The sequence below is a fragment of the Pygocentrus nattereri genome, chromosome 24 (genome assembly GCF_015220715.1).
Source record: "Pygocentrus nattereri isolate fPygNat1 chromosome 24, fPygNat1.pri, whole genome shotgun sequence".
Classification (NCBI taxonomy): domain Eukaryota; kingdom Metazoa; phylum Chordata; class Actinopteri; order Characiformes; family Serrasalmidae; genus Pygocentrus; species Pygocentrus nattereri.
Genome location: NC_051234.1, coordinates 26,054,142 through 26,126,230, shown reverse-complemented (window position 1 = coordinate 26,126,230; position 72,089 = coordinate 26,054,142). Strand labels below are relative to the sequence as shown.

General features: G+C 39.4%; 2 protein-coding genes and 1 long non-coding RNA gene across 6 annotated transcripts; 1 reads left to right on the top strand and 2 right to left on the bottom strand.

Moving 5' to 3' along the window:
• Positions 1-30,717: 30,717 nt before the first annotated feature.
• Positions 30,718-43,998, bottom strand: zc2hc1a (zinc finger, C2HC-type containing 1A). 2 transcript variants are annotated; one of them, XM_017716460.2, is made up of 10 exons: positions 43,912-43,998; positions 41,660-41,730; positions 41,179-41,295; positions 39,163-39,198; positions 36,627-36,768; positions 36,382-36,530; positions 34,476-34,572; positions 33,538-33,640; positions 33,343-33,453; positions 30,718-31,872 (listed from the first exon to the last, which is right to left on the bottom strand). In XM_017716460.2, exons 1-10 carry the CDS (start codon positions 43,925-43,927, stop codon positions 31,737-31,739), a joined length of 978 nt encoding a protein of 325 aa, XP_017571949.1. In that variant the 5' UTR covers positions 43,928-43,998; the 3' UTR covers positions 30,718-31,736. The 2 variants fall into 2 exon arrangements, with proteins under 2 accessions (XP_017571949.1, XP_017571957.1); XM_017716468.2 differs by lacking the exon at positions 39,163-39,198.
• Positions 43,999-47,602: 3,604 nt separating this feature from the next.
• Positions 47,603-62,169, top strand: pkia (cAMP-dependent protein kinase inhibitor alpha). Of its 2 annotated transcripts, none has more exons than XM_017716479.2 (3): positions 47,603-47,731; positions 57,575-57,752; positions 60,966-62,169. In XM_017716479.2, exons 2-3 carry the CDS (start codon positions 57,602-57,604, stop codon positions 61,046-61,048), a joined length of 234 nt encoding a protein of 77 aa, XP_017571968.1. In that variant the 5' UTR covers positions 47,603-47,731; positions 57,575-57,601; the 3' UTR covers positions 61,049-62,169. The 2 variants fall into 2 exon arrangements, with proteins under 2 accessions (XP_017571968.1, XP_037389795.1); XM_037533898.1 differs by lacking the exon at positions 47,603-47,731 and adding an exon at positions 51,291-52,255.
• On the bottom strand, positions 52,266-67,351 carry LOC108438585. 2 transcript variants are annotated; one of them, XR_001858703.2, is made up of 4 exons: positions 67,305-67,351; positions 67,041-67,127; positions 52,952-53,149; positions 52,266-52,515 (listed from the first exon to the last, which is right to left on the bottom strand). It is a non-coding gene; the product is annotated as an uncharacterized LOC108438585 (long non-coding RNA). The 2 variants fall into 2 exon arrangements; XR_001858704.2 differs by having other exon boundaries at positions 67,045-67,127.
• Positions 67,352-72,089: the final 4,738 nt, after the last annotated feature.

Below are 72,089 nucleotides of genomic sequence, written 5' to 3'. Positions count from 1 at the left end.
TCCCTTATAAAACTTTATATATGACTGACAAAGTAATGTTACAGCAATTCTCTGACTAAAGCGATTCTCAATTTTCATCATTCTGAATGTAAACATTACCTAATGCACCTCAACTGTCTAAATTCGTTCAATAAAAAAAACATCTTCATCTCCAGCATGTGTAGCTGTACCGCTATGCTGAGTGTTAGCTTTTTATGCAAGTTTAGTTGTATGTACACTTAGTATGTGCACACTTTTGTGCATATGAGTTTAAGATTATTAGGATTATTTATCATCAAGCCGTCTTTCAGCTGCTCAAGTGAGTCTGGGCTTGATGACAACCCTGTGGACACAAGCTGTGGACACAGCCTGTTGAAGAGTGTGTGAGTTTATTATTTTGACTTGAACTTACATTTACAGCATTTAGCAGACGCTCTTATCCAGAGCGACTTACAAAGAGTGCTTTGTCAATCTAGAGAAAGTATCTTTGCTAGTTACCAATAGCTTAGAGAAAAAGACAGTCCTGGGCTCAGATACTGCTAGAAACAAATATGTCACTGCAGACACCAAGAGAAAAAGAACCAGAGTTGAACGCAGAACTCTGTGCCTTCAAATTTATCCTCCTTATCCATTATTCCAAATGTCCAATATATTAAAGCAAGTATGTCACCACACTCTATTTTGTCATAAGCAAAACCAAATGAAACTCCTTCTCATACAAACATTTTGTAGACATTTGGACTCGATGATGTAAATTATGTGTTGATTAATGTAACAGACTCACGTATTACAAAACAATATATTCATATCGTTACCAGCTTAACATCGTAACAAAAGCGCAAATCTTTTTCTATATAGAACCATATACAACACGTTCCCCATCAATCTGAACCATTACACCAAGGAAAGAACCAATTAAGTATGCAAAGGGTTCTTTGAGCGTTCATGGTTCTATTTAGAACCACTGTCTTTACTAAAGAACCCTTGAAGAACCATTTTTTTAAGAATATATAACATTACTTCAACAGTCATCTATTAAATTGGGCTGTAGTACAAATTCAGTAGCACAAATTAAGCAGACAGAGGAAACCGTTAAAACCAGAGTGTCCAAAGTCCAGCACGAAGGCCAAGCATCACTTCCTTTTGTCAATCTTCTTGTAGCAGAGAAGAGGAGAGTTCCCACTCTGCAATGTCCTCCGGTTTTTCAAACACTAGAGGGCGCTCCCGAGTGATTCCAAAATGAATGGGTTGATATGGAGCATTTGAGCAAAATCTTAATTTATAAATGCTTAAACATTTTTAATGTAAAAGACTGCAATTGGGCCCAGGGCTTCTGGTTTAGAATGTGTTGTAGTTTCTCCTTTCACCTGGTGGTGGTAGCAGTAGTGTAAATTTACGGTGTAATGCACCGCATTGTGGTAATGAAGTTAGCTCAAGTTTACGGGGAAGTCCACTAATGTTAGCAGCTCATTGGCGGTTCGTGCTCACTGATGTCATGGACAAACCTAAGGCGCTGTTTTAAACTCCTCTAGCTCGAGATTAAAAGCTCTTAAAAATATAAGAGTGGTGTTAAAATCTTTTATGATATTCTTTGTTCAGGAAACAATTGCATTCTTTTACATTAAAAATGTTTAAGCATTAATAAATTAAGATTTTGCTCAAATGCTCCTTATCAACCCATTCATTTTGGACTCACTCAGGAGCGCCCTCTAGTGTTTGAGAAAACATTGCAGAGCGGTAATTCTCCTCTTCTCTGCTACAAGAAGAATGACAAAAGGAAGTGATGCTTCTTCATCCTCTCATGTTGGACTGATGGCAGACTCAACGTGACAGTGACTCGCTAACGCCTCTTTAGGTACAAAGTGGTATTACAAGACAAGACGGGCTGGTTAGCATGCTAACTTCAGTAGATATCTAAGCTACAAGACACAACATCAAAACTGTTCGTTTTTTCAAATTCTGTTGATCATTTTAGTTAAACTTTCAAATGTTTTAAACCAAAAATCTTACAAATTGCTTTAATCGGATCATTTACACCTACTGTAACCAGTCTTTCACTGAAACACCCAGTATTGCTAGGCTAAACACTGAGACGCAGCCTATGCTGTAAACCTTTTTACAGCATCAACTTTTAACATTTGCAGTTCTACGTCTTCTTTTAGAGTTCTACTCTGTGAGAATATGATATTTTGACAGTGTCAAATAGACAATTTCATTCCCAGTCCATTTCAGTTGCTGTGGCAGCCAGTCTAATGCTAACACTGCATCTGGGCTTTGAGCAAACTAGTGGGCTAGCATTAGCTGATGTTATAGGTCTAGTAGTGAGCAAAATTCCATTATTTTGGGAATCCTGAAGAACTTGACTGGCCTGCAGAGTCCTGACCTCAGCCGATAGATCACCTTTGGGATGAATTTGAGCGGAGCCTGCCAGGCCTTCTCGTCCAACATCAGTGTCTGACCTCACAAATGCGCTGGAAAAACGGTCAAAAATTCCCATAAACACACTCCTAACCATTAGGGAAAGCCTTCCCAGAAGAGTTGAAGCTGTAACAACTGCAAGGGGTGGGCCGACATCATATTAAACCCTATGGATTAAGAATGGAATGTCACTCAAGTCCATATGCAGGTGAAGGCAGAAGAGCGAATACTTTTGGCAATATAATGTATCTAACATCCCTAAGTGTTAGATCAGTGTTCTAGACAAGAGACCCGCATTATACATTTTAGTTGTATATTCATACAGTGATCTACAGCAGTCACTAGAGATTATGAGTGCATTGTGGGAGATTGCAGTGGACTAAAAGTAACACCGGAATTCTATTTACAGAACGGAATTCCTTGGAAATTCCTTGGTAAGTCGTAGGCATTGCTGAGAGGTGAGCACCGAAAACAAAACATGCTGGGTTAAAAACGTAATGTGAATCTTTTCCATCCAAGCAGCAATGAGCGTGTTTCCCTGAAGCAATCTCCTGCTGATCTCAAAGGCGATATGCTTTTGTGGAGCTTCAGCAGAAGCTTTTAATCCGGTATCACGTTTCATTGGCAGTCATCTCTGCTGCAAGTGAAAGGAAGACTGTTTGATAAGATCACAGATCACTTTAGATTTAGTCTAGGAAGCTAAATAATGAATGACTTTCGAGTTTTCATCCTTCCTCACCGATGCCCTGTTCGCACATACTGTGAAAATATGGGTGTGTGTGCTGTGCATCTGCTCTGTGGAGGCTCATAAGCCCAGCTGACTTGTTTTCCACTTTGAATTGACCTTTGAATACCTATAATCATGTGTGCTGGCAAGAATGTGACCGCAGCCTACCTGTAATCTTGGACTACTCCAACGCTGTGCATGCCACACCATAATCATATGATTGAATAGTTTGATATGATGAGAGTTTTTCTCTCATAGCAGCGAAGGGCTAATAGGGTAAAGGACATGAGGCATCACTGCCATGTTGGAGGTTTATATGAAAGGCCACCCTTGGAACACCATCATCATCACATCATCATCTTTGCCTATTACACAACTTATAAGGAGGACACATCAGTCGCTTATGCAGTATTTCCTAGATTTTATCGAATTAGAGGTTATCAGGTTTATCTTCTAAGCTTCTAAGGGTCGCGGGGAGTAACTTTACAGGAAAAGGTAAAAATATTTTTCAATGTAAGTTAATGTAAAGAAATTTTCCTCCATGTAAATCTGGAGTCTCTTTTGCTGTTCTATTCTCCATCCTCCATCATGCCTCCAAATTCTCACCCAATCTAAAGGACGGCAGCTCGAACCATGTACAAATGTAATAATTGGGTTTACTCGCATTATGTTTCTTTTCTCTTTTTGTTTTGTCACTTGGCATGCCTGATTTTGAATGCTTGTCTCTCAACAACGCCTACTACTTTTCAAGAAATTTCCAAGGAAATTCCGCTTCCACTCAGATTCTTTCCTGATGTATCTGACGTCTGTTTATTTTTGCATTCCTGGTTGTTGGTGAAGCTTTAGAAATAATTGCACCAAATATCAAAATATTACATGAAATGTGCAACTGAACGGATAAAATGTAGTGGTGGAAAAAAACGGTTTGCACAGCAATGACATTAACAGTGGAAACACGTCATTATTAATCCTTCAATATTATGTGGTAGCAATAGTAACTGTAATTAAACAAGTTTATATTAAAATAGCCAGTATGTTTTTGTTGTGAGAAGTAATTGAGAAGCGAACAGAGTCATTTAGAGTGGTTTGGTGTAAAATGGTTCACTGTAGAGAAATTATTCACAGTGGGGGTGATAGGAACCAGGAGTGGTGATGCCTACAATATGGGTATAGCCAATTTATTTACTATCCAAAACCAAGAAAAAGAAACAGACAGACACAGACAGTCACTCACACCCAGGGGTAATTTAGCATGTCCAATTGGCCTGACTGCATGTCTTTGTACTGTGGGAGGAAACCCACGCTGACACGGGGAGAACATGCAAACTCCACACAGAGAGGACCCTGATCACCCGGCCGGGGAATCGAACCCCTCCTCGCTGTGAGGCGACAGCGCTACCCACCACGCCACCGTGCCGCCCTTTATATAGAACCATTCATGCTAAATGGTTCTTTTTATGGTGCAATTGTTCATCAGATTGATGGTGAACATATTGTTTATGGTTCTATATATTCTATGTAGCATCAAAATGGGTTCGGCTATTGTTATGTCAGGCTTGTAAGAATAGAACCTTGCAAAGAACCATTTAGCATGCCAGTGGTCCTATATATCGAAATAGAATCATTCCCTTTAACTAAACAGCCCTTGACGAACTCTCTTTTTAAGAGTGTTGAAATTTGCCAGCTTTAAAATCATTTGAATGATCACTGAGCGTTAAAGTGTAGAGAAAAAAGTCGTTTTAAAGTTAGAAAATTACTTTTTTTTTCATCTTTATGACCTTTTCATTTCCATTTATTTTATCTTTACAGGTGAAAGACATTAATTTGGTCAAAGAAATTGCATTAAACAAATAGTATATGGTAGTTATAATACAACCAAACATTTATCAATATAAGAAAAAAAAACATGTATCCAGAAATCATTTGTGCTCTGTCAGTGTACAGAGCAATGGTCATCGGCCAGCCACCACAAGATGGTGTAGTAAGGCCCTTCATTTGAAGCTGTAGGTGTAGCCCCGTCCACACGGACCTACCCTCATGGCACATTTTACGGTAACACTCTTCCAGTTTCTGTTTTACTCTCTGCAAATGTACAGGAAAGCATTCCTTCTCATTCATGGTAGATTAGAATTACACATGTGGCCAAACGCTTTTGCTTTCATGGCTACATGGGTGCGTGGCTGTAGGAATTCAATCCTGTGAACTTTAGCAGTGATTCAAAAGGCTGTTAAAGGGGCTCTCATTGCTCAGCATAAACAGGATATGAAGGCACACTCTCACTTTCTGTGTTTGCACAGGACATATCAAATTCTTGGGAAAAACAGTGACATAATACTGGACCGATTGTCTCATGTACGTCTTTTATAAGGTCATAATACCTCATATGACAAAGACCTGGTGTAGGATATGAAACGTTCACGTTTCAAAGGTAAACCATCACAAAACAAACAACAGTCACACTGTGGAGTCAACGCTACAGGCTGTAAATTAAATCAATAAATGAGAGGAGCAAATCCACAGTAGCATTGTAAGTGGAGGTCACATAAGGTAATTCCTAATGTGTGTGAGAGTGTTTCATTTGAGGGTGGGGAGCCACTTCCTTTATGTTTTCCTACTGCTAAATAGGGAAGCAGAGGACCATTACACCACCCTTTCACTCAGTCACTCCTTGTTGACACGGGGGGTGCTTTTGCTTTTATGACTGAGGGTTCAGTTTCAATATTGAAATTTTAATATAACCAGATAAGATTTCTAATTAACCAGTGATGGTAATATAAACACTTTATATCCTAGATCATTTGCTTTTATGTACTAATATGTAGCGATACTGATGTTCTCTAAAATGCAGTAAGAAATCAGGGAAAGATTATGACAGGGCCAGTAGGGCCAGCAAGGCCAGTGCTTGGGGGGCTCAGACCACAATCCCAGAGGCTCAAATACTTGTGGGTAAAACAACAGATGAACGAATAACCATTAAATATGTACTAAATAAAGTAAATGTTCTGTTCTCATGTTTTATATTATCATTGACTCATGACTGTTATTGTAACAGGATGTTTTGGTGTTGGACCTGCGTATGATTTTGCATTATGACTCGCTTCTGTAAAAGAAAATGATAAGAAGAAAATTACAACACTGCCCAAACTGTCACAATGTAGACACAACTGACTCTTGCGCATGATTAAGTTTAACATTGTTTTTGTTCTCCAGGGGTCTTCCAAAGACCCTTTGACCAAGGGGCTTCACAAGACCATGATCTGTCCCTCTCTGATGATTTTTCATTTGGAATCTGTAATACGTTAGCACTCAAGTTTGAAAATACTACATTTATTTATGTGAAGCAACTTTTGTTGCAAGTATAAAAGGATTCCACTAAGATGCTAGAACTAGTATACCAGGATTCGCCTAAATCAAACCTCATATGGCCAGATCTACCTGGATATATACCGGATCTACACCACTGGTCAAATTACACCTTTTGTTGATTTTCTAAGCAGAAATAAGTTGACATATCTTCTACAGAGAACACACTTATGCCATTTTCTTGCCCATTTTAGCACACAAATTTCTTTTTTTTCAACAGAATCAACAGAAGTGGACGAACCTTTGTCCAGATTGATCACAGCCCCTCCAAATTAAATGAAGAACAGTACATCTCTGAACATCTGAAAGAACATCTCTGCATCTCCCTGAACTGAGTCAAACTAGCTTTATTTTCTTTTCTGAGCCGTCCGGTCATTGCTTAACGTCCGTTATTATCTGCCACTACTCAGCCAAACTCTAGCAGACCCTGACAGATTTGACAGTGTTGTTTCCGAAAGCAAAAAAATTAGCCTATGCAAAAATTGCTGAATTATTGTCCTCAGTGAGAACTTGGAGAACAGTTTGAGAACTTGGTACCTGAATGCTCTTTTACTAAAATAACTCAATGCTCCATGAGTCGTGATGTTAGCTGCACAATCAGAGCAAAGTTGTTGTCAGTTCGATTACATTTATTTTAATTCAAGAATGAAAAGGGTTGTTAGACCAAAGTGTCAACTTGGTCTGATATGTAGATACATATTGTGCTCACTTTATCCCTTTATTTGCTTTAATAACTTGTTTATTATAACATACTGGTTGCCACTGGATGTTCATTACGTGTGGTGACTGTAGCACAGGTGTCCAGTCTCCCACAAAGGGCCAAAGTGGCTTCACCTTTTTCCTCCAGACAAGCAGGAGCCCACATGATCGATGGTTTGAAGAGTGTCTTGTTTGGAAAGAAAACATGCAGCCACCCCACAGGCCTGGACTGGACAGCCCTGTTCTGGTAGCAGCATTCTATACTATAGGGTAATTTGTCATTTTGCTGCCTAACTATGTCTAGTCTGGGGACAGCAAGGCTTACCTGGAACCCATACCATTCTGGTTGCTGGCTCATCTCTACTACCACAAAGATTTATTCAGAGGGCATCACCACCCAGAAATCTCAATCCGGCCTTGCATGTGACAGATTTCATTTAGTTCCCATTATTTTCTGTCACAAGTTCTGGGCATATCTTGCCCTTGTGACTTTCTGGCAGTCAGTATTTGTGGTTTTTCTCTATTGTTCTGGATGCTTGTCTTCAACCCTGCCCTCTAATCGCCTTGATGTAAGGACGCTTTACTACCACTTAATTTGATGTTACAGCCCCTTGTGAAAAAGTCACGTTTTTTTTGCACCATTCACACAGAAGGATATCATGTGTGAAAAAGGTGTGTTCACATGTCGATAGATAAGGCTTTATTGTCATTCGCATCACATGTGGTACATGAGGTGGAACGAAACATTGCACTCACGGTCCCAGTTAACTCCCAAAAGTAACAAACAATAAATAGAAGGTGCAGATAAAAAGATGTAAAATGTTATATGATATATGATTGTTTATAAACATGTGGTTTTTTCACTTTTATGTGTCGCACTGGAAGCCAGATGTATTAGCATGCCACCCCATCTTATGACATATATATATATATATATATATATATATATATATATATATATATTGCCATATTGCTTTTACATTAAGTCAATGGAACACTAAGTCAATGGCAACAGGTATTTTCAAATTATGTCAAAAACACAAAAACATAAAAAATGGAGATACAAGGCTTTCTTCTGGCAACAGCAATATACACACACACACACACACACACACACACGCACACACACTCTTTTATTCACTTCTCTCTTGTTGAGTGGGCTTGGGGTGAGTTGTTGGGCCTGTTTTCAATGGGTCTAAATGTTTAAGCAGCTTTAATTCAGTTTTTTGTCTATACGTTGTCATTTCAAATGGATAAACCCAATAAAAAGAATATTAACAGTAAGAATATAATATATTAAAAGAATATAAACAAATAAAAAAGATGCTCTACAACTTTAAAGGTTTTAACTTAATTGCAGGAAGCGGCAAATAAATGAAGAAGTGTTAGATGTGTCCAGCTGGCTGAACAGAGCTGCAGATGATTCACCTTATTGCACATGATTATTTTAGGATTTGAAATTTCACAGTTTCTTTAGCTGTGTAGTTTCACTGAGTAAATGCCGATGTCTGGTCTACATTTCTTGTGAATAACTGCATTGAAAATATGTTTCATTAAAAACATGTTGTGTTAAATGCATATTTTGCCCACTGTAACGCAAACGTCTGTTTGTTTGTGTGGTTGCAAAACGGCAGCGCCTGTACACATTTTGTCAACTTTTCATGATGTATAGAAAGAAACGACCAGAAATGATACAAACAAAATAGCAGTAGCAGTCATTACAGTAACTTGCACTGAAAGCTAAGAATATTTTTCGTCTCCTGTCATTTTAGCACTTTGAGTATACAAGATTTTGTTCTGAGAGCCACAATAGAGCATGGTTTGCTGTATTAATTCATCAACATCAGCAATTAAAATTCCATACAGTGAAAGAGAAAATTGCCAGCAGTTGGCATTTTGTACAACAGTGACCTTGAAGAGAGACATGACTGTTTCTCACGCTGTGCTTTCTTCCCAGCTTTGAGCACTGACATTTCCAATTCGGCAGACTGACACAGCAAGCAACCCCACTCGTATGAAATGACATTTGACTACAATAGTTAAGTGCTAATGTGCTGCCGTTTAAGTATCTCAAGGTCAGTCTGTATTGTTTGGTCCACTTCCTTGACATGGCAAACCAAAAAACCTACAACGGATCTTATCCTGTTAAAAAACTCATCTGTTTAGTATCACATTCATGGCTTAACCAACATTCAGTTAAACTATTCTCGCATTCTCAGCAAAAACAGAAAAAGGGAAGTTGGACAGGTTCTCAAAAGAAAGTGAGTACTATGAATCGCAACAAATTGCATTGAGAAATATGAATCCTGATTTTTGGGAAATATATGATGTAACGAGAAATATGTGACGAAATAAGAAGCAGGACCATAGGCCTAGATCGAAGGAGGGTGGGGTTGGGATGGAGGTGAAATGGCCACCCATGTCCCCGACCCTGTTAAATTTACCAAAAGTGTCAGTTTTGAACAACTACAGCTTTAACAAACAGGATCTCTGGTTTAAATGTAGATCTTATGTCACATCCCTGGGCACAGACGCATGGGAAATGTCAGGATGTGTCTTGTACTATAGCATTAGCAGACCGAGCCAGCTCAACATGTCTAACGTTCAAGACTACTGATGATGGTTAGAAGAGAGGTAACCTAAGCAGGCTACCTTTAATAACATAAGATGCTGTCAGCCAGGCTGTAGTGCAGTAGATTAGCTTGCTTGACTTGAAGGGCTAACAGATTTACTTATATTGTCAAACCTAGAAAAAGCTGCTACACCCACAGGTGTCTGTGTGGCACCTATGTATGAGTAATTAAGGTGGCAGTCTGGTTTTGAGCTCCACTGGCCACTTGGTACTGATTTACCGAAGGTGAAGTGCTGTTCTAGCTCTGTCATTTCGTTTGTCTCTCTCAACCATCTAACTGTCATCATGGACGAAGGCATTCCTTTGTTCCACTTCATTGTTTTCAGAGCGACTGCCATTGTTTTCAACACAAATGCTGTAGATTTTTTGCAGCTCATGGACACCAAACATGTTGTTTCATTTGACACCAATCTAGTATTACACCAGAAAAAGTGGAGGAGTTCAGAGCGTCTTCCTTACTTTTTCCATTTAGAATTAACAATCAATACTAAAGCTCTCTTCTGATAATCATAATTTTTGCCAACAACACTGTCACCACGTCTGCATTAAAGCAGTAATGCTTCAGCAGTAAAGTCCCTACAGGAAAGTCGGCAGCCATCTCTGCAACAACATATAAGACCAGGCATCCATCCCTCTGAATGTGGAGAGACCCCACACAGTTTCTACGCTGCTTATCCTCTTGGGTTGTGGGAGGAGCTGGAAACTATCCCAGCGGTCTCTGGTCGGAAGGCAGGAAACATCGCCAGTCTTTCGCAGGGCAGACAGACCTGCAAACATACAGTCACTCCTAGGGGCAATTTGGCCTGCCTGCATGTTTTCACCCACAGGAAACCCACGCAGACACAGGGAGAACAACCCCACACAGAAAGGATCCTGGTCACTCAGCTGGGAATTGAACCCAGGCTGTCCAACCAGCGGCCAGTCTTCTCATTTGTAACATCTCTGCTTCATGCTGCCATTCCTCTATGTGGAATAATACTTTTTCAACGCAAACATGAGAACGCAGAGGTTAGAGATCTGCATGCGCTAATGGTAACGAAAAACGAGAGCTTGATATTAGAACTTTTCTGAACATCAAGGTAATGTGTGAATGTAAGGAGGTGTTTTAACAGCAGAAAGTCAGTCAGATACTTCACTGTTCTTGGTTCACCAAATCAGCATCTTGACAGACTTGAATTCACAAGCAGCTAAGCCTTTTTAAAGCAGACAGCCGATTGTGCTCTACCTGCATACTGCATGTTTCAAGAGCATAAGAAGACTTACTAACTTCTGGGTGGGATGGTCAAAAATGTCAATCACAATGTCAATGCCTGGTAAAATTGGGCTAGATGTTGCTTCATGTCTTCATTTCTTTGAGGCTTACTCAGCAGTTTTAATTCAAATCTTTGACTCCACTTTAAACGGAGCAGCAGTTACTTTCTGGTACCTGTATAGTTGCCTCGATGCAACTCCTGCACCATTTAAGACAGAACAATAAAAGTAAATAAGATGCCACCTTTAGCTCAAAATTTTTTACGCCACTACTCGCATCAGACACTGCTGGAGTTTGGACAATATTACTGCCCTTCACCCTTCAGTACCAGCTAGTCCATGCCTGGGAAACAGCAGTGTTAAGGTCCAGCCATTTCTTCATATCTGCTGCTTGGAAAAACAAAGCAGACAGTGGGAGGTGATCGAGGGACTGCTGCGTTTGCATTTTTATATGAAATGTGGCTGAAACAACCCTGACTCATCCATTCAGCTAAACAGACTGACCATAATGTGGGCTGCACTATTTATATATTGCATTATTTGCACTTGTTTGTGGTATTTCAACGTAATGGTTATGACAAAACTTATTCCTAAGACAGGATTGTTAACAGCACACTGGATAAACTGGTATAAACCGGTATACCACCCACTACTTATTAGTCTCTCATATATAGGTTCTAGATAGATCAATTATTATTTTTTACATTGCGATCCTTGCATCTCTCTTTTATTCTATAAGGGGAAAAAGAATCTTGTTGGTTAGAAGTATATTCTTTTAATCAATACAGTGATAAACAATTTCTAAATGAGCATTTAAATGTATTCAATTGAATCACCGTTTAATGACACATTCCTAGTGTGCCTGTTGCCCTTTACACTGTGTGTAAATTTCATGAGGAATGGAAGAAAGAAACAGCCCAATATGACTTAGATAAAAGTTTGGTTCTATTGACTTTAAAAGTAAAGCAGGTTTTTTCCTTCTCCTGTAAAGTTACAGTGATGCCAACAATTAATATAAAACACTTATCACTGGTCAGGTGGTATGAGCAGTGCATACCCCTTTAAGTTGAAATGAAACCTATGCCACTGTACATAATGTTTTATATGAATTACATTTTTGGCCAATATTTTAGTGCACACAGATACTTCTAAATCTGTTTGAAACTGTATGAAACTCACTGGGGTGGTTCCCTCCAGGGTACATCTCAGTACCTTCAGTCAGGGAACAAAACTGTATCATAATCCACTGAAATGATATTTTCTAAGTTGTATTGACTCCACACACCCAGTCTCGTCTCCAGGCCTTTTATTTTATTGTCCTGTTTGAAAACTTTAGGTTATGCAAAAGAACAAATACATACTTTTCACCTGGAAGGTTCACAACTCAAAAGCACTGTAGAACCTTTGAGGGAACATTTACATTGTTTGTACCTTCAGGAATAAAGAAATTTACCTCCACAGAGCCTTTATTTCTGACAGTATAAGGAGAAACTTATGACTTGAACAGTAATGTGTTTATAAACGTTTGGAACCTTTATTCAAAGGTTAATATCAGACCAGATTTGCTTCAAAAACATTAAAATTATTCTGTTATGATGCTAAAAATGTACATTTTTCAAATTATGAATAGGCTGTAAAATTGAAAATTTCCACAGATGGCCACACTTGAATCCCTAAAAATGAAAGTTTTTACTGTAATTAAATCATTAATAGTAATGAGAATTAACTTCCAAAATCCAGAATGCCTCATATTGGAAGAGTGGTGGCCAAATCCTACTGATCAAACAGCTGTTCACAGTAATATTGTGACAACAAATGACTGTAAATAGACAGTTACTTAATATTTGCTATTTTTGGCACCATGTTTTGTTTTTGTTCCCAAAATACTTTATAACATTTCAACCTGAACTCTTTACGTTATTATTAAATAACAATTCATTTGACGTGTGATTCCAAAAATTTGAACTGTAGTTTATACACCTTCTTTTTTTTTTTCAACACAACAAAAATGAAAACACACACAATTAGATTGTTATAGTTTTGTAGCATGTAACATGTTCAAAATTCAGTTTTAAAATCAACACAGTGAGGCCACAGCATGATCAACAGTGTGAAGAAACAGCCACTTTCACGATCTGGATGAAGAGTCGATGGTGCGAGGAAATCGAAATGTACTAATATAGCCATATTCAAAGCCACATCAGCAAAATTCATAAAGGTTTCTGTAACCTGTACCTAAAATAATGTCTTATTGGGCTAGATTTTCTTTGCATTTACTTACTAAATGACTGCGTATTGGATAGTTTTCCTCTTTCCTCTACAGTGAAATACAGGCATACATTTATATACTTTTATTATATTATTTCCATTTTATATACACAAACTGGCCACTTCATTAAGTACAGCTCCTTGTTTCTACACTCTTTGTACATTTATCAGCTCCACTTACCATATAAAGGTGCATTTTGTAGTTCTACAGTTACAGACTGTAGTCCATCTGTTTCTCTGCCCTGTTAGTCCCCTTTCACTCTGATCTTCAATGGTCAGGAACTCCACAGGACCACCACAGAGCAGGTTCCTATGTCATTCAACTGCTGGACTGAGAATAGTCCACCAACCAAAAATATGCAGCCAACAGCGTCCGGTGTTGGTCATCCTGTGACCACTAATGAAGGACCAACACAAAACTGTGCATCAACAGATGGGCTACAGTCTCTGACTTTACATCTACAAGGTGGACCAACAAGGTAGCAGTGTCTAATACAGTGGACAGTAATTGGACACAATATTAAAAAGACCAGCAGCACTCCTGTGTCTGATCCACTCATACTAGCGCAACACACACTAACACACCACCACCACCACGTCAGCGTCACTGCAGTGCTGAGAATGATCCACCACCCAAATAGTACCTGTACTGTGATGGTCCATGAAGAACAGGCTAAAAGGGGGCTGAGAATGTAGACAGAGAAACAGATGGACTACAGCCTGTAATTGTAGAACTACATAGTGCATCTATACAGTAAGTGGAGCTGATAAAATGGACAATGAGTTAAACAAGCTAGGTTTATTTAATGAAGTGGCAGGTTGGTGTATATAGTCAGAAAACGATTATACAGTATTTCAAGGTTACAATTCAAATTGAAGCAAAATATGTGACGTGTTATCTTTATACATTATATATTTTTTTATTTTTATCCCTTCCATTGAAGCTCATGTTCAGCTGACTCTTAGGTGGATTTGATCTACTCATTAAAGGCTTTTCCACAAACTTGTGGTGCCCATTCCAGCTGGAGAACACACTGTCATGGTCAAACAAATTCTGAATTTCCTGTAAACATGTCAGAGATTCTAATTTTCACTCAAAATGTCATGCTGATCATGTCGTTTGCAAAAGAAAGACTTTGAAGTGTTCATTTTCAAACACTAATGATCTCAGAAATAATTCAATAACTTCCATTCAGAGGGCGCAGTGTACATTAAACCTTGTTATTTTCACACTATTGATCTGCCCATCCCTACATCATCCTCTATAATGGATCTTAATTTGACTGCCATGTTCTGCTGTCTCCCATTACTGGTTTCAGTCTTATGCAGAGTCCTGATTGACATCTCATGGGTGGGGAAAAGTTTGCTTTTACCTTAATAACACTCATTTTTCCTGTAACAGGTAGCAAAACGTGGCACGTTGATTGACTGATTGCAGCAGTCAGTCGAGGTGCCATCAGATAGCAGTTCATTCTTCTGCCTAATTTGATCTGGATATACATGCCAGGCACTGAAGTATTTCAACAACCCAGAAGCAGACGGGCTCAGAATGTGGACGGAGCCACAGCGCATAAAAATGAATCTTTGATATCTAGCCAGTAAGATGAGCCTGAATGACAGCTGCACAAATGCCTAAAGTGCCAAAAATGATTCTGAAAAAGAAAAAAAAAAAACAGCTGCAAATGAGCACAGACAGCGTGTACGAGGATTACGTGCACATTTGCCGAAGAAAATGGCACTCCATTTTGACCATCTTGTGGGGTGTATGAGGAAACAGGTCAGTAATGGGTGCACTGTAGCCCAGTAATGGGTGCACTTCAGTGAGCCCCACTAAACCTGACAGCCAAAATAACCCCTCAGCAAACACAGCAAGTTTGGCGCTGTTCAAAAAAGGCAAGTCAAAAACTCAAAACCACTGCCTTTAACTTGAATGTCTTACTGATAAGGCTCATACTGGGAGACTGCATCTGGGCCTGTATTTACACGCCTTTTCAAAATCATCTTTAATCAATAAATGACTGATGAAATGAGTTTAGGGGACAAAAAACAGGCAAGAAAGAAGTGGGAATTGAAGGTGGGCAAAAATATAATCAAGATGCTTTGAAGCACTTTCACAATGTATGTTAAGCTTCACTAAATTGACAGGAAAAAAATAACAGGAACCGGCAGCACCACATATAATAAACAGCACAAAAAACTATGAATATTTCATACACAACAATGTACTGAATTCAGTTAACCAGGTCTTATTACGCTCTCTGAGTAATGAAACGTGCACACGTTCAATCGTTGTATGATGTGTTTTACCTCGTCATTTCCTCTATGAGGAAAAAAAAGAAGACATTTTCTGGGTGTTGATTTTGTACGTTAACCACTGCTCTCATTAGCTGTGTCAGTGGAGGGGTGGGGTAATGGGTGTGGTCAATAATGAAAGCCAGATACCTTTCATCATAATGAGAATGAACTAACCAGGCATGTTGTTACAGAGCAAGAAACCTTGCAATTGGTTTGCAAGTTGCTTTTTTGGTCTCATTTTCTGAGAGCTGTAAGATTAATCAGTCTGAAAGCTTGAATCAGTCTGTGAGTGTGCATGTTCGAGCGGCGTGGAATACTTGCTCAGGGTGACACAACATCAAGCAGCAAATCCTAACAGCCTGTAAAATCGTCTTTTTAATTTCCCTGACTGAAGATACAACATCAAGAGGGCAGAAATGGGCCAGAATCCCGTTCTCAGACTACAAGTCATGACGTTCTGGCTCAGATCTTGAAAACGTAGGTAATAGCTTTTAGAAGGAAACCACATAAAGTTGTTCTAAAGCGTGTGCGTGAAACAAAGTGTCTGTTGAGCACGGTTCAAGTTCGTCCTACAGCCTATTCAGCGAATGGAAAGTCATGGTGCTGCAGGAGGGTCTGTCCACTCCGTCCCCATGGTAACAACTATCAGTATGTTGTGAGTTTGGAACATAAAGGAAACCAATAATACCATTATATCATGTCATTATTACTACTGGTAATAAAAGTGGTATTTCATTTTCCAATTGTCTTCAAAAATGGGTGGCATTCTATCAGGACAGTGAACCTTTCTGACAGTCTAGATCCCATGCGTCAAACACGAGGCTTGCCGGCCAAGTCTAGCTCATTTCACCATGAGCTGCACTACAGTTCCCAGCATGCACTGCAACTGGAACGCATGCTCCCACCCCCTCCCAATGATTTATGGAACAGCACCACTTATTAAAAAAGTAGTAAAAACTAGTTCAAGTTATTATATTGTTTTATATAAAACAATGTGTTTTTATTTAAAATAATTTTTGAGTCATTCAAGTATTCTGTGCCTGTTTTTTGCCATTGTAGTTTTGGCACATTTTGTATAAACAATGGCCAGTTGGGGTCAAGGAAACATGTTAAGTAAAAATAAAATAACACAGCTATCTCACAGATGTGTTAACAATTTTTTATATGGCCCTTTTAGTGGTTGAGTTTGACACCCCTGGTCCACATACCGAAAGGTGTAGTTTCTGATGCAATAGTGGCTGTTTTGACAAGTTTGATGTATTGCCTTGTGGTGTCTGACTTGTAGCGAAGCTTGTTTGGATTCCTGCATGTCTTTGGTTAAGGGCAGTTTCAAGGTAAGCACCATTTAACTTTAGGGAAGTTTTCTTCTATGGTGGTGTTAGTTTACCTCATGAAAATGTTTATATCTCTTACTTCATGAACAAATTCAAACATTCATAAACATTCAAAGAGCCAGATTATTTCCATTTTCCTGACTGATCTTACCGACCTGTCCAGAGTGTATCCTGCCTTCCGCCCGTTGACTGCTGTGATAGGCTCCAGCACCTCTGAGAGACTGTAATGAAAAAGCCTAGGCTGGATAGAGACCTAGACTTATTTGCAACAATCAGCTAAATGAACATGCAGAAATTGACTGTTTTTATTTTTTCCAGCCGAGGTTGGAGAGCCCTGAACTAAGGCATGCTTGTAAGAAAAAACACCCAAACTTTCTATCCGCGTCACCGCGAGCGACTGAGAGCGCGTCACTGCAGCAATGTTTTGTGCTATAAACTCCTAAATCAACCAAAAGCGGTAAGTACCTGAAATATCATGGCTTCTGCTGGTTGTTTTGTCTGCTCAGAGTGTGACATGTTTAATTTAACCCCCTTTTTGCGCCTCTAGGGATAATGACAGTGGCTTTGTTTGTGCTAAGTGCCAGCTAGTTACATTTACGGCATTTGGCTGACGCTCTTATCCAGAGCGACTTACAATTTGATCATTTTTACACAAGTAGTCGAAGGCAGCGTTAGGAGTCTTGCCCAAGGACTCTTATTGATATAGTGTAGGGTGCTTACCCAGGTGGGGGATTGAACCCTGGTCTACAGCGTAGAAGGCAGAGGTGTTAACCACTACACTACACCAACCAGTTAGCTCTCTGGTGGAGAAAGTGGACCAGCTAGAGGTGCGCATCCGGGGGTTATTAAAGGACAGACAGCAAGATTCAGTGTTAGCAGCTCCGGGTGCCCTAGGGAGAGTTAGCATCCCCTCGACTCCGGCGTTAGAGCCCTTACAGCGGGGTGAATAGGTGACGACTCGGTGGTCTAGCCGGAAAGCTAAGGCTAATGCTAATGCTGAGGCCAAAGCTAGCCCACCGGAACACCACGTTCCTCCAATTCGCATGTCAAACAGGTTTGCCCCGCTCAGTGAAACACTCACTGTGGAGCCTGTTAAAAGTACTCTGGTTATAGGAGATTCGATTGTCCGACACGTGAAATTAGCTACTGCTTTAGGGGCGCCAGCAGTAACAGTTAGATGTTTATCGGGAGCCAGAGCACCGGACACTAGCGGCAACCTTAGACTGTTAGCTGATACAAGATATTCAAGGATAGTCACTCATGTAGGGGCCAATGATATTCATTCATGCGGCAGTCTGAGATAACTATGGGTAATATTAGAGAGGTGATTAAACTGGCCCAGACGATGTCCGATGCCATAATTTGCTCTGGCCCCATCCCAAAGCAGCGCGGCACTGAAGTCTACAGCAGGCTTTCGGCGTTAAACTGCTGGATGTCCAAGTGGTGTTCCGAAAATCAAGTGGGCTTTATAGACAATTGGTTACGTTTCGAGGGCAAGCCTGGTCTTATAGGTAGGGATGGTGTCCACTTTCTTGGGGTGCTGCCTTACTTTCTTGCAGCATAGTTCATAGTCTTTTAGTTAGTCGGCAGAGTAGTGTAAGCAGCTGCTGACAATCCAGAGCCGGGACCAGGCCGCAGACAGACAGGCTAAACCGACCGTCTGCGATCCGCCTTGAGGCGTCACCCAGGTTCAACTTTATTGAGACTGTGTCTTTGTCTCGAATTAAAACTAAATTTAATCAAAGAAAAACTCAATCAGCCCGTTTAAACAACCTAACCAATATATATCTGTATTCAGATGATAGCACTAACACCTAATATCTAAAATTTGGACTGCTCAATATAAGATTTGTAAGTCGCTCTGGATAAGAGCGTCTGCTAAATGCTGTAAATGTAGATGTAATGTAATGTAAATGTAAGATCACTAAACTCAAAGGCAGTCATTGTAAATGAAATTATAAGCGATCATAAATTTGACATTTTCTGTGTCACTGAAACATGGGTTACACCAGATGAATATTCAGCTTTTAATGAAGCCACCCCTGTAAGCTATAATTATGCACATATACCAAGATTATCAGGCAAGGGAGGTGGAGTATGTGTAATCTACCAAAATACTCTCGATATTAGTCAGAAACAATGTGACACTTTCACTTCCTTTGAGGTCCTTTCCATTCATGTTACAAATCCGGTCACAAAAGAACGCATTTTCATTATTTAACATGTACAGGCCACCAGGGCCCTACTCTGAATTTTTAAAAGAATTTAGTGATTTCGCTGCAACCCTGGCTGTGTGCAGTGATGAAGTAATAATTGTAGGAGATTTTAATATTCACTTTGAGAAGGTAGATGACCCACTAAAAAGGCATTTACCTCAATCCTAGACTCTGTTGGTTTTACCCAAAATGTAACAGGGCCTACACACTACTGTAGTCAGATGCTAGATCTAGTTTTGACACTAGGTGTTAACATAGACAAGCTTAATATCCTACCACAAACCTCAGCAATCTCTGACCATTACCTAATTTCATTTGAGCTACTTAGCCATAATATATGTATGTCCCCTCGGTAACCTACAAAGCGCTCAATAAAACCTTTTACCGCCCAGCAATTTATAGAAAAACTGCCAGAACTATCAACCCCAGTTTTCACTCCATCAGACCAAATGGAGCTAGATTTACTAACCGATTATTTAGAAAATACCTTCCGATCCACTTTAGAAAATGTGGCGCCACTTAAAATAAAAAGAATAAGGCAGAAAAAGCTCGCCCCGTGGTACAACGATAAAACCCGTACCTTAAAACAAACAGCTCGGAAACTAGAGCGGAAATGGCGACAAACCAAGCTGGAAGTGTTCCACTCTGCCTGGAAGGACAGCCTTATAGATTATAGAAATGCTCTCACTAAAGCTCGCTCAGCATATCTGGCCTCGCTGATCGAGAATAATAAATATAATCCTAGAGTTCTGTTTAGTGTGATTTCCCAAATCACCAAAAATCAGGCAGGTACTGAACCACAAACTCCAGCAACTCTCACAAATGAAGTTTTTATGGACTTCTTTAATAATAAAATTGAAAATATTAGACAACAAATTCAACCCACAATATTAAATCCAACTTGGCTGTCATCTGACTTGATTGATAAAAAACAAAACACAGTTGTAGAAAAAAGCCTGGAAACTTTTCACCCACTCCTACAGCTAGAGCTGGAGAAGATTATCTCCTCTGCAAATTGCACAACCTGCACACTCGATGCAATTCCCTCAAAATTACTCAACGAAGTACTGCCAGTCATTATAAACCCTCTTTTAACTATAGTAAACCCGTCCCTTAGACTGGGCTATGTTCCCAAAGCTTTTAAAATAGCAGTTATCAAACCCCTGATCAAGAAACCAAATCTTGATGTTAGCATATTGTCTAATTACAGGCCTATTTCTAACTTACCATTTATATCGAAGATCTTAGAAAAAGCTGTGGCCCAACAACTTAGTTCATATCTACATAAGAACCATATATATGAAAAATTCCAATCTGGATTCAGGCCACATCACAGCACTGAGACTGCTCTAGTTAAGATAACTAATGATCTTCTTCTTGCCTCTGATCAAGGCTACGTATCCCTGTTAGTGCTACTTGACCTCAGAGCAGCTTTTGATAGAGTAGACCACAATATTCTCCTAGAAAGGTTAGAAAACATGGCTGGAATCACAGGGACTGTCCTATCATGGTTCCAATCTTACCTAACAGAACATTATGAGTCTGTCAGTGTAAACAATTTATCTTCCAGTTATTCAAAAGTAAGATTTGGAATTCCACAAGGCTCTATTTTAGGACCATTTCTATTTACACTATACATGTTACCGTTAGGCACAGTTATAAGTAACCATGGCATTAACTTTCATTGTTACGCAGATTCTCCTTCTGGGTCCTAAATTGGCAAGAAATAAACTACCAGATTGAATTTTAAATCTCGCCAACTTCAGTCACACATGGCTCAGCAGCAAAAAATCTTGGTGTCATAATTGATTCAGATTTATCATTCGATCAACACATAGGCGGCATCACTAGAACAGCTTCATCTTCCCAACATTGCCAAGATAAGAAATGCCCTATCCCTGCGTGATGCAGAAACACTAGTACATGCCTTTATTACTTCTGCCGGAGTCATCAGCCACACTCTGGAAATGTTCACATTCCCTGTTTTATGTACAGACAGAACAAAACTAATTCCCTCTCCCTGCCTTTTTTCTGAGTATACAACCATCCACACGGCCGGACATGAAGGACGACTGACTGTCGAGCCCTCCTGATACTCACTTCAGACCAGCTGCCCACGCCCCAGCCACCGCCACCTACCTTGGACTAGCTGCCCACCCTGCACTGATGTTTTCATGGACTCCTAGTTATTCCTAATACCAATACTACTGCTATTAATATTAGTAGTATAATCACTTGTAGGTAGTTTGACCAGAGGAGGATGGGTCCCCCCTGGTGAGCCTGGTTTCTTCCTCAGTTCTGAGGGAGTTTTTCCTTGCCACTGTCACCCCTGGCTTGCTCATTGGGGGGTTTTACATTCTTGTTAAAACTTTGTCTTTTCTGGAATTCTGTGAAGCTGCTTTGTGACAAGCGCTGTAAAAAGCGCTACAAATAAATTTGATTTGATTTGATTCAAGCAGTTGATGGTCCCTGTTATTGTTAATGCAGGAAACAGGATTTAAGCATTTCACTGATGTTGGAATAACAAACTTATATCTCCATTTTTGCTGTTTTTTTAGTTTTTGACATCATTCGAAAATGCCTTTACATTGTATGCAAATTTCATGATAAATGGACCAACAGATACGGCCCAAAATGACTTACAAAAATGTCCGGTTCCATTGACTTACATTAAAAGGAAACTTCATTTTGTCCTTCTCTTGTAAAGTTAGGTTTTGCTCCCAAAGTAGTGATTTAGTTGATTATATAAATCAAGGTATGCAATGTGAAAATGTGCCAGAAATGGGCATTTTAGGGTGTATTTTTGCAAAAATAAAATAAAAAAATAAATAAACTACAGTTCCCCTAGTCAAACTTTGCCATTTGCAAGTCGTGTACATGTTTACTATAAGTAAACTATATAGTATAACTATAGAACTGTCTCCTTTAAATACTGATTATTCGTGACAAGCTCAGCAGAGCACACTGACATAATCACTACAGTAATGCTAAACCTCTTTATACTGCCCACTCGTACTGAGAATGCAACCCCTATTACGCTTTTTATGAATATCTACTCCTACTCTGGGGAAGGAATGAAACAGGACTTTCGGGAAATGATGAGATAAATGATGAATTCTTGGCCCATTTATGTAACCTTTAATGTGTACACACTTTGACCTATTCAAATCCGAAACCGCAGGACTTTTCAAACATTTACGGAAATTGATGCATCACTTGCCTAATGTTTAAAAGACCTGAAGTTCAACAGGCTCTGCAGGAAAAAATTCCATTCAAAACAGATTATCTATCTGTTCTTTAGTAAGGACAGTTTACAGTGAGTTTGTAGATTCTCACACTTAACCCACTGTTGTGATATCTTAAAGATCACTAGTGCTTACAACCACTCCCCTAAAAGAGCTGAGCTGAGCTCCATTTCACTACTGACAGGGAACAATCTGTTATTTTTATTATTATAACTAGTAAGATAAGTGAAGTATACTGTGCTCTATTGGGGGTTATATCTCAGCTATAAAACATGTTCGTCAGGAAATAAAGGTGCCTGGGAATGCTGAAGACATGCAGTTATAGTTAATATGAAGCGCAGCCCAAATATATTGTGTGCATACTGGGACAACTCAATATAAAATGACTTACTACCTGAATAATCACAGCAAAAACATAAAATCATCACATGCACAGAAGGAAGCACGTGAGCTTCGCCATCACCTACCATAGCTTCTCACGGGCGTAACCACGTGATTTCTCTAACGAAGTCACAAAGTGTCCCAAACAGGTCAGGTAATGCAGGAAAGATAATGCCATTGTGTCAAAATGTGGGAAAATAGTTAGCCAGTGAATCATAATCAAATTTTAAAACAAGTGTAGTCCTGTTTGGTGAGTCATCTTAGAGACATTTTGTATTTTCCTTACACTAAAATCCCACAGAAGTAATGGCCCCCTGCCATATTGGTTTCCGTGTGTGAACAGCAGTTAGGCTGTGATGGATATGTTTAATTACTCAATATATTCTGGAGGTACACCACTTACGTGTAGGCTTCACTTTTGCTTTTAGGTAGCGCGGCTTGCGCTGCAGCTGTTTTGCTTTTGCAAGTTCTGTGGACACGGTACTTCACGTTTGGTTTAGTCTAGTAGACAAACCAGTGGTTGACGATTCCAATGGCTGAATGAATTATATATCCACAATAACCATGACAAACACCAGAATCGGAGGAAGACACACAATGAGTCCCTCTGTCCAGTTCCAGAAGGAGAAAATGGCAAAATCATGAATGACATTTGAGACGTCAGCACAAAAGCAGTGCTGCGCAAAAGTCCACCTTTCATTGATTCAATTTCTGGCCAAAACAGCCGAGTTATTCCTTTTCCAGCATTATGGGAAAACAGGAAACATATTCAACAGAAAATGACACCGAAGCCGCAGCAACTACATATCCCATTTTTGAGTATATAGTGCGTCACTCTTTTCCTTTATTTTAGCTTCCATTCCGTTCAGCAGACTTGCTTTCGTTTTAAAGATAACTTTAAAAAAAAATACTTTACAAATTTTTTTCCCCAAACCTTTAAACTGCAGTCTTGGAAGTTGGTTGGATTTTATGTTCCTCACAACTCAAGTAATAGCACATGCATTGATAATAAGGGCTGGACTCTGGGATGGTCAGTCCATTGTTCTAAGCACAACAGCAGCTTCTTTCTTTGATCTGCAAATTTTCTTTTTTTTTGCTGTTTATCTAAGGTGACAGTGCTGGTGTTCTCCTCGGTTCTACTGGCACGATTTTTAAGGAGCTCCCTACTCTCTGCATCTTTAAGCCAGCTTCAGAATTTCAATTCCATTTTTGGGAAGTCCAGGTTTTGTCACACCTATTTTGCTTTAACCTTCTAATCTAAGGGCCAAAAAGTGCCTCACACACTCACTCCTGTCCCAAACCTCCTCCACACCAAAACACAAGCCAGATAGATAGATAGATAGATAGATAGATAGATAGATGCTTTGTTCCATTGTAGTCTTCTTCGACAAAGTCAATGCCTGCAGGTGGACAGCTGACCCATAATAACAAAGACAACGTTACATGTAAAAGTTTGGCTGCCCCTCATCAAAGGCACGTTTTGTTGATGGTGTGAAGATGTGTGAAAATAAGTGAACACATCCCCACACATTTTAATACACAATTACTGTTCATCTGCTGCCTGTAACATATTAGAAAAAACAAAATAATGAAATGCAGCCTGTGCAAAAGCTGTGGCACATTTTATATTTCTTCTAATATGTCGTGCAGTAGAATATTTAGGCTTGTTCCTTGTAAACTGTGTTGGCTTATTTTCACTCAGAAAATCAACAAAACATGTATTTCGGCTGAATTTAGACTGTGTAGAATTATATTAAAATAGAAAACAGAAACAACACAGTTCTAACCTGTTTCATTTATTTTCTTTTATTGAATTCCATAAAAGCAGAGCTTTGAGGCAGCGATGGGTTACTGTGCTAAAATATCTGCATTTTTTAAAAAAATGACTGCATTAGTAAAGCTGTTTTATGTCTGTGTAGTGGTAACTGAGGTAAATCAGGTTCACTTTCAATATGAGTCAATGAATCGGCATCGGAAGATATGTACAGTAATAATAGAGGCTGTCCTACATTGATGCATCCCTAATAATAACACTTAAGCTTCATGTTTTCAAGTCAAACTACAGACCTGGCTTTATGTGCATGGCTCACACACACAAACACACACATACATACATATTTTATATATATATATATATATATATATATATATAGTATTTGTGTGGCACTTCGGTCAACTAACATTGTGTAAAATGTGCTCTATAAATAAATTTACCTTGACATTGACTATATATACACACACACACCTACATACCCACACAATGTTGCATAACCTGTAGAACAATTAATGCAGGCCTACAGTCACGTAATACTAGACTAGGTCTACACGTACATTGCATTTTAGTATTTTATGGCAAACTGGTACATTTAATATACTTTCGTCTCATCACTAAAACAATGCAAGCCGAAAATCTACTCGTGGAAATCCTGACACGTGAAATCCCGGAGCTGACAGATTCTTTGTGGGGTTAAACTGGGTGAGCTAGAAAGAAGGTTTAACGCTAAACTCGATTAAAAAGTCAGCCATTCCTTTTTCACCTCACTTTACATTAACTTTTATTCTTTAAACAAATTGAAATGCTGTTTTGAGGGTTATGAAGACACTGCGCTATGGCTGTTTCTCAATGTTTGTTATCGAAAAAATCCTCGTCTAGGCTTCAGTTAAACCAGTGCTGCTTTACTGAGGACTCTTCATATTAAGATGTTCTGCCGCACCTCATAAATCTAACGCTGGTCACTGCGTGCGTGCGTGTGTGTGTGCGTGTGTGTGTGTGTTTGTTTTGCTCCATGGTAATGCGTGTACTTCCCTCCCCTGTCTTGCTCTGCGGTTCCTCGTATTCTAAGGAAACTGGAGTTCAAACTCCCCGTTCCACCTTAAACGGTGCCGCAGTTCCAGTCTGATGCCTCCCGCGCCAGAACGCCGCTGCGACAGCGTTTAAGGTGGACCGGCGACTTCCAATAAGTGGCTGACGAATAGGAGGAAGCCAAGGGCCTCGTTACATTCTTGGCGTGTTTGCAGACCTTGACAGCGCGCTCGGTGACTGACTCAGTCCATGCAGGGAGAAAGCGAAAGCAATGTGATTCAATGGCGGAAGCCCAGTGATCCCCCCGAACATGAGAAACGTAGGTTAGCACATCCTCGAAACTAACGAAGCGAGAAACAGCGCTCAGAATGAGACAAAGCGGGCGGATGATGCTAAAAGCATGTAGTCCTGCACGCGCTGACTTCTTCTGAGAGGATTTCTGAGACGACTCATTCGGGCGTGTGAACATGGATCAAAAATGACCAATGGTGAGTAAAGTCTAAGGTTAATTTGTGCGGTGAAGTCGGTGTCCGCTGGGTTTTCGGCTCTCCTGCGGGCTACAACTCAATCTCCTAAGAAGTTTAGTCTCGTTCAGCGGCAGTGCCAGCCTTACCTTCGCAGTCGACGCGCTGTGGAGACACGCTAGCTCGGATGTGCCGCTGAGGGCTGGGAACAGGTTGCATTTATAATATCGCCGGGGAATTTCCCGGCAGTTTTTCGCCAATTAATCCAGTCAAAAGGAAACCTAAAGAGGATTTACAAGAAAGGAAGATCATTTCGAAAGCGAATGTTGTCTTGCCGCTGGTTTTTAATCACTCCTGGAAAATTCTTGAAGGTCGACGAGCAGAGACGGGATGCCTTCTGCTAGCACTGTGCAGGGAGCTGGCGAACTTCAGTTAACATGGGCGCAGATGAGGGGTGTAAAAATCAGTCGTTACAAACAACAACACGTTTTTATCACATTTGAGTAAAAACGGCAGACTAAAGGCGTTTCTTTAGGTTAGAGTCATTTACTGCTGCAGGTGGGTGGAATAATCTGAGCTTGCACTCCACTAACAGCAGTTAGTAAAAAAAAAAAAACACTTCCAGAAATAATTCAGAGAAAAAAAAAAAGAAGTTTATATTAAGATAATCAAGTAAATAATACGTTCTTATCCTTGTCCTTCACAAAAAGCTCCATAAAACACACACACACACATATATATATATATATATATATATATATATATATATATATATATATATATATATACCCATTATACATAGTCATTATATGTAGGTTAATGTTTTCATTGAGCTTTTTGTATATATACACACACACATATGGACAAGGATAAGAATCAAGTGTGTCCTTAAGGTGTATCTACACACATTTATATATATATATATATATATATATATATATATATATATATACACACATACATATACACACACTGTTACTACTGTTACATGCTTGACATCATAACCCTTCTTGGTGCTACACAAAACCATTTTCAAAAACGTTCTATATGGAACCATCTACAACACATTCTCCTTCCAGCTGAAGAAGCATCTCAACATGCAGAGCCATGAAAGTCCTAAACGTTCTATATAGAACTCAGAGTTCTAAATAAAACTATTTCCTTTATTAAAGACCCCTTGAAGAACCCTCTTTTTTTAGGTAGTGTAAGCAAGTCAGTAAGTACTGAGATCCCCAAAGAACTGCAGTTAGACTTCTGAGTGCATCCAGCGTCTCTGTTAGTGTACAAACGTTAGTTTATTAGGTGCTGTTCTTCTCACTGGAATGGAATTATAATGAAATCTCAAAACTAACCAATCGCAAAGCAGGACAGCTACTGTCACCAAATGTTAGATTAAAAGACAAGGGACTTAATGACTCAAGACTAAAGACTACAGCATACCTGAGTAAAAACTACTCACAAATATACTTGAGTAGAAAAAGAAGTATAACCATTTAAAAAGGGGTGGGCAGTAAGACGACAGTCGTCATATTCATGATAAGTTGCATCGCATTACGTAAGGGCTTTTAAAAATATTCATTTGAAACGACTGTTTTGACGTGTCCAACGTATCAAACCTCAGAGAAACGGAACATCCCGAGTACAGTAAAAATGTCTTGATCGTGATGATTTGAAGGGGATGTACTGTCTCAGGGCAGGAGAACCCCATCAGATGTGTACTTGAGTACATTTACTGAGTAAGTGTGACTAGTTACTACCTGTCTGTCTCTCTCCATCATTCCTAGCATCTTCTTGGTACTTCTGTTGTGGCATTTATCCTACTACCTCTTGCCTTCTCCTGTGAAAGCACTCAGCGTAAAGAACAGATTTCTCTAGACTACCAGCATGTCATTAGTAAACATCTGGAGGACACTGTAAGTCTGGCACAAATGAACTGAAACTAACATGCATTCAATGCCACTGTTTTGCATGTAGACCTAAAAAAACGTCGATATTTTCTCTTTACAGAAGATCAGCATTGAAAAGCAGCTGAATAAATCCTGCAAGGAAAAAACTTTTACAAGGCCTCTAATGGACAGTGTAAGTTTTGAAAAATAATAATAATAATTAATACAATCCTGCCTTTCTCAGAACGGCTTCGGAACATATTTTGGCAAAAAAGAGTGCTGACCGAAAACACCTAACACAGCACGTAACAGTAATAGGTGTTTTAATAATGACTTCAGGGGTTAGACTGAGTAACAATGACAAACAACAATTATGTGACTATTGGGAAAGTAAAACTAATCCAAAAATCTACCCTGTCTGCCTAACAGATCAAAATAAGGAGTTAAGTTAGAAAAAGTCTTTGCCAGTATCACTGTTACTGTAATACGTGACCTTATGAAACACCAGCGATGACTAATAATAAAGGCAACTTGGGATTTAACCTAGACCACGGCCAGAACATGAGATTTCTGCTGCCTCCCAGTGTCTGAAAAGGTAATTGCACTTATTGACTTGACTCACACATTGATGTTTTAATCCTCACAGGCAACACAATACATCCACAATGAGTCCTGTAAACGCATACCAAAGGATTTAGACAAAGACCTGGCTGACAAACTGATGAGGCTTGTGAGAGCTATAAATGCATCTCTAGGATGTCAGTGCTCCACCCAGCAGGTAAGACACAGTTATTGAAATGAAGTTGGGCAAGTGCATTGCCATCCATGCGTTCTTCAAATCAGACTACCTGAGCCTTTAATAAATGCACTTTAAAACACACATATGACTGCACACATGAATTAAATTCTGTATAAATGTGGCTGGTTATTACAAAACAGCTTGCTGTTGGCAGCCACAGCCTTCTGTCAACTAACCACACTGCATTTATTGTAGAGTTGGCACCAGGCCAATACCAGGTATTGGACTGATATCAGCAGAAAATGCTGGATCAGATATCATAGGTGTAATATAATACAACCACCAGACTGTAACGTTAATGACTGGTTCACTCGGGCAAAGAAATCTTGGTATAAACGGCAGAGATGGGAGTTGCTACTCAATTTACACACGGCTGCCACACCAAAAAGTTCTTAAAAGTTCCATATATTTCTCTGCTCACAAGCAGAAAACGTGTCCAAACGCTTAGTAATAATTTCATTTAGCTTAACCAGGTGAATGCAGTATGTGTGAATTAACAGCCAACAGTAAACATCACCACTTTTTCCTGTCATTTTCCATGTTTAAATGATCCGAGTTATACGCTTGAGGCCGCAGTTTGGGCCGCAGAGAGCATAAAGAGTGCTGTCATACTGATAGAAAAGCATGGAAACTTCCTTAGGATATGACGGGTATATTTACCGACTTGTCACTTCACTTTAGATTAAGGTAAAACGCTTAAATCCAGGCTGAAAACATTCCTATTTGAGCAGCTTCCAGCTCCGTTTATAATACTGTTAGCTCTACTGCATTTCTCTTAATGGCACTTTATTATTCTAATTTCATTTTATTCTGATTTTGAATTTTACATGTCTTCTTTTTTATAATTAACATGTAATAATATAAAATAAGTGTGTGTGTTTGTGTATATATGTTAACTTGTTTTCACATAAAAACAAAAACAATAAATAAACAATAAATCATTTGATTGGGGATGTAAAAAAAAAAAAAAAATTGTATACAAATGTAACCTGAATATATTTCTATGTAGATAAAATGATGCTAAACTCTACTGACACAGTAGTGCAGAGTCTGTAAAAATGAATAAAAATCACTCAAAACACCAGTAATAATGACACCACTCCTCATGTAATCATGTCCGAATAGTACTTCAGGCAGTCCACTAACACCACACCTCACTGTAATGCACATCTTCTCACGGCTTAATGCTTTATTAAAGTACCATGTAATATTAACCGGTCATTTATTGCTTTTGTCATTTAAGGGGGAGCCGTCAAAAGTTCCTTTGCACAGGAAGCTTTGCAGACATAAAAACGGCCTTTTGAAAATCCAGAAAGCCTACGAACAGTACAACTCCGCTGCTTAAGTGCAGGCCCTGTGAGAGACATTCAGGAAACAATGAAGCTTGGTTTCACTCCAAACTCAAAATCTCAATCTCAAATCTGTTTAAGAGGATATGAACATATGATGAAGGGACTGGTGAACAACATCCACTGCCAGGAAAGGAAGGAAAATCAGGTGGTTATATGATTGACCACACCCCTGCCAGTGATGATACTCTGAGATGCTTTCATGGGCAAAGTGCATGTTTTCATCCACAGGACTAACTGCTGTGAATCAAGCAGACCTTTCTGAAGCCAAGTGCTTCACCAGCGTTCCATGTTTGTAACTATTTAGAAACTATGGATATCCCCTTTGTTTTCCTGCACTGCTTGGCATGTTGTGTCATGCGCATGTTACACATAGGCACAATGTACATTCTTGGTGTACAGGTTTGTGGTTTTGCTCACAAATCTGGTTTAATGCTTAATATTCTCTATGATCCTAATACTCTTCTCTATGAATAAATATATTTTTATATGAAGACCCTATATTCTTTTTGACTTCATTTTTACATTGACCATGCCTAGTTTAACCATTAGCAAACTGGATGCATCAAGAAAAGACATCAAACTCAGTAACCACAAGAACACGAGGATTCCTCTCGCATGAATGTTTATTTAAGGAGGATATAAAATGAATTTGACATTCTGTTCATAGAATGACAAATCTGTTGTCAATATGCAGTCCGTATTCTTTCTGCCACACAAAAATGTATAATACATCAGATGGAGGGCAGACGCCACAAGCTCATTAGAATTGCACTGCCTTTGTAACAGCTGAGTGAAAAGCTAACCAGAGCTTTGACTCTGAGGCCTTTTAGCTTACGTAAACTAAAATGTTAAAGACCTTTGCCGAGCTGCAGTGATAACGGCTTTTAAAAGGCCCTGGGGCAGCAGGTCCGCGCTATAAAGCTACTCTTTGCATACAGTTTGAAGAGAGTGGTCAGAAAGTATAGCAATGTCGTATTTGACATTTGTCATTTCAGTCGTCTTTGAGCTGAGGTTTTTTTTTGGGGGTCATCCGAACATGTTTGCGGAACAAGCACAATCAAGCTTGAGGGGAAGGAGATTGTGATGGATTGTTGTTACATAGTGTGAATGTACCTTTCATACATTTCACATTCAATACAGATAAAAATACTAGGATCATTTTTAAGCATTAAGAAATACAAAACACAAAGGTGATACAAAACTGAATTGCATGGTGTAAGCGTCACTTCTAAACATGTATCAATTATATGGTAATAAATAACATAAATTAAGTGATAATACTTCAATTCCTTGTTAAATTCCCTTACATAGATGCAATGTTGACTTCGGTAATCAATTGCATCAAAATCATTGCATCAATAGCTCCGATATGCTCCACTTTTAGAAGTCTCTTAATTCTAAACATGGTTCTACGCATGGAGTTCCTGATTAAAAAATAATTCTATTTCTTTTTGAATCAGTAGTTCATCATATTGCACTTCAATAATAAACACAAGAAAATTGAAAGAAAAAAAAAATAGAAAAGGGCTGTAATTCTTGAACAGGGAATGCAACCAGGGCACTAGCGTGATGGAAGGAAAAGTTCAGCACTGAAACATTTATCAAACCCTTTCTCTTTCACTCTCTAAATGCACATCCTTCTCACCCCACACTCACAGCAAAACTTGGCCCAGTCCACAGGGTATCTGGTCCCACATTCATGGCAGAACTTGGTCCCCTGCATGGAGTAATCCACCTCATTTTCATATTTCACATCATTCCTAAGAAGTGAGAAAATGTTGTAACAAAAGGCTGAAAGGAAAACAGGGGCCTGTTTGAAACAGAAAACAAAGAACAGCACTCCCACTACGCCATTGACATTCACTGCCACAATACTCTGACAAGCAAAGGGCATCTTGTAAATCATCCTTTCTTGCTGAATGTGGCAAAACATTGCTTGCCTGAAGTGGACTTGTGGACCTGTTTTATTTTGCACCACTGAAAGAATTATACTTGGAATTACAGATGGCACATATCATATACCCAACAGAAAATGCTGGACCAAATATCAGACAGAAATAAGCAAATGAAGGGTTTCTGGTAATTGCTTATAATGCAAAATATAGTAAAGGTCATACAACAATATGCAGCCTAACATTAACCCATCGATCAGCTATTATACAAGTATTATATTAAACGTTCAATTCTAATTCTGGACACATTCACACTAAAAATGATATATATGGTTTTTTGTGTCAAAGACGTTAACTAAATTAAAACTGTGTTTTTGTATGCAGTATTATGCAAAAGTGAGATAACACAGTAAGAGACCACCCAGAGTCCAACCATAATGTAGAAGTTATACATTATGTGGCACCAGGAGAAAAGCAGATAGCATATTTTACAAATACAGACAATTTCTGTGTTTTTCTGTATTTTGTGTGTCCACCATTTTCCTCTTAGAGCTTCTACTCTGTTTAAGTGACTTGCTTTCAGTTTTCCAATGAAATCTGAACTTTTGAAAAATATCCCTGCAATCTTAATTTAAAGACATCATTAATGAAAACTGGTTTATCAAAGAAATGACCCAGGGTATTTCTTCAAACTTTTAAAGTTCAGTCTTAGAAGTTGTATTTTCTGTTTTTCACAAAATATGTAATCCCAAACACATTCGATGTTGTTGAGGTCTGTAGGGTAGCAAGCCCATTGCTCTTTGTTTGAGTACAAATATTCTGCTTTTTTTGTTTCCTTTTCTCAGTAAGGGCTTCTTGACACCTACTTCCTGACCAGTGGCATTCAGTTCTATTCCTGTAGTGGAAAGATGGACAGAAAAATCTGATATTTTTCAAAAGTACTGTTTATTTGATGATAAGCTCCAGCACCCACCACGACCCAGAAGGAGGAGGCGGCTTAGAAGATGATCGTGTGGGTGTGTTTATTTGATGGTGACAGTTTTGGTGGTCTACTTAGTCTTGCACAGTTGTTCGTGACAGTTTCTATTTAGCATTTAATCATTTCTGAACTCCAGTTTTGGAGACTCCTGTCTTTTTTCACTATTCTATTTCCAAAAAATAATAATAACTTGTGGCTGTTATGACTTTTGCACATTACTGTAAATCATGTTGTTGCCATGTATTTCCTCTTGCAGGGCAGAAGTGTGTTTGACCAGCTTGAGGATGTCAAAGAGTTTGGGAACCACTGCTCTACGGTACTGGACCTGAAAGGATAAGGTGGTATTGTGCTGCATGTACCTTGAATTGTAGTTGTCTGCATTGTAGACCTTCTTCTTGTTCACTCCTATTCCAGAGGTTGCGTTCTTCAGAGCACTCTGAGTAACTACGCCTTTGGGCTTCATACTAACACTGAACACATCACATGGAAAATATTAACAAGAGTTCATAAGAAAATCTTAGTCATCAAGGAATTCAGCTTGTAGCATGTATTACCCAGATGGAGGACTGGTCAGGCCGCTGGAGTTGGTACGAGATGGAGAGTAGCCAGAAGACATGCTCCTCACTGTGCCAGCAGAGGTTTTACTGCTGGGAATCCCTAATGAGGGAAAGAGTTTTTAGAGGTGTAGTGTGCTTTGATGTCCTATACCTGGCACTGATTTAGGACCACCCTTTCTTGGTTTGAAAAAGAAAAAAAAAAAATACTACAGCAGTCACTGCGCAAAGTGGATATATTATGAAGTCTGTTTTTTGTGGAATGGTAATATCCCACTCTCTTCTCTGAAACTCTTCACTTTCCATTTAGTATGAACATTAGTTTAAGCCAATGGAAATGCACAAAATTTTCCTCTTACCCCAGATGGAGTCAAAGAGCCTAACAATGTTTGATGATGTCTAAAATCTGTTTATTTAATCTTACGCTGGAGCTACCAAGCTAATGTGGCTAACAAGTTATGGAAGCCAATTACCACCTATTAACTCAAATCGCATGCCTAAATTCTCACACCTCCCTTAAACTGCTGATCTCAAAATAGCAGCTTATGTGGTTTCTGAGCCTGTATGACACATTGTTATCTATCTGTCTTGACTTATCGACTACATTTGGAGTACATTTTATTTAGTGTGAAAAAGAGGGAAAACACTCACTCTGCAAATCTCTACAAAGCTGAGACCGCCGGGACTTTTAGACCAAAGAGTTTAAATTCCACTGCCTAATGTTATACTTGTTGAGCTAGATATTGATGATTGTTATGCCTCAAACATTTCCTGCATCACCAAGTTCCTCATGTTGGTGCATGCCCTCACACAGTTAAATGTCTAAGTCATCAGCACTATGGTGGAAGTCCCCATGCCCAAAGTTTTGTGCGACTACTATCAGACTGTACATGTTTCCACAGAGTCTGATACTGACACCGCTGTCAATCAGACAATACCTGTTCCTCCACCTTGTCCATATGCTGAACGCTGCGGAAGGCGAGAGGAAGACACAGAAGATACTGAATTTGCCTTCTTCACTGGAGGAAGCTTGTACTGCAGAAACAGAGAAGTTTGTCTCAGTCATCAATGTTTTCTCATTCTCAACAAAGTTGAGTATAGAACCCTGTTGCCAAAAACTTGGAATGCTGTGCAAAACGTAAATAAAAACAGAATGCAACGAGGTGCAGATCAATTAAAGCATATTTTTAATTGAAAATAGTATAAAAACTAACATCTCAAATGTTGAAACTTTAATTTTTTTAAAAATATTTGCCCATTTTGAATTTGATGCCAGCAACATATTTTTAAAAAGTTGGGACAGGATCATGTTTTCCACTGCGTTCCATGACCTCTTCTTATAACAGCACTCTGTAACAGTTTAGGAACTGAGGAGTCAGACTGCTGTTTTGAATTTTAGCTGGTCAACAGTTCGGGGTCTCCTATATCGTATTTTTTGTTTCATAATGACACAAATGTTTTCAGTGAGTGACAGGTCTGGACTGCAGGCAGGCCAGTTTAGACTCTTTTACAGTGAAACAATGCTGTTGTAGTATGTGCATAATGTGGTTTGATATGATCTTACTGAAATAAACAAGACCTTGCTTGAAAAGGATGCTGTGTGGATGGCAGCATATGTTGATCCAAAACCTGTATACACCATTCAGCATTAATAGTGCCTTCACAGATGTACAAGTCACTCATACCTCCACATCATCATGGATACTGGCTTTTGAACTGTGCACTATTAACGAGCTGGGTGGTCCCTCTCCTCTTTAGCTCACAGGACACAGCGTCATTGATTCCAAAAATTTTGATTCATCAGGACACTGTTCCACTTTGACTCAGTCCATCTTAAATGAATCTGGGCCCAGAGAAGGTGGTGGCGTTTCCGGATCCTGTTTATGTATAGTTTCCTTTTTAAATATTAGTTTAAATATTGAGAAGCTTTATTTCTGAATTGTTGCAGTACTGTTTCCCATACAGTTTTTCACAGAGTGGTGAACCCCTCCCCATCTTTCATACCATTTCATACCCAGTCATGTTACTGACCTTTTTCTGGTTAACTTTATTAGCTGCGAGATGTTCCACCAGGTGTTTTTTTTTTTTTTGCATAACACAACTTCACCAGTCTTTTGCTGCCCCTGTCACAGCTTTTTTTGAATGTGTTGCTGGAATCAAATTAAAAATGGGTATATATTTTTCAAAAAACAATAAAAATTTCAGTTTCAACATTTGATATGTTGTCTTTGTACTATTTTCAATTAAATATGGGGTTTAATTGATTTGTAAATCATGTTCTTATTTACATTTTGCACAGCGTCCCAACTTTGGAAACACAACAATAAAAGCTGAATAATAACAAACCATGTACAGCCTTTCAAAGACTGAGAAATACTTTACTGGAAAAGGATAAACTAGGAAGCTGTGAAAACATTCCATTATAAAAATATAAAAAAGTTACAGGCCTGTTTCCCAGACATGGATTAAGCCTTATCTTGGACTAAACTGTGGCATCAATGGTGAATCAACATTGGAAATTCATTTCAATCTTGCTTTAGGCTTACTCTAGGTCTGGCCTTTTGTGGCAAAACAATAAAAAAAATATAAATGAGTGTCCAGGCTCTGTTTACTGTTTAAGACCAGTAGGAGAATTTAAACTATGCATCACGTATTCATGCATATCATCTGCCAATCACTAAGGATTCAACAAGAACATGCGTGTTTTTTTTTGCCTATTTTAACTGTGTAGTCAAGTTTTGCTTAACAAGCTGGAAACTCTGAGAGCCCTGCTTTCCAACCACCCTAAAGTAATAGCAGACATGGGATTTGTGTCCTCATTATGAACTTCTGTGAGCGACTAACCTGGCTCCTTGCTGGAGGCTTGGCTTTGTCACTTCCAGGGAACTTGCCCTTATTAGAAATGCGGGCCGCCTGTTCCTTACAGAATTTGATGTGGCGATCTGCTGCATTCTCGCTGAACCGTCTCTGGCAATACGGGCACTGAATGTAATCTGGAACAAAACGTTCTTGTTACGCTATGGCTCTGGAACGGTGTAAGTGTTCTTTTATGCTGTAACTCAATGTGCAGAGTTGTATTTTTTTTCTACCTGGGTCGTAGGATGGGGGAGGGGGTGGGGGGAGGGGACCTCCATCTTTTACTACTTGATTTATTTGCTTGGCAGCACGGATGGTAGCGATGAATTCCTCATGCTTTCTGCGCCAGGTGGACTGTTTCTTGGGTGGTTCAGGCTGTTGACACAAACATGCCATTTAATGAAAGGGCTAACTGAGTAGGGCCCAGTGCAAGCAGAACTATTAAACACAGTTTAGCGCAAAACTCAGTGCGCAAGCAAGAATACACAAACGGTACGAAAGATCCAAGAAGTCCAGCAAATGACCCAGTATGATCTCCATGTATCAACAAATCATGACTTCTGTTGTTTACAGTACTAAAAACAAGCAAAATGTGTAAGATGCACATTCATATGTCTTAAATCTGAAATATATTTTGAAAAATAGGGATTAAGGCACTCCGGAAAAGCATTACCATCGAGGCAGAAATGCAAGAGTATTCCTGCAAGAGGAATTTTAAAGAGGTTTGATGACAGAAACTGGCAGTAGTAGTTAATGATCAGAAATGGACAAACATAATTCTACACACTTTTCAACCTCATGCTGTGAATAGGGCTGCCTCTATCAATTATAATAGCAATTGAGCAAACTATCGATTAACCTGAAAATTAGTCATGTAATTATTTTATATTCAGGCCAATCAGTGTTTTTTTTTTTATGTACAATTCCCATTCCTTTTAACAGCCAAATTTTGATAGGCTTTTTTTAATAGCTCATATCATGTTTGCTGCAAGGCTGTTGCTATGGTATCCCTGGCGATTGCGACGGTGTTGCTAGGCCATTGCTATGGTGTCCCAGGTGGTTACTAATATGAGAAAATGAAGAATAGTCCATTGGCTTTGTCAAATCAATAACAACAATAAACAGCTAATTGCCAATTACATATTTGGAGCCAAAACTTGCAATTCTTATCACATCCTTAACGTGAACATCTTCAGACTCTGTTCCGACATTAAGAGACACCAGTTCATCTTGTAAACTAACAATGCAATTCACTGCCAATTGATGGAGATGATACATTTGAATCCAGTAATCAAGTTTGAGTAATAGCAACAACCCTACACTGCAAATTGCTTGATTCTTTTTCTTTTTAAGGACATTGTGACTGATTAATTTTGTTACAGAGTACATAGTACTGTGCAAAATGTTTGACAATCAAGAAAATGATTTGTTATTCATCTGGGAAGTAAGCATTATTTTATCTAATCAATTCTTTACTAAACTAAATCAGGTGAGGTGCTGATGAAATTGACCAATTCCTTGAAGTGGCTGGAGTTCACTGAAGTCACGAACCATACCACTGCTCTTCTATCTGTATTCCCCAACCCACTAGCCAATTATTATATTTTTAATCAGAAAAACTTTATTTTTACTGTAAGTATTTATATTGCCATTATTGTAATTACACAGTGTTTTTTAGTGACAAAACCACAATAGTTTTAGCTGCCTAAGTGTTTTGCACAGTACCATGTCATTTTAAATAATAATGGCTACTTCATGAAACTGTCTTCTTTTTTTCTTATGCAAAACTATTGAAGTTCTACTGTACTGATAAAGAGCTGCTAAACACTTCTTCTATAAGCACGTCAGCCAACTGTGTTGAGGTACAAATAAGCAAAATAAGCAATACAGATTAGCGCATACTCCTAAAACTACATATTAGACAGCCTTCTACTGAATGTAACAGCACCTACAGAGTGCTTGTGGCAAGCTTCCAAAATTACCTGCTCAGAATAAGGAGTGCTAAAAATTCACTACAATCTGTTAAAAAAGAAATGCAACAAGAAGCTATTAGTGTGGCCACTCTGAGAGCCAATCAATGGGTCAGTGGCCATGCTCATTGATTAAGGGTTTTATCAGGAGCCTTGTGCATAGTCCTAGAAAGCATGTGACAGGTACTCACAAACTCTAATAAATGCATCATGAAGATGTCAATAGTTCTATAACAAACAAAAGGAAGTTATCACAATCAAAACACACTTGTGACCATAATGTTAGTGACATAATGACGCTGAAGAGCACAGAAAAGCACAAAGTCAATAAAATGGAGCTGTAAGTTTGTATTCCCCTGGTCAAATGATGTTCAGTTGATTTTAAGTGGGAAAGTTTGCACATCTACAGAGAACAAATGTCATATTAATGCACAATTACAGCTTTTTAGCTCAATGTAACATTTTAGGGACAAATAAAACAACATAAAATGTGGTCTCTGCAAAAGTTATGGCACAATTGATAAGTTGAGCTTTTATTAAAGTCCAATAGAAATAGAAATTTAAAAGTCCAATAGAAAAAAAGTGTCAATTTTAATTGTCCATTATGATTTGCAGGAAATCCCATATTTAAGTGTTTTCTCTATAAAAGATGTTTTAACCTTTCACATAGGAAACCAACTTAGCATGCCATTTAACTATGGGTGATCAAGCTTACAACTTTCCTTCTGAATACTTTTCTTTGAAAACGGAAACACATTTGAAATTGGAATTAAAAAATGAAAACAAATACACAACTTACTTTATCAGATTTTGAGCTGCCTGTAGAACTTTGTAACTGAAATGCAATCAAAATGATTTTCAGAGTATTTAAGAGCATGAGGGAATAATGTGAGGTTTGGGTAAGTAAAAAGAACGCTGTTCACACCTGGACTGGGTTGCATTAGTTTCACGTAAGTTTTTACATAGGTTCGTCCTAAACCTCTTTACTAAGTGCTTCACACTATGCCATAATCCTATTCCACCCCTTGCCACTTAGCCCTTAGTTCTCCGTTTTGCACATTCATGCCTAGGGGGAAGGTGGCATGATTAGTGTTGAGATAGAGGGGTAGGGCAAATTTACTGCTGTATGACCCTCTAAATGGAGGTTTTTCAGAGGAACACTCCAACTGGGTTGTTATGAGGGAAAAAAAAAGCAAGATAGCCACGTAAGCGACCAGAGAAACACCCAAATGTGAGTATTTTTTCCATTAAAAATTCCGATAATCATTGTATTGTCTTAGTTTAGTAGGTAAGTGTATGGTCCTATTCTTCATAAAAAGCATAAAAACACATCACTAACAGCATGATAATGTCTCGGTAGCTTGCTAGCTAAATTTACCGTTCCACCTTAAATGTAACTGCTGCTTCATTCAAGGTGGAACTGGAGAATTCGAACAAGAACCTGGTGAATATCTCAAAGAATTAGGGGTGGGCAATAATAAATAATTGCAACCCCCCCCCCTCATTTGAGGGTCGTATACAGAGCACCGCCAGAAGCCTGTTAATAGTAATGTCCTTTTCATTTGAGGGTCTCATTTTGTAGGGGAAGATTTTTACCACTAGCTGTTGTAACCCAGTTCCAAGGGGCAAGGTGACACTCAAAAACAAGAGGTAGGCGTAAAAATTAGAAATGGGATTGGACCTACATCATTTTAAACTATCCTTTTACAGAATTCAGTTAGACCACAAATCTTTAGGTCATGAAGTCACTAGCAGACAAACACCCATAAAAATATCCGGTATGGAAAAGTTTCCAAGTTCACCGTTTTGTTTGGGTATTTCTTTAACATTTGAATGTACCACATTAAGCAAGGTCTCTGTCCAGCTGGAATGCTTTGGCTGCTGAGTCTCACTCACCTGAGCTATGGATATTAGCTTCATGCTTGCAGCTGAAAGTTAAAACCTGGCTGGCAATTAGATCTTCAAGTGAAATCACAGCACAGCGCATTCAATGTTTTCAGCTTAGTCATCTTAACCAAAAGAAGTCGTGTCATGTTGTTGGAATTCTTTTTGCATTGCATGTGGTGTCTGACTGTTTCCTTAACACCTACACCTGCTTAGAAGGACGGAAAAACCTAGTTTGTGTGGTACAACACATTTTGATTTAGTAAAGCATAAATCTGAACTACTTTGCAACTAACCCATGTCTGAACTTGCGTACAGCTAGTGCAACGTCCAGCTCTCAGTTATTTCATGTGACTTATATGAGGACTATATCCTGATAGGACTACATTTGGTAGTAAAATGAGTCTCCAGTTATTCAGGTTGAAATCTGATTGCCATATGGTCTATAATATGCAAAACAGCTCATCTGCCATCAGCAGTTTTTTCCTGTTCTATAGTGAAGATGGTTAACTTCTCTACAATTTTGCATGGTGTTGTTCATTACCTAACACTTTAAAGACAGTACTAACCTCAGCAGCTGATGCTAATAGTCGGGAATTTTAGTGCCCACGGTCTATGTGTATTATGACATAACATACTGACAGAAGTTGTGATTTTTGATGGTGAAATGTGGTTGGGCAAGACAGGTATAGCTGCACTTGTATAAACGTGTGCGTGAATGATTTAAAGCTCTTTTAACAGCTTTCCGGCCAGTATATTTTAGTGAAAGTTCCCTATCTGGATGTAATCCTCATAATCAAAAAGCAAGAAACAACCAGGTGTAAACAGGCAAAGAGTTCTAAAAAAGGGCTTCTTTTTTTCCCCTCCATAAACGACTGACGAGTGTTACAGCTGTGAAACGTGAACCCCAAACCCAGGGCTCCATTCTTACCTTTGGTTTGAGGGGTTTCACAGTGGAGATGTCCGTGCCCTCCGCCCTCTGCCTGCTGGAGTCAAAAACTTTCCTTTTCTTCGCTGCTGATTTCTGGCAGATGGGCACATGCTTCTTCTACACAACGTGACAGGGTGAAAGTGGAAAGTCTCTTTAGGTTATAAAACAATCTACGAAAAAAATACAGCCCAAGTGTGGTGGAACAATTTACTTTATGACTCATGAGACCATTCTTGTTGCCATGCTTGATATCACCAAGTGTATGGTGTAATGGAGAGACTCCTTTGTGTGAACACCTACCAAAGCATGTGCTCATTTGTTTTGATTAGGGGTTTTAAAGAGCAATAGCATAGTAAGTACAGGCTGAAAGACTGCATGTGTAAGTCTATTGATTTTATCTTGTCTTATTCAGAATGGTGATTTCCCATACTCCATGCCATAACATGTCAGCATACACGAGAGAAAAAAAAAGAGGACTTACAAGCACTCGTGAAAAAAAACTTCTGCCACATATTTTGCAAGGCTGCAGATCTTCAGATACAGGTGGAGATTCTAGACAAGAAAAAATTTTATAAACATTTGGGCCACAGTGGGAAAACAACAGAGAACCCCCCTATACAAAAATGGCTTTACATTAATTAATTAAATAAATAAATAGATAAATGGCTATCTATTGTGCATGTTATATATTAAATTATATATTGGTGCTTTATTCCATACGTTAACATCTATTAACCTAAATGTTCATGTTGGACCAATTCCTTAAGATCTTACAATTTTTAATAATGAAGGATCAGTTTGAAAATGGTTTCCATGGATGAGCATTATGAACATGAAGTAGATTAACAGACACGAGGGTGGGTGCACAGCATTGTTAGAAGCCGACAGGTCTGGTCTGGTATGTCATTAAGAAACTGGATCTTTCTGAGAGTCAATGGTGCACAATATTTGTAAGTCAGTATTTGTAAGAGGGGACCAACAAAGATTCTAGGACTGGGCCCCTTGTGCCATGGGCCTCAGTGCAACTGCCCCCACAGTAGTTATGCCCCTGAGTGCGAATATGCAAATTGGGCATGCAAGTTCATGACCTCGACTACGGAAATGTCACTTGACTAATTGCAGTGAATGGGGGTAAAAATCCTGCTGGATGCATCAAAGCAACTACAACACCGAACGCAAACATCTGCGTAACCTTATGTGTGTTACATAAGACTGTCCTACATTTACTACGTGTAGTTAATTAAATCTCATACATAGGGTGTGTCTACATCAACATCACTCAATAACAAACCACATGGGTTTTTAACATCAATTTTTTAAAAAAAATCTACATAATGAATTGCAAAGTCACTCAGAGTGGTTTGGAGTGAAATGCTCTGTTCTAGAGAAACTTGCTGAGTTCACAGTGGTGGTGACAGGAGCCAAAGGCCTGAAGGGTTTAATACATCCGAAAGCTCATTCAGAGAAAGATATTATATGAAAAGGTTAGATACATGCTGATATCTGATGACTGCTTTGGGGCAGTCGTGGGCTGGAGGTTAGGGACCCTGTGACCGGAAGGTTGCCGGTTCGATCCCCAGGGCCGACAGTCCATGACTGAGGTGTCCTTGAGCAAGACACCTAAACCCCAACTGCTCCCCGAGTGTGCTCATTGCCCCCTAGTGTGCATGTGGTGTTTCACTTCACGGATGGGTTAAAAGCGGAGGTGGAATTTCCCAGGTTGTGGGATCAAAAAAGTATCACTTATATCAGACATATAATGTGATAAAGTTTTGGCTTAAAATGTATTTTAATCTGTCCATGGGGGAGGAGTACATGCAGAGTGTTGTTAGGCAAAACAGTCTCCCCAAAACAGATTTTTCAGCTCTATGCCTAGTTTACTATCATCAACATTACACATAAAAGCAAATAGAGAACATGTACAGGTTCACCGGTGGTTTTGGACAGTAAAACAAAGGGCTGAATTGTGCTATTACCACCACTGTAAAGAAACCTGGGTCTGTAAGTTTCTCTACAATGACCCACTTCACATCATACCACTCTTAATGACTGCTTACATCTCAGAAATCAGATAATTCAGATTTTTTTAAAAAATTGGTGGAATTCCCCTTTAATGACAGGCCAAGCAGTGAGGCTCACTTCGCCATTTCAGTGAAGCTTTACTTCAAAAATACTTTAAAAAGACAAGGCCGTGAAAAAAAACATAATGGTAGATCTGCCCACAAGACCTCCAAAACATAGTCAGCTAACGTTTAATCACTGCTAACGTTAGCAAGCGGCTAAATCTAGGAGTGTATCTGGGCTCCTGCACAGCCAGGTTAGCTAGCCAAGTTGCAGCCCTCGACCCTTCAGCTGGCAAATATCAAAACAAAGGCCAACCTGCCAAACATTAAAGGGTTATCTAGAGAAAAACAAAGCTGTAAGCTGGCTGACAAAGGGTTTCCAGCATCTGGCTGACTGAAGAATGAAACTGATAAGGGCTTAGGCGACCCAACCCACCCGGACAAGCAGTCTCACAGCTCAAACAGAGCCAAGAAATCTTGGATCATCACACCATCATTAAAAGGGGAACAGCCGCTTAGGTTAACGTTCGCTTGCTGGCCAACAAAAGACAGACAGCACTGTTCACACCTGTTAAACTGCGTTATTCCAACATTATAAGGTACGGTATGAATACATAAACTAAACCATAAAAGCACAAGGGACGCCTCTGTTATTTATTTACGTGCTTACCTTCAATTTCCTCCATCTTTCTTGGTAACGTTCCTCCTTGGAGATGCTGCTGTAGTAACGGAAAGCGACCAGCCTCGCAAACAGCACCCCCACTCGCCAACGTCCACACATTCCATTGGTTATTCCTCGAACAAGGACCGCGTATGCCGCTTGATTCGTCCGACTGGCTCCTACGATCCAGTATCCATCGATTTCATTGGCCATTCCCCGGGCAGAGGGGGACGTGCACCGTTTTGCTGTGAACGGCAGATGGGGCGTGGGAGGCGGCCCAGGAATCCTCATGGATTCATTGTTGGATTTTTTTTTTGTTTATTCATTTATTATTTTTTTCAAGCATCACAGTACAGCGATGACGTAAATGTGACAGCATTAAGCATCCCTATATATTTAATGGGCAATATAGTAAACCTCTTTTGATTGAAATAAACCACGCAGGAATTATGCTGCAGTCAACATGCAATATTTTAGACAGTGTAACTGTGTTATAATATCATATAACTGGAAAAGACTGCAGCAGTATGTAATGTTTTAGAGGAAGTAATCTTCCTGAAAGTGCATAATACATCTTTAATCTCTTAACTGACTCCCAAAGGGCCAACTTCACCACTTCTTATCTGTATTGAGTTGTTTTTACAGGGATAAGCTACACTTAATGAAATGTTCTTTAAGGTTTCTTTAGTAAAGGGAATGGTTCTATTTAGAACCATTTCATGCTTAAAATGGTTCTTTGCATGGTAAAATGGCTCTTCAAGTTGTTAGAGAACATGTTGTATATGGTTCTATATAGAACCTTTGTGAAAACGGTTCTGTATAGCCCCAACAAGGGTTCTTGTCAAGCTTGTGACAACAGAAGAACTCTTTTTAGTGAATTTGAATTCAAAAGCTTTAACCAACCTTTAGCCAACCGCTTTGTCTATCCAGAGAAAGTATCTTTGCTAGTTGCCAATATGTTAGAGAAAAAGACAGTCCTGAGCTCAGATACTGCTAGAAACAAAAAGTCACTGTAGATATAGAGAGAAAAAGGAAGAGTTGAACACAGAACTCTGTGCCGTTCAATGCAATACAATACAATAAACTACAATACACAGTGCAATACAATACAATATATAAGTGCAGCTGGTGCCATATAGAACCATATAAAACACATTCTTCATCAATCTGAAGAACGATGTCACCATGCAAAGAACTATTTAAGCATGAAATGGCTCTGTATAGAACTCATGGTTCGAAATAGAACCACTCTCTATACTCAAAACCATCTTTTATTAAGAGTAAACACATCTTACTGCTAGTATTAAACCAGCTGTGGAAGTCACAGCTGTAGGAACTGAACTGCCCAGTCAATATTATGAAGAGAGGTCAAAGACTCTCTTCCATATTGTACAAGTCTGCTCTCTCAGTCCCTCAAAAAATAGCCCAGAGAAGAAACACTCGACTGACGAAAACAAGCCATCCGGCTGAACAAGTGAGCCACTATCTCACGGAGCGGCACCACAGAGGGCTTCTTCAGGCACCATGATGGGAAAATGCAGGGTGCAAGATGGAACAAAAGTTCAACTGTCTCTCAGAGAAGACGGATTGTCGCAATGGCAGAGACTGCATTTGAAGTGAACAGACGTCCCATCTGTTTATCGTACTGAAAGAAAGGCCGATGTAAAGTCTCAGTAGCTTATCACTTAGAAATGAATGTTTTAAATATTTGAAGCAAAATAGTTTCTTTTTTTAGTCTACTACTAAACTAGATTCAATCATTTTATAAGGTAGGAGAACGTGAAGAAACGAAAGAAAGGGGAAAAAACTGAACACATGTTAGAAAAAAGAAATATATATAAAAAAGGAATCTTTCATGTCCTAAAAATAAACATAACCTCACTATGGACAGTCATTTCAGACAACACCAGGGCCGGTACTCACAAAGTGGGACTGATCTTGGAATCGATTCCGATTTATAAGGGTCATTGTCAGAAATACTGCTTCTAGCTCAGCAGTCCTGCCCCTGAAGTGGTTTGTGAATATAGACTTTTGTCTAAAGCCTGCAGTTTCATAGCTCACAGCAAGTCATGCTGCATCATAAATCCACATAAACAAGCCTGACAGTAATGAAAACCTGGATGTGGTTTGTGTGGGTTGGTGTTGCTATTGTGATGACCATAGAGTTCTGTTGTTGTTAGCAATGTTAGCCTCACCGCTCCAGTTCCAAACTAAACAAGTAAAAGTTGGACTCTTTGTCGAAACACTCCATCAGGCATGTCAAACTGAGGACATTCCATGTTTCCCCTCAACTAGTGCTGTGAATTCAGTTCACGAAGGCCTTGCCAATTAGCTGAATCAGGCGTGTTTAATGTCTGCAATGTTTTGGCCTGTGAGGACCAGAACCTGACACATGTGAACTACATCTTGGGGTAAATGAGAAATGGTGTAAATTCCTGTAATCAGTGCTTGTGCATTTTGGACAAACTATAAAAATGTGTCACATTTGTGAAAGACTTATGCACTGTGAGAGAAATGGAACACATTTGGACAAATAGGGGAATGACCATGAGTGCACAAGGAGAGCCATGTATGTTGCCCTCAAACATCGATCAGATGAAGGCACCTCAGCAAACAGGATGTTACCACAAACATTAAATTGGGACATGGCTTGAAGCCCTGTCTCCAGGCAATTTCTTAGTTGGCAGCATTTTGTGGTGTCAAATATACAGCCAGGCCAGGGAGACTGAGCAGCTACAGCCAGCCTGACTGGTGAACTTGACAAGCTAAATATTCAAAACTGGACTGAAATGACCAGCCTAACGACCTGAGGCTGAATACCAGCCAGAACCAGTTTGTTGAGCAAGGCTTTGTATCAGCATGACAGAGAGTCAATTACAGCATTAGGAATTCAACATCCACAGAGTTGGCATGGAACGAAATACGGGATACGGGGTATCGGGAATAACTAATCAGAATACAGAAACTCAATACTCAGAATAGAATTAAATTTTAGGAGGGGACTCTTTAAAAGAAACAGTCAATGCTTGTGTAAAATCAGTACACAGTGTGTGAAGTTTCTGCTAAAGCCTGAGTAGACCGATAAACCAATGTAATCATCAGGTATTAATTTCTGTATTGCGATTTATTTGTGGCAGGATACATATATTATTAACTGAAAATCATAGCTACCCACTTCATAGTTAAGCTCGCAAGATTTTATTCCTGGGATATGGCAAATCGTTTGCTTACATAAAGATACATTTTTATGTATCTTAAAAGGTATACATGACATGTTGCTATAATCTGGATTGTTATTTTGAGATAACGAAATAACTGCTTATTTCAAGATTTCAATTTTGTTATCTTGTCATAACAAGATAAGCAACTTATTATTTCAAGATAATTGACTCATCTGAAAATAACAATCCAAAAAAATGATAACTACCACAGTGCCTCTCTGGACTGATTAATGAAAACAGTGTATCGGGTATTCAGCCCAGCCCTGGATCTCCACTACGAAATCACTGACACACTACATAGTGGACTATTTATCTAAGAGGGAACGGTTGGGAACACAGCCGTGATAGAAGATTTGGTCACGTGACATCATCGGCTTTGATGAGTTGACAAGCGCAGCCCAAACGACGACCAGCCAATCGTAGCGCGGGAGTGCGACCAGCTAACCAATCGCAGCGCGTTCTTCACAAAACGGGTGGAAGTCGTAATACGGGTGTGAAAAGAAAATAGCGCATCAGCAGCGGCGCTGCCAGCGTGCGTCCCGTTTGTATTACGCACGACAAGCCTGCGAACCGCCTGCAAGCTCGGGACATCGTAAAGCCAAAAACAGGTAGGACTGACCGGACCACGCGTTAAACTGTGACGCTTGCGCGTCTGTTTCTTTATTAGGACGCCAACGCGATCTCGTTAATGCGCCTGCGCCCTTTAACTCTCCTCTCTGGTTATTATCTCTGATCGTTAGGTTAGGTAGGTCTGTCCACAGTGCGTGTCATAAATAAAACGCCCAGGACGGGGACAGGGCTAGCACACGCATTTCAAAGCGGAGGACAGAGATGTGGACAGGACTGGGTCTGTGTCTGTCCAGCCTACAGATGTGTATTGATCTGAAACTGGACTGAAGGCCATTGTTGTTAGAAATAAAAGCAGGCCTATTGTGTTGGACTTCACGGTAGAAGGTCCTGGTTCTTATATATGCTTTCAAACCGCGTCTGTGGCCAGGACAGAGAAAGTATGGCAGTCAGTGCCCTTAGTGAAGTCATCTGGACATGCATCACCCTTAACAAAGACGGTTCTTCAAGGGTTCTTTTGTAAAGACGGTGGTTCTCTATAGGACCATGCACATTCAAACAACCATTTGCATGCTTAAATGGTTCTTTGCATGGTGAAAAGGTTCTTCAGACTGACCAGGAATTTGCTGTATATGATTCTATATAGAACCGTTTTAACAGTGGTTCTATATAGCACCAAAAATGGTTCTTCTCTTATGATGTCAAGATTGTGATAATACCAGAAACCCTTTTGGTGCTATATAGAACTTTTTTTTAATGTTCTACATAGAACCATGAACACACGGCCATTTGCATGCTTAAATGGTTCTTTGCGTGGTAAACTTGTTCTTCACATCGATGAAGAATGTGTTGTATATGGTTCTATATAGAACGTTTTTGAAGATGGTTCTTCTCTTATGATGTCAAGCTTGTAAGGGTAGAAACACTATTTGGTGCTATACAGAACCATGTTCAACAAGGTTCTATATGGAACCAGCCTTCCAAGTGATGAAGAATGGGTTGCATATGATTCTGCATAAAACCTCTTTCACAGTCGGTTCTATATAGCACCAAACATGGTTCATCTCCTAGGATGTCAAGCTTGTGACAATAGCAGAACCCTTTTTGGTGCCATATAGAACCATTTTCAAAGAAACATACATGAAATTGCTTAAATAGTTCTTTGTAAGGTGAAATAGTTGATTGATGGAGATCATGTTGTATGTTCTATACAGCATCAAAAAGGGTTCTTCTATGACATGGTAACAAAAGCAGAACATTTGTTGGTGCTACACAGAGCCGTTTAAAAAAAAAGGCTCCATATAGAACCATTGTAATACATAACCTGTCAATCTGAACAACCATGCAAAGAACCCATTAAGCATGAATTCATGGTTCTGAAGAGAACCATTGCCTTTACTAAAGAACAATCTTTAAGAGTGCAGGCTGTTGTTATAATTACCCTGTGGGTTCACACTGAAGGGCAGACTGTTGGCTTCTCCATGCATCTTTGCATCAATATTCCTGTTGATGTCTTGTCATTATATTAGGCTTATTACACTACATGTCATTACATTATTGCGCTGAGTTTTGATTTCGACTGCAGACGCACACCAGGGAAGCCATTACTGTAACGCACAGCCTAATCACTTTGGATGCGAGATGTTAGATGGTAGCGCTGAGTAGCCTCTTATTTTGAGTTCCTAAATGAATTTCCCAGAGCCACTTAAAAGCCACACAAAGTTAAAGCTTGGCTATCCCATTAGCGGTAGTGTAACAGAGCCAAGCTTTATTGAAAGAGGAATTTCACCATTTTTTTCATATTTTCTGCATAATTCAAATCATTGAGATAACAAAATATAGCCATTTCATTTACCATCCAAAAAGACCAGTGCGTCTGTCCACATGTGTCTTCTGAGTATCTGTAAATAATACTGATGATGGTCAAATAATGGCAAATCTGAAAAACATTGTTTGCTTTGGGGACTATTTTCCAATGCGTGTGTCTAAACTAAAAGTCCAACATTTTGAGTGTGTTTACATGCACTCAATAATCTGATCATATTCAGATTTCTGCAGCTGTCTGATTGTTCAAATGGTCATGTATACAGCACACTCCAATTTCTTAGATCAGAGTAAGGTCTAGAAATCTGATTAAGAAATCTAATAAACAGCTGGATTTTAGCTCAGTTATCAGATTTCTCGGGGCGTCTAAACTCTTGCTCCGACTGCCGTAAGACGCAGCAAAACACTTTTGGAGTGACGCTGAACTCATATGCATGCTTGATGAAATGAAGGATTTACGTTACGTCTTCTTCAAGTTCATTGGCCAGTTCCAAAGCAGAAATGATTACTAGCTGACATGGAGTTTCCCCATTACCCGATTACCCAAGTGCATGTAAATGTGTCGACGCATCGGATTACTAAAAAAAAATGAGATTTTCTACAGTTATCAGACTGCAAACACACACACTGTTTAAGAATCACAAGGACTGAAATTCATTTGTGGTCACTTGTTGTAATTAAAGCCTACATTATTAACAGTGTTGCCCTAACAAGTTTTAAATGGGGAAACTAATAACATGTAGCTTGTGAACAACCTGTAGAGTTAGACCAATCAGAAGCAACCAAAACACTGTGTGCTGCAACATTACAGCCACAACTAACCGGCCAGCTGGTGCACTACATTCAGCATTCAAGCGTTGAGCCACAACATTTTGCTGGTGTTTATGGCCTGGACCTGAATTTGTAGCAACTGCTCACAGTTTAAATCACAGTCACACTATTGGCCAGCAAAATGGATATATTCTCCAAATTTTTCAGCCCTAGGCATCAGGTGGTGCATGCCTAGACATTTTTTTCGAAGAACTCTCCATGAGCTTTTAGAAGCTTTAAATTCTGGAGTTGTCTGGTTACTATCACCATCTAATATCTACTGTAACCTTCACCTTCATTGGGGGGCAGTCATGGGCTGGAGGGTTAGGGAAATGGCCCTGTAACCGGAAGGTTTCTGGTTCGATCCCCAGGACCGACAGCACATGACTGAGGTGTCCTTGAGCAAGACACCTAACCCCCCAATTGCTCCCCTGGCGCCGTGGATAGGGCTGCCCACCCCGCAGGCAAGTGTGCTCACTGCCCCCCTAGTGTGTGTGTGTCTATTCACTAGTGTGTATGTGGCGTTTCACTTCACGGATGGGTTAAATGCAGAGGTGGAACGTCCCCGTTTGTGGGATTAATAAATATCACTTAAACAATTTTGATTCTGTTAGTTGGCACATCAAGCACTTCGCATGAAACCACGCTGAATGACTTACACTTATATTGTACATCATTGCTAACTTGGGCAGGAATTTTCCTTTAAAGCACTACTATGTAATACTTTTGGTTAAAACTGAGAGGTAGTATTACTTGTATATGAAGACAAAACACAGTAAAATACCAAATTCATTTAAATTTAATAATCATTTAAAAGGTCCCAGGACAGATTTGATGGAAGTTTATCGGACCACATAGTATGTGTTATTAACGTTGCATGCACAGGCTTAAAAAGATGGTCAGACTCCATGTTTAGGTCTTAAATCAACATCACACTGATGACTATATGACAATAGTAAATAATTCACTCATATCCTCAGAAGACACGTCCCTCATCAATGTCCATATTTTAAACAAAAACCTATCCAGCTTCAGCAATTAAATAGAAACAGTGTGTGTCTAATTTAGCTCCCCAGTAGCACTAATTTACACTGATGTACTGCCACCGTCATTCTCACTGCAGGTTTGTTCTGATGAGCTTTGTATGAGTAGCAAGTAGCACTCAGACAGCTGTATTTGCCTGACCGGAAGACACAAGTTTTCACTGAGTTCTCAGAGAGGTCTCCACAGTGTTGTTTTAGAGCTAGTGTAATTGTTGTGCTAGCTATTTCGGTGCTGTCTCAATAGCAGGAAAGATAACAAGTGTAAGATAAACTCCTATGAAAATAACCTGAAGTAAAACTACAGGAATTTCTATAGGATTCCTACCGGAATGGGACTACAGGAATATTCACAGTATTATAGCATACTATAGTATCATATAGCACTATAAAAGTTTTCAAGCCAAATATCGAAGTTTAGAACAGTCGTACTTATCGAATGGTACGGTCAGTCAATCCATTTAGGGATGTTTTTGTTAAAACTGTTGCACAAGCCGTCTGTGTGGGAGGGTTGGCTGATGCCACCCAGGCCTGCTCTGGCACACTCGGAGTGAGCATGTGCACGGAGCCTTCTGTACAGTTGTCACTTTTGCCTAAAGGAACTGTCTGCCCACCCACAGAGCGTATTGATTTTTTGGACTTGAACTTGGGTGCCAAGGGGCTTGGAGAGCGAGAGAGCAAGTGAGAGACAGCACAAGAGAGAGAGGAACCATGCTCGGCCTGGTTCGACTGACTTCTGGACAGGTGCTGGCTGTAGCAGGTGGAATTATTAAGGTTGACGTTTCATTGGCTAGGCTTTCTGGGACAGTTTCATGAGAAGCGTGTCAGCTCAGGGCTTCGTTTTTTTCCCTTTTCGCTTCAACAACATTTGGAAAACAACACAGCTGAGAGGTGAGCCTGCTGTGCTAAATGTAAATGCGCAAGTTCTGTTCATACAGTCGTATGCAGATGTTTGAACAGTGACAGTGGGATTATTGGTTATAAGTGAAAATAAGTTAAAGAGTCACTTAGTGTTGTCGTATTCAAGTCCAGTCTTGAGACCATAAATAGACAGTCTTGTCTTGATCTCACCATTATTTCGACTCAGTCTTGTCTCAGTATCGGGGTGTAGTGGGCTTGTTCTTGAGACCGGCTTAGTCTAATGTCTCCAACTGAGGTAACGGGAAACAGAACATTTTTACTATGGTTATTGAATATTTCCAAACCCTTTAAACAGATCAAAACAGTTAAAAAAATCTGTTCACCTGCCGGTTGAGTATCTAATACCTTCAATGATTGCTTCAGTTTTATTTGTTTGTTGTTCTTTGGTTCCAAAATTCAACCTCTCTCTTTCCTCTGAGGCACAGATTAGAATGTTCTTATTATTTTTCCAATTACAACCCCAAATCAGAAAAGCTGGCACGGTATGTTAAAGTCCAGTACCAGCACCCTTGCATTTGTAATGTGTGCAGAATGCATTGTCTTGGTGAAATATGCGTAGGCATTCCAGAAAAAGATGTCATCTTAAAGGCAGCAAAATGTGTGACTAGAAAAATGTTTATGTACTTTTATCGGCATTAATGGTGCCATCACAGAAGTGTAAGTTACCTTTGCTAAGAGCACTGCCACAACCTCACACCATGACAGACGCTTGCTTTTGGACTTGTTGCTGGTAACAGTCTGGATGGTCGTTTTCGTCTTCGGTCGCGAGCACCTGGTATCCTTCCAAAAAGACCTGAAATATTGATTCCATGGTGTGATGGTCCATCCCAGTTGCTTCCAAGCCCAGAGAAGTCGACGGTGTTTCTGGACACAGTTAACATAAGGGTTCCTTTTAGCACAGTAAAGTTCTAACTGGCATTTGTAACTGTAATTATGTATGGTAGTGTTTGATGAAGGTTGACCTGACCCCCTGTGGTTATATTGCTTAGAGATCAATGACAGTTCTTGATGCAGTGCCATATGAGGGATTGGAGAGCACAGTTGTTCAGCTGAGGCTTGCACCCTTGCCCTTTACACACTGAAATTCCTCCAGGTTCCTTGAATCTTTTAATTATGTTATACATTGTAGAGGGTGAAATACCCAAATCCCTTCCTATCTTTCTTTGAGGAACATTGATTGTAAACATTTCAATAATTGTCTCATACATTTCCTGAGAAACTGGTGATCCTCATCCCGTTATTGCCTTTCATGGATGCAGTTTCTTTTCTTTTTTTTCTTTTTTTTTAAATTAATTTTTATTGGTACATCGTGGGAACAGGCAGGCACAAATTATAATTATAACAAAAATGGGGGAGGGGGAGAAGAGAGAAAAAAAAAAATCAATAATAATAATAAAGTGGAGGGGGGGGCAGTGGTTCTACATCTGGTCAGGGATTAGTCCTTATGTTGAGTCTTTTGTTTTACTATTAAGAAATTTGTCCTATTTACTCCAAAGTTTAGAAGCCCTTTCCTTCTGTAGCCTCAAAGATAGGGTTATGCATTCCATGTGCTGAATTTCTTTGACTACGTCCATCCATTGCTCAAGAGTTGGGGGTGATGTTTGCAGCCATTTCCTTGTAATGGCTTTTTTGCTGGCTGCTGTAAGGATTCGGAATAAATACTTGTCCTTCTCCCTCCAGTCTCCAGGCATGAGCCCCAAGTACAAAGTGTTACAGTTATATGGTATGTCCAGCTCTAAGATTACAGATATTATCTCTCTTACTTCTTTCCAGTAAAAAAGTATTACAGGACAAGACCAGAAGATATGAGTATGATCTGCAACCTTTTCACCACAATTCATGGATGCCGTTTCAAATCACATCATTATTTCATTATTTTTTCTTATTATTAGCCCTAAATTGCCTGTCTTTTTTTGGAATGTGCTGCAGACCTGAACAATAGGAATGGATGTGTATTTACAAATGAAATGGTGACCAGACAAAACATGAAATATGAAAGAGTTCGTACTGTCTTTGTCCTTGTTTGACCCATATTCGGCTGATTTTAGGTGGTGGCTTTAAGTTTTAGAGAAGAAGGGACAGAATTAACTTTTCATCTTTCTCCTTTTTTATATTTTTATATTCTGAAAAAAAAATCTTAATTTGTTCTCGGCCATGTTTGGTCTAAGCGACATCTGGTCTCGGTCTTGACTCAGACTAACCTACTACACCAAGCTTTGCTCTTGACTTGGACTCTATGTCCAGGCTTAATTCTTGACTTGACTCGGGCTCGACGAGTCCAGGCCTTGTTCTTGAGATATATATATATATATATATATATATATATATATATATATATATAAAAAAAATAAATAAAATAATAAATAAATAATATATAAATAAAATCTCATTCATTTAAATTAATAAAGTTTTTTTTAAATATCAAAAAGCTAAACTTTTGCAAGTTATGGCATATTCCAGTATAGACAGAACAATATATTGCAGTTATTTTGCAACAGATGCAGTGTCATGCAATGTGTTCAAAGCATACTGATGATCTTTGATCTTACTTTGCTTTGATTTTATATAAATTTATGGTGGATACAAACACCTAAAGAAACATTTTTAGGAATTGTGATTGGTCAGGATGCTCATCATACACAGTAAAAGCCACTGTTACTGTGTGCTCATTTTTGGCAGCCTTTGCAATATCAACATTGCCCAATATTTGTTATATTCATTACCAAATGTGGCCTCATTTTTACAATCGGTTTTGTTTGCTACCTGGGAGCATGATTTCAGACCCAGCATGGTCAGTGGTTCCACTCATACTCAGCGTCACAATGCTCAGAGCTTTCACCTAAAATGTTGGTTTTGTCCCTGCATCTGGGAACAGATCCTGTGCCAGCAGGAAGCATTAATTCCACACCACAAGAAAACCTTATGAAAAGAAATACAGAGGGCTTCTGCATCATATCGAATGTGTTATGTGGGGTAAATAATCAAATAGGGTAATTAATTCAACAAGCTTTCCTTGAGCACACCAACTGCTCCGTAATGGTGACCTCCTTACGATGGTTTATCCACCCTGTGACACCATTTTGAAAGCAACAGCTGAGAACAACTGAGCCGCGATGATGAAATGAACTAAATATAGATGCAGAGCTTCTCAGGGCGCAGCAGGGGCAGAGTCCCAATGTCTAATGACCAGTATTTAATCAGATAGAACCAGAGGATTCTGCGGATGTGCAGACTGTTTCAGCGCCTTGTTGCACGCTTTTTTTTTACTTTCCCTGGAGTGAAATCGCTCCAGCAGGCAATACGAGTTTTTCACAGCCAATACATCTTCAATACACAGAACCTCCAGTATCTGCCATTGCTGAGTACTACAGCTGCAGAATATGATCTTTGGTTAAGGAATGGCTTCGACCTTTCAGTTCCACCTTACCACGTGTAGTCATTAGGCCAGGACTTAGTGTCCGCAGTTTGCTTCTTTAGTTGCACTGGAGCTACAAGGCTAATATAATAGAAACAAACTCCAATTCCATTACATTTAGTTACATTAGCTTCATAGTGGATGTAGGCAAATCTGATGGTTTTTGTGACATCATAAAAACAGTCAACTTAAAACACCATTTTTTTTGATACTTTGTTTCCAAATATGGAAAGAATGATTTTGAAGTGCCTTCCGCCCAATGACAGCTGGGTTAGGCTCCAGCACCCCCGCGACCCTGAGGGAGAAGCGGCTTAGAGAAAGTGTGTGTGTGTGTGTGTGTGTGTGTGTGTGTGTGTGTGTGTGTGTGTGTGTGTGTGTGTGTGTGTGTGTGTGTGCGTTTTTAAAGGTCTTGTGAAGGAACTACTATATAGCTTTGGTCTTTTGACCATCATCACCAAATACAGAGATACTATAAAGCTTTTGTTTTTGTGAGATCACTGAATAAACTGTAAAGCTTTAGTCTGTAATATCACTAAATATAGAGATACTATAATGCTATCTATAATCTTTATTATAGTATCATTCTATTTACAGATACTAAATACAGAAATACTATATCATTTTGGAGTAATATCAGTACATAGAGATACCATAGAGTTTTAGTCTTTAAGATAATATTACTAAATGTAGAGATATGAAATACAGAAATACTATAGGGTTTTTTGGATAATATCACTAGAGATACTATAGAGCTTTAGTCTTTAGGATAATATCACTAAATTTAGGGAGACTACATACAGAAATACTATAGAGCTTTTTGTATAATCTCTAAATATAGAAATGCGAAAGCTATATAATAATATAGCTTTAGTCTTTATGATAAAAATCACTAGATATATAGCTACTACAGATGTTTGTCTTTAGAATAAATATGACTAAATGTAGAGATACTACAGAGCTTTCATTTTTAGGATATCACTAAATATAAAGACACTACAGACCTTTAGTCTTTAGGATAATATCTCTTTAACTTCCTTTATTCACTTTGCTGTTTGTTGGGAGTCTCAAGGCTGGACAAGATTAGAAATGAGCAGATCAGAGGGACAGTGAAGGTGGAGCAGTTTGGAGATAAAGCCAGAGAGGCCAGGTTGAGATGGTTTGGACATGTGTTGAGGAGGAATAGTGGATATATTGGGCAAAGAATGTTGGAGATGGAGCTGCCGGGTAGAAGGAGAAGAGGTAGACCTCAGAGAAGGTTTATGGATGTAGTGAAGGTGGACATGGAGATGGTTGGTGTGAAAGTAGAGGAGGCAGTGGATAGGGCAAGATGGAGGCAGATGATCTGCTGTGGCGACCCCTAAAGGGAGCAGCCGAAAGAAGAAGAAGATTCACTTTGCTGTCCTGCCTATACTTCAGAGAGTTTTGGGGCACTATGACGACACCGAGGATGATGCTGGCGCTTTCCACCAGGACATTTCTTTGATGTCCTAAATAGAAAGTGTGTCATAGTATGTCATACTGTTCTTTTTTCCTTTTTTAAAATCAATGTACACCATAAACTCAGTTATTATTCAGATCCACATTAATAAGTCAGAACTTACGTGAGAATTTACTAAGCTCTCATACTGTATTGGCCAGGGAGAGGTTGCCTTTGTTCCATGTGGTGTTTAGGAAGCTGCTAGAGCAACAGAATGTCATCAGACCAATGTTTTATTTAGTGTTTAGGACCGTTTCTTCTGCTGCTCCTTGGTCTCTGGCTGTGGAGGTTTGCTAGGACGTCAGCATGACTAGATAAGTTCTTTACTTACAGGGGTTTAAAACTCATCCTGCTTAAAACTGTCATCTCTGACTCTTTCTTTCTCTTTTTCTCCCAGACACTGCTATGTTGAAGTGAGTTAGATATGACTGATGTGGAGGCGACGTATGAAGACTTCATAGCCTCTGGAAGGACAGGCAGGAGGAATGCAGTGCATGACATTCTGGGGGACTCCGGTGGGCTGGATACGAGTCAGCTCTCCCAGACTCTCTCTGAGCTCAACATCAACAAAGCAGGCAAGTGAGGTCACCTCATTTTTACTTTCTTCCATGTACGGCTACCTCAAATATTCAGAGTGGACAATTTAAATTTTCAGAAACTATAACTGATGCTTTTACAAGGCGACGTAGCGAGCAGTCCGTCTGCACCCTGTGACAAAAATAGGCCTGTCCCAAACGCGACCCTAAAGGCCTTCAGCACGTCAGAACCCATGAGTTTACAAGCTTGGGTATTCTCTGTGGTTTAGCTTTGCCTGCTGTGTTTGAACTGAGGACTGCAGGACCACAAGTGCACCAATTTAAGCAGTGCTATTGAGCTTTTTGAAGGAACACAAGGTGAAATCAAAGTAAGGTTTTTACTGTTCTGGATAAGTAGCTAGCGTGCTCTTATTTGCGCTTATTTCTGAACTGTTTGGAAAAAAAAAAAAAAAGACATGCTTCTTAGCCAGTCACCGCTGTCTTTGAGTGCTTTGCTACATTGTTACATCACTCAAAGGAAAACTCATACAAAGTTGCTCAGAGCAAACCTGCAGTGAGAACGGCGGCGGCAGTAAGTCAGGTCCTACTGCGGAGCTAATTCAGACACACACCATTATATAGATTTCCTGATTCGATTAACAAACCATCAAATTGTCATATTATCTGCACTCAATATCTTTTAAAGCAAGTGTGCTTTTACATTTTCCTCCAAGCTACAGATATTTTTTAGTCTGTTAACAAAAATGCTACAGAAGCAGAGCGCCTGAGCTGAAAGTCTGATGAACATAGCAATTAGGGTTGGGCGTTATGGCAAAAAATCTAACATTTTCACATATAAGATATGCATCACAATAATTAGTTTAAAACAATATTGTAAAAAAAAATGTTTTATTAAATGCTGCACTGAGCTAAATCCATTTAATAGGACTAAATAAGCTCACTTTGTAATGAAACTTGCAGTTATTCAGTGTTCTGTAAGTACTGACAATATCCAGGATGATGGTGAAACATTGTCACATTGCCCACCCCTAGTAGTAACCATAAGTAAGAGAGGTGGGATGTGTCAGAATTTTGCAAATGTCAGTTGTGTAGATACAAAAGAATCATTTTGCTTTTCAGAAGTAGTGAATATTGTGGTTACACTACAGATTTTTATATCCCAATTAAATATAAGCAATAAGCCACTTTTGACTGTGTGTCACTATAATTTTGCTATTAGTTCAACCTTTCCAAACCTATAGAGAGCGAGCCTAATGCACGGGATGTGTTTCAAACTGAACCCCTGCTTTTGATGTATTACAATTACTGTCCACCAACATCCCCACAAAAGCCATTACATTTGAAACTTGAGCTCGACTGAACTCAGCTGAATTGATGGCACTGAAGCCAATCTTAATGATTATCTCAGTGTTCAAGCTAATCACTAGTGGGCCATTTGTAGGTAGTGGAGCAGGGCAGGCCTACAGAAGGTTTCGTGTCATGGAACTGCTTCTGTAATCTAATCTGGCACTGAAAGGCAGGGCAGCCATGAATTATGGAGCAGATGACTGAGCTTGAGGCAAAGCAGGGAGGTTTGGGAGCTTGTTAGTGGCTCTCTGCATGAAGCTTCAGTTTAAAAATGTGCTTTATGTGAACTCCTGTTAACAAACAGCTGCCCATGTAGAACGCAGCAGTGACTCCACAGAAGCTCACCATGCCCTGCGGCCTTTCTGCTCTCAAGGGATGGTGGATATCTCCAGCTTTCGTGCAATAGTGTATTTTGTTATCCTGTCTTGCAATGTATTTTAGGGCACTGCAACCACTTTCACTATCTGGATATACACATTTCTAAATGAATAGTATTTGAATATCCCAGCATGATTTTTTTCTGTTATAAATGCAGAAGCTTTAACCCAGGGGTACCCAATCCTGACCCTGGAGATCCACCACTACTGGTGACTTGATCTAGGTAATGAAGTTAATGAAGGCCTTCAGGTTCATCTTTATATTAGAACCAGGTGTGCTGGATATGAACTCTCCAGGGTAAGAGACCAGGATTGAGCTCCCCTGGTTTAACCTGTTCTTGTGTGTACATGGGCAGAATAATTTTTATTAACACAATGAACACACTATAGATGTAAATAGACCAAGTTTGTCTACACGTTTAAAGCATTCCTGATTGCGAGTCAGTCTGTAAGAGGTGGCGGGTTGGATTTTGCGGAAGTTTTTGGACCATCTTTTTGTTTTTACGTATTAATGTCACATGCACAGGCTCAAAAGGCCACCCAGCCTGATGTTTACACCTCAACTGCAAAACCAACTTTATACTAATGAAGATACGATGACAATAGTAACTCATTCACACACATTCTCGGAAGACACAACCTTCAAAGTTTGAGTTCTCTTTAGCACGCACATACTTAGCAGATTCATCCACTCGAGGAAGGGGTCCGGACCACAACCCACAATACAAAATTTTCTTCTGCATGTTGTGTGCAATTAACACTTCCAGCAGAGAGGTCTCCAAATCTCCAAATCTTACATATTGTAACTTTAAATAAATCTACTGCTGTAGAACTTCAGTACCTTTTTCTGTTGCCTCTGACTTGTCTTGCATTCAGTAGTATTTGTTCTCTGACTTGAGTTGGTTTCGTGAAATGTATACTCTTAAGAAAGATGGTTATTCAAGGGTTCTTTAGTAAAGGGAATAGTTTTATTTAGATTGAGTTCTATATATAAAGCCATTTCATGCTTAAATGATTTTTTGCATGGTCAATTAATTTTTCAGGTTGATGGAGAATGATGGAGAACTTTTATGTTATGTTACGCTTCCCTTATGTTTATTGGCTGGTTGCAAAGCAGAAATCTGATTACTGCCTGACTCATGTAGACTTGGAGTTTTCCCCCGTTATCTGTTTACTCAAGTGCATGTAAAAAGGCATTGATCAGATTACTGACAAAACATGTAAACACACTCAGTCATTGAATCGTGGCTTCATTGTTCTGAAGGATGGATTAACTGGGAGGAAATATATTGTAGCCTTCATGACACAGTGTTTAAAAACAAGCACAGAATGTGTTGAGTGTTTCTAGAAGTAGTGGGTCTCATACGTTATGAGATAAAACCTCTTAAATTGCCAAATTAGCGTGCACGGTTTGATTTGCCTGAAGAATAATACAGTTGAATGAACTGAATTGCCTTAGTAGTGTAAAAGGCCTCATAAAAGTGTTTGTACTGCAGTCTAAACATCTCTTTGCTTTTACTTCCTTTAGATGAGGGGAATGTTGGCGAGAAAAGCCAAGGTTCCTCAGACTCCCATCCCAAACCAGAGGAAAGTAAAGGGGACGGAACATAGCAGACTCCTGTAAAAGGAGGAGGAAAGGTGGAAACATCCCATCAGTTCCGTCTAGTGGCTGATCCGAGGACTGAGCATGGAAGAGCTGGAGTTCACACAGCGGAGGTCTCGCAATCTGCTGGACTGTTCTCTAAGCAGCTTGGCCTTAAAGGTGCAGCTCCTACACCCTGCTGTACAGGGCTGGGCCAGCAGCTTCAGTAATGGATGAGGCTTAATGCTGTAGCGTTGCTGCGGATGTGAGCAGTGACCTTGTCAGTCACCTCAATACCATAGCTGATGTAGAAATCACCTTCCCCTAGCTGATCACCGTAGCTGTTAGCTATTCATCTGGAGCTAAACCTGTGAGACCTCCAGCCAGGGCTGGATACAGGCAGCTGGAGACGTAGGACTTTTAGGGCTGCTGTGCTTTTGATGGCGGAAAACTTTGACTTTCCAAAGAAAACAGAAGAAAGACAGACATCGGTCATCTTTTGAGTCTGGACAGAAGCATTTAATTTTGGATCAACTGCCAAAGTAGCCATGCTAAAATACTGGTCTCCGAGTGGTTTTTATATATATGCGGTGTTGTCGTTGTAATACATATGAATAATTTATTGAGTTGCGATTTGAGTTTGTTTGGTTTTCTTCGATGACTGCAGCAGGTGTGGTTTTCCCTTCTTTTGTTATTACTAAATACACACAAGAATTGAATCTTCACGTAACACAGATGTTGCACTCTGAATGTTGGCAAGTGTCATCAGAACCGAGAAATTTTAAAAGAAGCCGTCTACAAAGATCATGCATGACACAATGATATATTCATAATATACTGCGAGAATATATGTATAAAAGGTGTTCACATCATGCAGCCGTGTAACAGTGAGCTAAACGTTTACAGTATGTTGTGATTTCTTGATTGTGTGATTTTTTTTTTTTCTATTAAGAAAAAGGAAAAAAAACTTTTAAATTTGAAAAATTCTCCTGTTCAGCACTGCCTAGTTTCCTGCGATTGTGCGCAAAACGGCCAGTTTTTTAAAGCGCTCGCGTACACTTTTCATATTTATGTCTTCCGTATTTGTTAAATTGCTTGATTGTCACAGATTTGGTAATAAACAATAAGGGATGATTACTGTCATCATTAATGTTTTTCACTTGTGGATAATTAAAGCAGTGTTTGACAAATTACCGTTTGTTTTTTTTTGCATTTTTATTTTATTACATGCACACAGTAGTGGTGTCTTAGTGCGTGTTGCACTGGTCTGAGTGGATCAGACACAGCTGTGCTGCTGGAGTTTTTAAATACCTCAGGTGTAGCTGCTGGACTGAGAATAGTCCACCAACCAAAAACATCCAGCCAACAGCGTCCTGTGGGCAGCGTCCTGTGACCACTGACGAAGGACTAGAGGATGACCAACACAAACTGTGCAGCAGCAGATGAGCCATCATCTCTGACACAGCAGCACTGCTGTGTCTGATCCACTCGTACCAGCATAACACATACTAACACACCATCACCACTTCACTGTTACTGCCGTGCTAAAAAAAATGATCCACCACCCAAATAATAGCTGTTGTGTGGGGGTCCTGACCTTTAAAGGACAGGGTTAAAGGGGTCCAACATGCAGAGAAACAGATGGACTACAGTCGATCATGACAGAACTACAAAATGCATCTTTATGGTGAGTGGAGATGATGAAATGGACAATGAGTGTAGATATAAGGCGTGTATTTAAAGACATCATGAAACCTGTTGACGTCTCAAATCTACCAAACAAACTAGAACCAGTGAACCGGTGGCACTGAATGTACTTTCTAGATGTATGTAAAGTGATTAAGAGTTTAGCAATGAAATGGCTACTTGACACAATATTTACTACACCAAGCAGCCAAATTTATGGCCACTTACAATTTCTTTACAGCCAAATTGGCCAAAGCCACTATCTACATAAAACATCTTGCTCTTTAATGGGCCAAGCTGGCACTTTTCATTAATAAATGAAAAAAAATGGCCTATTTAAATAAGAATAAAAGTAAAATGCTACTTTGAAAGTTAAGAGGCAACTGGCTATTTAGCAGAGTCACGTATTACTGCACTAGGACATTTTGATACAGGTGTAACAGCATTCAAACACAGCTGATTCAACTCCTCTGTTAAATGCAAGGTTCAGTGAGAACCTTGAAGACATCCCTCATGCACACTGTTCTGGAAAGCCCCGTCCCCACCATTTACACGGTCTTTCCTTGTTCATATTGCTCGACAACATTCTAGAAGGTTCTTCCCTCAACCACACACTTTTCTAGAATGTTCTCCTCAGGCCACAGTGGCTCATTTGGTTCTCCAGTTTATATCCTAAACTGCAAAACCGCATTAGTTTTTTGTTTTGTTTTTTTTAGAATTTATATATAGATATTATATAAAATCCAGGCTACAAGTTAGTGTCGTCAATGGCAACAGCGGCCAAGAAAAACTCCCTAAAAAGCAAGAGGAAGAAACTTTGAGAGGAACCAAGCTGCAAATGGGGAACCCCTTCTCTTCTGGTCAACACGGGATAGCAAAGCAATAACACAAGCAATATGAGCAGAGAATAAGGTTTAATCATTCCCATAACATATGGAAAAGGGGGAAAGCAGGTGAAGCATTAGGAAGTGTTTGTTGGGTCAGTGTGCTCTGGTTTGTAAGGAAGCCAGCAGTGAATGATCCCATGATGCACTGTAATTGCTATGACACCACACCCTCATACGGATGCCATTTATCAAAAAACATAAGGCGGCAGCTGTGGGTGGGAACTACCATGTCAACACTTTGCAACTTGGTTTCCTGCAAAACACATGATTGTTCAGACAAAGAGTTTTGATTATGGGGACTCAATGGCCCTCTCTGACCGCTCGGCGTAACATCTGCTGGTTTATGGTACTTCTAAAACTCTCTTTGGCTACTCCCCATTTAGAATGTATAACATGCAGTCCTCCAATTACATCACAGTAAGGACCCCTAAAGTTGACACATCCTCTGGTCCAGTGTTGGTCCAGTCTGCTGCTGCCAATGACTGGAATTTGTTACAGAAAACATTAAAAAGTGGATAAATTCATTTCAGTCACTACTTCTTGGTTTTAATCTTTGTATGTTGTGACTGACATCTGTAAATAATTTGATATTATAAACGAGAATTCTGTTCTAAATATCTCGCCTCATAAATAAAGGTTAAACAAAAATTCAAAATGATAACTCTATTGATGCATTATGCTTCACATACTAGACTGAATAGTATATACACTCATACTATAGCCATACCTGTATTATCTGTAAAGATAGTCCTTTATTTGTCCCACAGTGTGGACATCCTCAGTATTACAGCAACAAAGGGACAGCAATGAAGAAAACAAAAAAAAAAGTAACAAGAGGAGAATTAACAAGCAAGTAATTAACTAAGTACTTAAGGAGTTTTTTTACAGTTTGTGACTTGTTACTATATAGACAATATATATTAAAAGCTAAACCTAAAAATAAAAAAATATAAACTCTATCCTTCACAAAAAAATAGCAAAACGAAAAGAAAACACATGGCAATGAATGAGGTCACCAGGGTTTCTCCCACTTCCACTGGCTCTCTCTCTCCATCATGTTTACATGGCTCCCTCTTGTGGCCGATCTGAGTAACTGCGCGCGCGCGCACGCACGCACACACACTTTTGAAAGTTCAAATTGGATGAGAACAGCAGAGTAAAAGAGATTCAGCCACTTAAACTCAAATACCTATTTTCCAGTGCACTTAACAGTAAGAGGCCACAACCAATTGTCTGGAATCAAATCTAATAATGTGATAAATCCCACCGTATTCAGGTTGCTATCTCAAAGAGAAATTCCAACATTTCTGCATAATTCAGGCCCTGGGAATTAAACAAAGTCTGATTGTTTCAATGAGCAACATTCCAGTAACTTACTGAGAACTGTACTGAACAAGTAACCAAGAAAAATCTTTAACTCCCCATTCCCCATTAAATCTTTAAGTTCCCATCACGAAAACTGTACGAGAAACCTCAGTCAATAAACTTCTCCATAAATCAATCAATTTTCTTCAAGACAGCCCACATAACTTTAATTCCATTTCAAAGATCCAATTATGGTGAAATTCCAGTGTGGTACCGTGATACGACGCCACCTGTCGTGAAATTTCTTCACTACTAAATATTATGCAGTCAACTGTCATTGTACTAAAACAAAGTGGAAGCGATTGGGAATGACAGCAACTCAGCCATGAAGCGGTAGGCCATGTAAAATGACAGAGTGGGGTCAGCAGATGCTGAGGTGCATAGTGCGCAGATGTCGCCAAGTTTCTGCAGTCAATCACCACAGACCTCCACACTTCATGTGGACCTTCAGATTAGCTCAAGAACAGTGTAGAGAGCTTCATGGAATGGGTTTCCATGGCTGGGCAGCTGCATCCAAGCCTTATATCACCAAACACAAGGCAAAGCGTCAAATGGCGTGGTGTAAAGCGCCGCCACTGGACTCTAGAGCAGTTGAGATGTGTTCTCTGAAGTGATCTTGCAATCCGATGGACGAGTCTGGGTTTGGCGGTTGCCAGGAGAACGGTACTTGTCTGACTGCATTGTGCCAAGTGTAAAGTTTGGTGGAGGGGGGATTATGGTGTGGGGTTTTTCAGGAATTGGGCTCAGCCCCTTAGTTCCAGTGAAAGGAACTCTTAAAGCTTCAGCACCGAGAGATTTTAGACAATTTCATGCTCCCAGCTTTGTGGGAACAGTTTGAGGACAGCCCCATCCTGCTCCAACATGACTGCGCATCAGTGCATAAATCAAGGCCCATAAAGACATGTATGAGCGAGTTTGGTGTGGAAGAACTTGACTGGCCTGCACAGATTCCTGACCTCAACCTGACAGAACACCTTTGGGATATATTACAGTGGAGACTGTGAGCCAGACCTTCTCGTCCAACAATGAAATTTATCTGCAAACTGCAAGAGAGGACATGTTGGGGAAGAAATCTCATGCCTGCTTTTATTGCAGTAATTATACTGAAATTCTCTCAGCATCAAAAGTTTCCACCAACACCTTCCAATTCACACTGTGGATTGCAGTAATATACTAAATGGATTTCAGTCTATAAGAAAGCCTCCCAACAATACACCTCCCATCTAATGCACTTTAAATCTCAATCTGCTAGAACAATATGCCTCGTTCACCAACATCTCATTTTTTCTGGATCCTATTTTTACATAGTTTTCTTTGCATGTTCGAGTTTTAACTTGCATTTGTGGATGCAGCGATGAACTGTGTTCAAAGACAGCGGTTTTTGGAAAATGTTCCTGTACCCATGCAGTTATTTTCTAAATCATATCTGTTTTAATGCAGTGCTGCATGAGGGCCTGAAGATCACGTCCAGCCAGTAGTTTTTCAGCCTTGTCTCTTGCATACAGACATTCCTCTGGATTCTCTGAACCTTTGTACAATAGATGATGAAATCCCCAAAATCTCTGCTATTTTACACTGAGAAACATTATTTGCCCAGAAAGTGTCAGAGTGGTGAAGTATTGGTTTGAAAGCCTCAGCCTTTCTATGACACCCTTTTTGTTCTCAGTCATGATACTAACCTGTTGCCAACTATTCTAATTAGATATGAGACTTTTTTTAAGCATTACACAACTTCACAAGTGTTTTGTTGCCCCGTCCCAATTTTTTTGAAATGTATTGCTGGCATCTAATTAAAAGTGGGCATATTAAATGTTCCAACAGTTGTGTTGCACAGCGTTTCAGAAAGTTCAGGCCCACGTTCTACATTTCTCTTGTATTTTATTTTTTCCTCTTGATGTCCAATTGTGTGTACTGTGTGAGGTTTTATGTCATTCATTTTTAGATGTTTTGCTGTATTTTGTATTTATATGGATACATTTTCAAACCCGCTTTCCTCTTAGATTTAAAACAAGTTGTGTTTGGTATTGTGCCTTTAAATCTATGTAAATGAGCTCTGTCTTGATTGGCTGGTGCATTCGCATACCTACATGCAAGGTGGACTTCATCAGGGTGGCATGGAGATTTCAGCCCTCATTAGAAGGTCCATTGCTCATCCTGTCCAGCATCTGAGCTGCAGTCAGTCATAAAAAAGATGGCAAAGTACTAAAGATAATTCCAGTTAAAGCAAAAACCAATAGAAATCTATCTTGCTGGTTTCAATGCATCCCATAATCAGGGAAAGCAGTCATGTGTGTATTTCTTTGTTTGTTACACTTAAATATAACTCAATACAGGAACCAATACCAACATTAGCAGCTTGGTCAGCGAGCCATGTCCATAGCAGCATGAACTCACAGCTAAGCAATGGGCTGTGGAAGAGCTCTGCTTAAGTAAAGCGCCCACAGCTGCACCCAATCAGCCCTAATTAGCTCCTCCTGGTTCTCTGACTCCTCTTAGTGGTTGAGGATGGCCTAGCAGGAGGTCGGGATGTTAGAACAATGAATTTAAAACAGCCTGTTTATGAGGCAGTTTCCTTATATGGTCTGTATAGACTGGATTATGATCTATTGAAACTTTAACAATATTTACATATTACTTCAAACTCCTTTTCCATGATACGGACCCTTTAACGAAAAACATTATGTAGTACTGAGTTTCCATCGGAATGATTCTGCAGAATAGTTATGACCACAGAAATGCGCCTTCTAACTCTAATGACTCTGATAATGATATGGGAGAGAGGCTTTATAGTACAGTGAACTATTAGCACCCTTGGTAAAGAATAGGAACCTTGAGATTAAGTCATTTTAAATCAATTTTAAAGCCATTTTATCAATCTTTTCTCCTCAGCTTTACCAAGAGGTCCAACCATTCTGGAGAGTACTGTTCGGGAAATGGAGCATTACTTGGTGTATTGCTACCATGTACAGTATTTAGTTGGACATAATTTTTTTCCTTTTTTTTTAAATAGGTGTCATTGCTGACTACTTTTTACTCTTCTACTAAATACTAAAATAAGCACAGTTTATAAGCCTTTTCTCATGCCTTGTGCAAGTATCAGTATAAAAATATTTCTTAAGGGGCCCATGTCCTAAATTTTTCATGACTTTTATTATTTTTGAGTCAACTCAAACCAGCCAGAATGAATTTCTACATGACCATTTTCTGAACCTCCCTTTATCTATTAAAATGATGTGCTGCCAATGTCTTAACAAAACTTCGTATCTCTATTTTTGTTGTTTTTCATTATTCAGAAGTGGAAAAAAAAGCCAGCTGCCGTTTATACCATGCCAAAACTTCATGATAAACGGACAACCCGAAAGGGCCCAAGATGACAAACCTTAATCTTGTTCCTTTAACGTCCATTGAAAGTTAAGAATGTTTTCCTTCTGCTGTAAAGTTACCATTTTTGGGATATTTGGTTTTGTTCTGACAGCATCAAATTATACATGATCTCTGTTCTGATTGGCTGCCCTGGATTGTGCCAAAATGAATGGGTGGGGCTAAACTGTGGGCTGAATAGGCAGATACATGTAAATGCATTGTTCTTTATGAAATCCGAAAAACAACAAACTCAAAATGGACTGTTTTTCAAGGCTTAGTTTCCATATATTCATCATATGGCCCAGGATGAATGGTACACTTTGACCAATGTTGACATACTACATCAAACTCTTTTATTCAAAAAGCTGTCCAAGATATGGACCCTGTAATATAAAACCCACTTAAGTACCACACACATCTACCTGCTTTATAGCAATACATTGACATGCTATATAACATATCACTGTAAAATACATTAACCTGTGGTGATTCGGTCTATAAATGTCAATATTTTACTGTCATATTATCAAAACTGCTAGAATGGGAGTGGCTTTTGTTGGATGCATTAATGAAGTCATCACAAGCTTTCCTCTGGGTGACATTTGCCGTTGCGTTTTACTGTAACTATTCTGAGTTTAGCGGCGAGCAGAAGCGTCCTTTAGAACTGCTGACCTTTCCAGCCTTTTAGGCCTCCTGAGCAGCGCATTAATCATTCATCGGCATACAGCACACATCGCAACTCTCACTCCTCTGATGATTATTTCAGGCAATGAATAAAAGTTCTTCTCTTTCAAAGATCATTCATCCGCATGCTTTTGACCCCCCGCTGTATGAGCAATATCAAAATGAGACGCATGTACTGTATAAGTGGGCCGACAGTTTAATACCTCCACTCACACTGTTGGATTATATTTATACTTGCCAATGTAAGAGCCTTTTTAATGGGATCTCTGCTATACCTGAAAGCCTGCTAACGACTATTACCATCTGTTTCCTAGAGCACAAAACCAGGAGAAAACGAGGTATCAGCAAACTCATTTTAATACATTTTTTAATGCAGCTTTTAGAAATGGATATTTCTAAGGATGATTTCAGCCACCTTTTCTTGCAATGCAAATGCAAATTTCTACTAGCATCCCTGAGGGATTTTCAGTGATACGTTACCATCAAGCTAATAGTGTTATATACTCATGTCACACACCTGCTCTAAAGCTTCTAACATGCATATTCTTTACTTTGGATGGAGCAATTTTAGAGGAAACCCTTCAGTAAGTACTTCAACTGAAGGCCTAAGTCTAAATTTTATTACAGCAGCCTGTTTGCTTTTTAGCTGCTTGTTCTGTGGCATGTTCAAGAACGCTAGGCAGGTTCATCTGACCTTAATTTTGAATCAAGACAGCTAGAACAAAACGAATCAACTGACTTGTGATTAAGATAAGATAAAAACTTTCACCACTTTTCATTTTATCACAAGTTAATCACATTGATTATCTCAGTCTAGCACATAAACACAAAGGCAATGCGATATGTGCATAGGATGAAAAATACAGCTGGAGTTCTGGTTGGGCTGGTCAGCTTCATGTATACCCCGGTCTGCCCTGAGGTGATGAGAATGTAATGCTGTATATTCTCAGTCACGCGAGAACAGAGAGGGATATTTTATTTGCAGTGCATAAACCACTCATTACAAAGATGAATGCACATTTCAAATTTCAGTAGTGCAAAAACCACCAGCACTCAACTACAGAGATGTGGAAAAAAGTGATATGGTCAGATGAGTCATCCACCAAAGTCTTCACAAGTGGGTGGGTGCATGTGCAGCGCACACCCAGATAACAGTACAGGCCTGAATGCTTGACCACGTGAGGGGGTTAGGTGGCTCTGCAAATTCATACACAATTACTCTTCTTACCATGATAATGTCACATTTAGGATAAAAGCTTTCACCAGTTTTAATTTTATCACTAGCTAGCCACCTCATCTCAGATGAGTCATATATATATATATATATATATATATATATATATATGTATGTATGTATGTATGTATATATATATATATATATATATATATATCGCTGCTGTCAGGAAAATGTCTAAATTTTTGTTGTTTTTCAGTTTTTGACAGTTTTTGACATTGTGTGTGAATTTCGGGATGAATGGTTCAAAAGAAACAGCCCAAAAATACTTCCATTGACTTACATTAAAAGTAAAGTAGGTTTTTTCCTTCTCCTTTGGAGATACAAAGTATCTCAAAGTATATATATATATATATATATATATATATATATATATATATATATATATATATGTATATATATATGTGGCCACTTTATTAGGCACATATTACGTTCAAGTATGCCGTGAAGAATTAAGGCAGTTCTGAAGGCAAAAGGGGGTTCAACCTTTTACTAGCAAGTTGTACCTAATAAAGTGACCGGTGAGTGTGTATATGCATATATAATGGAGCAACCGAACAATGGAGAACCGGACAAAAATGAATCACCTATGACTGAAACGTACCTAATAGGGTGCAATACCGCCCCAAGCACGACTAACAGCTGCGATTCGATTTGGCATGGACAAGTTTCTGGATGTAGGCAATAGCAATGTTCAGCCACTCTTACACTAAAGTAATTGTGCAATTTGACCAGATTTCGTGGATGCCTTCGCTGGTGTCTTTCTCTTTGTTTCAGGTTGTCCCACAGATTTTAAAGAGGATTCAAATCTGGGGATTTTGCTGGCCAGTCCAGATGTGCAAATGCTCCTGAATGATCATCATGCCCTTCATTTGCAGTCATAATCATAAGCCTAACTGTCATACTGGAATACAGGGATAGGAATGTTATGTTTCTTGGTAAAATGAAGAGCAAAAGGCAAAACTTGATTGTCACAATGCTGTACGCTGACTTTTTTCATTTAAGGTTATATTTTTATTCAACTTAGATTTGTTTCTTCATTCCATGTTAGACTGTCAATAAACTATTATTTGTTTAAGGAGGGAACTTAGCTTACATTAGATTTATGCCCTTTGCCAGACACTCTTATCCATCCACGGCATCTACAAGTGCACTGGATTTTGTCTTCACAGGTAAGCAGGTCAACATTTGTGGTTTTTATTGTGTTTGAATGCCTTTGTGGTAGTTGCACACATTTTTATATCAATAAAGCTGTAATTATGCTGTCTGATTTATCTTGCTAGCTCTTTGTGGGGAGGAGTGAACTGTTTTCACTGCAGGGGGTTCTTTTACCCCTCATTGCGCACTAGCAGCTCAACACAGAGTCTCAACATTTCACATACGGAGAACCGACAGTGTCCTAGTTCATCTGATAACCAAGTTATGAGGAAAATAAGATGATTTGATTATATTAATTAAAAATATCACAGTCAGAATGACCACTAGGGGGCCTGAAAAAAGAAGCTATGCTTAATTACAAAATGCTCCAGCAAGACCGGAGTGGACAGTGTTCAGGCTCTAGAGTATGGAGTGAAAGCGGTGGAGCGAAGGTTGTGTTGTTATTCAAGAGGAAGATGTCTGTGTGTGTATGTGTGTGTGTGTGTGTGTGTGTGTGTGTGTGTGTGTGTGTGTGTGTGTGTGTGAGGTGTGTGTGCAGACTTTGGAGGAAGTGAGGTGAGTGAAATGGAGTGTAATGGAGCTCCACTAAGACTCTACTCCACCTCCTCTCTGACACTGATGGATTCTGCCCTGATGGGACAGTGTCGTGCCATCATTTCTAATCTCTCTCTCTCTCTCTCTCTCTCTCTCCTC

Coding starts and splice junctions, on each gene's coding strand:
- zc2hc1a (XM_017716460.2), bottom strand. Junction 41,296..41,659: donor GTTTTTTTTCACGAGTGCTT/GTAAGTCCTCTT, acceptor CACGTTGTGTAG/AAGAAGCATGTGCCCATCTG. Junction 33,454..33,537: donor CTGACCAGTCCTCCATCTGG/GTAATACATGCT, acceptor TGATGTGTTCAG/TGTTAGTATGAAGCCCAAAG.
- pkia (XM_017716479.2), top strand. CDS start 57,602: ATGACTGATGTGGAGGCGACGTATGAAGACTTCATAGCCTCTGGAAGG. Junction 57,753..60,965: donor GCTCAACATCAACAAAGCAG/GCAAGTGAGGTC, acceptor TACTTCCTTTAG/ATGAGGGGAATGTTGGCGAG.